This window comes from Schistocerca cancellata, chromosome 2 (assembly GCF_023864275.1).
Source record: "Schistocerca cancellata isolate TAMUIC-IGC-003103 chromosome 2, iqSchCanc2.1, whole genome shotgun sequence".
NCBI lineage: Eukaryota > Metazoa > Arthropoda > Insecta > Orthoptera > Acrididae > Schistocerca > Schistocerca cancellata.
The window spans coordinates 209,300,222-209,372,310 of NC_064627.1; positions in this window are offsets into that span (position 1 = coordinate 209,300,222).

Here is a 72,089-nt window from a genome sequence, read left to right on the forward strand (position 1 = left end):
TCGACAAGAGGTTTCTGAACTTACACCACTTATTACCCGCACCGCCCGTTTCTGAGCCAAAAATGTCCATTTAGAATAGGAAGAGTTAATAATCCAAAATATAATACCATACGACATAGGCGAATGAAAATAAGCAAAGTAGACTAATTTTCGGGTCGAACAATCACTCGCTTCAGATACCGCTCGAACAGTAAAAATGGCAGCATTAAGTCTCTGAACAAGATCCTGAAGGTGGGATTTCCATGACAGTTTACTATCTATCTGAAGACCTAGAAAGGCGAACTTTCCGTGTCACTAATTATATGCCTATTCTGTGAAATTAAAATGTCAAGTTTTGTTGATTTGTGTGTTAGAAAATGTAAAAACTGAGTCTTAATGTGATTTAGCGTTAGATTATTTTCTACAAGCCATGAACTTAGTTCATGAACTGCACCATTTGAAACTGGGCCAATGTTACACATAAATTCTTTTAGTACCAAGCTAGTGTCATCAGCAAACAGAAATATTTTACAGTTACCCATAATACCACAGGGCATATCATTTATATAAATAAGGAACAGGTGTGGCCCCAACACTGATCCCTGGGGCACCCCACACTTGACTGTACCCCACGCAGACCCCACATCATAGCCATTCTCAACATTGTCAATAATGACCTTTTGCTGTCTGTTGCTAATGTAAGAGGTGAACCAATTGTGAGCTACTCCCCGTATTCTGTAATGGTCCAATTTCTGGAGCAACATTTTGTGATCAACATAGTCAAACGCCTTAGTTAAATCTAAAAATATGCCTAGCGTTCGAAGCCTTTTGTTTAACCCATCCAGAGAGTTCTTAGTCTTTAGTGATTTAATTATTGATTCAATCTCCCCCTTGTCTATATCACAGAATAGTATTTCAGACATCAATCTCAGAAAGACATTTGCCAAGAAAGTTGTGCGATTCTCTGTAGAAACTAAATTTTTATTTAATTCACCATCGCCGGCCGGAGTGGCCGTGCGGTTCTAGGCGCTACAGTCTGGAACCGCGTGACCGCTACGGTCGCAGGTTCGAATCCTGCCTCGGGCATGGATGTGTGTGATGTCCTTAGGTTAGTTAGGTTTAAATAGTTCTAAGTTCTAGGGGACTGATGACCACAGCAGTTGAGTCCCATAGTGCTCAGAGCCATTTGCACCATTTGAATTCACCATCAATGCTCAGAAAATGATCGTTAAATACTGTACATATATCTGATTTATCAATAACAGAAATATTTTAATACGAACTGACTTTATATCGTCGACCTTGTGCTGCTGACCAGACACCTCCTTCACAACCGACCACATGATTTTAATTTTATCCTGTGAATTAGCTATTCTATTTGCGTATCACATACTCTTTAACTTCCTAATAACATTTTAAGCACGTTACAATACTGTTTGTAATGGGCTAATGTAACTTAATTGTGACTACTTCTAACATTTTGATATAATTCCCACTTCGTTCCACATGATATACTTACCTCCCTAGTTAGCCAGCCGGGCTGCCTATTACTGCTTGTACCCCGTTTAGAACGTTATAATGGAAAGCAACTCTCAAAGAGTATGAGAAATGTGTTAAGGAAAGCATTATATTTATCATCCAAACATTCTGCCACTCTTCTTCCTTGACAAGGTTTAAAACACTCTCTGTTGCTGTTGGATTAACTTTCCTACATACTTTGTAATTATATGCTACATTTGTTTGAGTACAAAAGCCTTTTAATGTTAAAATCTGTGCTCTGTGGTCTAAAAGACCATTCACCATTTTACTAACAGAATGCCCATCTAGTAATGAAGAATGAATAAAAATATTGCCTATGGCTATGCTATTGTTCCTCTGCTCCCTAGTTGGAAAAAACACAGTCGGCATCAGATCATATGAATTTAGGAGATCTACCAATATACTTTTTCTTGCACCATCATATAAAAAATTTATATTGAAATCTGGTACTTCCTACAAAGTGAATCAAGTACCCTCTCTAGTCTGAGCATAAATGCTCTGAAGTCAGAGTTAGGGGACCTATAAACAACAACAATTAGATTATATCTTCATACAATGGCTGTGTTTTTTTAAACTATGCTAGAAATTCTTTCTGACTTTAAATATCCGGTAAAGAAAAAGTCTCTCTTCTGAAATTGCGTTCCTCAGTCATGTTTTTATACGCTTCAGGCAAAAAAAGCTTTGTTCCACATATTCTGTAGTAGAAGAGAAGGACAGAATAAGGGAGAACCGTTTGTAAGTATCCGTAAAAACGTTCTTATCCCCATTAAGCATTTCTAATATCTTTCTGGTGGAGATCTTTTTGTACTTCTCATCTGCATACGAAACAGTGAGAGTTGGTTTCTTTAGCGTTGTGTTTGGAGGATACAGTCCCAAATAAATTTCGTAAGTTTTCAAGTGCGCTATAAAGAAAGTATATGTGGTATTTTTCAAATTTTGTGGTGTCGACAAGGAAAACAAACGGAATTTTTTCCACAATCCCGAAACCTCTTATCCATTTACATCAAAACGTGATCACTCGATACAAGAGGTAAGAAGGGTGTTTCTAATAAAATACATCATGTATCATAAGCGGGAATCATGTTTGAAACATACAACAATAAAAGAAGTATAGATGGAAGCGTGTTCCACGCACACAGCAGACACCTTTACAATTTGCCATGCGGAACTAGATGTAGAAGAAGTATGGATGTGGACGAAGGGGATTTTGGTAGAATAGATTTGTAAAGTAAGTTTATGGTAAAAGGAAAGTTAATTTAGGTATAAATAACAATAGTAAATAACTTAATGCATAAACAAAACTTCCGCATATTAGATAATTAAGTCGGTAATTTCAGTCTACTTCACCGCATTGCCCTCCACAGACAATCTGAAGCAGGTCATGTCACGGCTGCTATAGCATCCAACAGCTATGCTTGCCCTGTGGTTCCACCCATGAGGTTGAGCTGCAAGAAAGGAGAAGGATGTTTCACGTCATCTGATCAGAACTGCGCGCTAACTGCTACAATCAAGTCCGCGCAGTACAAAACACGGAAACACTTTTGGAGTAAAAACCAGTACACGTGGTAAGAGAAATAAACTTTGTTGTAGTGTGGCCACATAAACCCATTGGTGAAGTACCACTTCAAGTATTAGCCCAGCATAGCCTGCCCTGCAAGGATCAGTACGAATTTGAGAAAGTCCACTTGTATGAAACATTGTCCGCTTTATTCATACACATCTTGCAAAAATTAAATGCAGGTGAATAGCTGTATTAGTTCTTCCCAGGCATCCAATCTGTCGGCTGTTAACGAAGATACGATCACGTGGAATATTTGACTGAGCGAACCCGGTATTGTATAACGGACGGCGAACGTCCTCCAGCAACGAAAGTAACACTTGGTGTGCCCCAAGGGACCGTAACAGGACCTTTTAATTTCTCTCGTGTGTCAAACTCTTCATCTCGTAGTAGAATGTGCAACCTAAGTCCACAATTACCAGTTAGATCTATTCCAATCTCTGCCTTCCTCTACAGTTTTTGCCCTCTACAGCTCCCACTAGTACCATGAAAGTTAGTCACTAATTGCTTAACAGATGCCCTATCATCCTGTCCCTTCTCCTTGTCCTTTCCTCTCTGATTCTGCGCAGAAACTCCTCATTCCTTTTCTTATCAGTCCAACTAATTTTCAAAATTCTTCTGTACCACCCCAACTCAAATGCTTCAGTTCTCTTGTTTTGCGGTTTTCCCACAGTCCATACAATGCTGTGCTCCAGACATATATTCTCAGAAATTTCTTCCTCAAATCAAGGCCTATGTTTGATACTAGTAGATTTCTCTTGGCGGGGAACTTCTTTTTGCCAGTGCTAGTATGCTTTTGACGTCCTCCTTGCTCCGTCCGTCATTGGTTTTTTTGCCGCCTAGGTAGCCGAATTTCTTAACTTCATCTGCTTCGTGACCATCAGTCCTAATATTAGGCTTCTGGCTGTTCTCATTTCTGCTACTCCTCATTACTTTCGTCTTTCTTCGATTTACTCTCAATCCATATCCATATTCTGTTCTTATTACACAGTAAACAGTAACGAAATCCTAAACTCAGATTGGAATGTATACCGCAGAGACAGGCTGAACAGTGAAGGGGGAGGCGTGTTTATAGCGGTAAGAAGTGCAATAGTGTCGAAGGAAATTGACGGAGATCCGAAATGTGAAATGATTTGGGTGAAGGTCGCGGTTAAAGCAGGCTCAGACATGGTAATTGGATGTCTCTATAGGCCCCCTGGCTCAGCAGCTGTTGTGGCTGAGCACCTGAAGGATAATTTGGAAAATATTTCGAGTAGATTTCCCCACCATGTTATAGTTCTGGGTGGAGATTTTAATTTGCCGGATATAGACTGGGAGACTCAGACGTTCATAACGGGTGGCAGGGACAAAGAATCCAGTGAAATTTTTTTAAGTGCTTTATCTGAAAACTACCTTGAGCAGTTAAACAGAGAACCGACTCGTGGCGATAACATATTAGACCTTCTGGTGACAAACAGACCCGAACTATTTGAAAAAGTTAACGGGAATCAGTGATCATAAAGCGGTTACGGCATCGATGATTTCAGCCGTAAATAGGAATATTAAAAAGGGTAGGAAGATTTTTCTGTTTAGAAAAAGTGACAAAAAGCAGATTTCAGAGTACCTGTTGGCTCAACACAAAAGTTTTGTCTCAAGTACTGATAGTGTTGAGGATCAGTGGACAAAGTTCAAAACCATCGTACAATATGCGTTAGATGAGTATGTGCCAAGCAAGATCGTAAGAGATGGAAAAGAGCCACCGTGGTTCAACAACCGAGTTAGAAAACTGCTGCGGAAGCAAAGGGAACTTCACAGCAAACATAAACATAGCCAAAGCCTTGCAGACAAACAAAAATTACGCGAAGCGAAATGTAGTGTGAAGAGAGCTATGCGAGAGGCGTTCAATGAATTCGAAAGTAAAGTTCTATGTACTGACTTGGCAGAAAATCCTAAGAAATTTTGGTCTTATGTCAAAGCGGTAGGTGGATCAAAACAAAATGTCCAGACACTCTGTGACCAAAATGGTACTGAAACAGAGGATGACAGACTAAAGGCCGAGATACTAAATGTCTTTTTCCAAAGTTGTTTCACAGAGGAAGATTGCACTGTAGTTCCTTCTCTAGATTGTCGCACAGATGACAAAATGGTAGATATCGAAATAGACGACAGAGGGATAGAGAAACAATTAAAATCGCTCAAAAGAGGAAAGGCCTCTGGACCTGATGGGATACCAGTTCAATTTTACACAGAGTACGCGAAGGAACTTGCCCCCCTTCTTGCAGCGGTATACCGTAGGTCTCTAGAAGAGCGTAGCGTTCCAAAGGATTGGAAAAGGGCACAGGTCATCCCCGTTTTCAAGAAGGGACGTCGAACAGATGTGCAGAACTATAGACCTATATCTCTAACGTCGATCAGTTGTAGAATTTTGGAACACGTATTGTGTTCGAGTGTAATGACTTTTCTGGAGACTAGAAATCTCCTCTGTAGGAATCAGCATGGGTTTCGAAAAAGACGGTCATGTGAAACCCAGCTCGCGCTATTCGTCCACGAGACTCAGAGGGCCATAGACACGGGTTCACAGGTAGATGCCGTGTTTCTTGACTTCCGCAAGGCGTTCGATACAGTTCCCCACAGTCGTTTATTGAACAAAGTAAGAGCATATGGACTATCAGACCAATTGTGTGATTGGATTGAGGAGTTCCTAGATAACAGGACGCAGCATGTTATTCTCAATGGAGAGAAGTCTTCCGAAGTAAGAGTAATTTCAGGTGTGGGCCAGGGGAGTGTCATAGGACCGTTGCTGTTCACAATATACATAAATGACCTGGTGGATGACATCGGAAGTTCACTGAGGCTTTTTGCAGATGATGCTGTGGTGTATCGAGAGGTTGTAACAATGGAAAATTGTACTGAAATGCAGGAGGATCTGCAGCGAATTGACGCATGGTGCAGGGAATGGCAACTGAATCTCAATGTAGACAAGTGTAATGTGCTACGGATACACAGAAAGATAGATCCTTTATCATTTAGCTACAAAATAGCAGGTCAGCAACTGGAAGCAGTTAATACCATAAATTATCTGGGAGTACGCATTAGGAGTGATTTAAAATGAAATGATCATATAATGTTGATCGTCGGTAAAGCAGATGCCAGACTGAGATTCATTGGAAGAATCCTAAGGAAATGCAATCCGAAAACAAAGGAAGTAGGTTACAGTACGCTTGTTCGCCCACTGCTTGAATACTGCTCAGCAGTGTGGGATCCGTACCAGATAGGGTTGATACAAGACATAGAGAAGATCCAACGGAGAGCAGCGCGCTTCGTTACAGGATCATTTAGTAATCGCGAAAGCGTTACGGAGATGATAGATAAACTCCAGTGGAAGACTCTGCAGGAGAGACGCTCAATAGCTCGGTACGGGCTTTTGTCAAAGTTTCGAGAACATACCTTCACCGAAGAGTCAAGCAGTATATTGCTCCCTCCTACGTATATCTCGCGAAGAGACCATGAGGATAAAATCAGAGAGATTAGAGCCCACACAGAGGCATACCGACAATCCTTCTTTCCACGAACAATACGAGACTGGAATAGAAGGGAGAACCGATAGAGGTACTGAAGGTACCCTCCGCCACACACCGTCAGGTGGCTTGCGGAGTATGGATGTAGATGTAGATGTATATCAGTCTTAATATACATAGAAGTACAGGGTGTCCGAAAAGTCTTTCCCTGATTAAGGGCTAGAAGTAAGATACAAATATGAAACTTATGTCGAATTGTTTACAACTATCAAAGTTTTTGTTCTGTTTTGGGTTCGCAGTACGTAAGTAGTGGATGAGGTGCAGTGCCCAAGAAGCCATGTTAACCAAGCAGGAGAAGGCACAGTGTGTCCTGTGGTACCGTGAGACACGATCACCAACCACAGTGCAGAGACACTTACAGGCAACATTTGGAAGGAATCCACCTGATGTCAAGAGCTTTAAAGCCTGGTATGAGAAGTTCAAGAACACAGGATCGGTTGCTGACCTTCCGAGGTCTGGTGGACCAAGAACCTCAGCAGACAGGGTGGAAGCTGTAAGGCAGTCTTTTCTGCGAAGTCCGAAGAAATCAGTGCGCAGGGCCTCACGTGAATTACAGATGCCAAAAAGCTCTCTCCATGACATTTTACACAAACGTTTATTGTTTCGTGCATACAAAGTGCAAATCGTTCAGGCCTTGTTGCCCAATGATCGTACACGTCGATATGACTTTGTGGTCGAAATGCTATCACGTATTGAGGACGATGATGGTTATCTCAGACGAATTGCCTTTTCCGGCGAAGCGACCTTTTTTGTCAGTGGATTAGTGAATCACCATAATGGGCGCTTTTGTGGTTCACAACCCCATGGCGAGGACATGGATTGCAGCAGAGGCAGTCCAAAGGAGAATGTTTGGTGCGCGCTATTGCACGGTCGAATTATCGGGCCATTCTTCTTCGCTGAGGCTACCATCACATCTGCAATGTATCTGGACATGTTGCAGCTGTATGCTGTTCCTCAGCTGCTTCAGTATGACCCCGATGTCTTGTTTCAGCAAGGCGGTGCACCACCTCATTGGGGTTTGTACGTGCGTGCCTATCTCGATATGACCTTTCCTGGGCGATGGATTGGTCGTGATGGGCCAACGGTTTGGCTTCCATGCTCTCCTGACATAACTCCATTAGACTCCTTTTTATGGGGTTATGTCAAAGACGAGGTCTACCGAACACGTGTACCAGATCTTGAAACCCTGCGACAACGGATAACCACAGTCGTTGAATCGATCCCTCCAGTGATGTTGGCTGATGTGAGGACGGAAACTGAATATCGCCTAGATGTGCTACGTGCTACCAAGGGTGCTCATGCGGAAGTTTACTGATGTGTGAAAAAAACTTTGATATTTTGTAAACAATTAGACACCAGTTTCATATTTGTATCTTACTTCTAGCCTGAGTCATCAATTTATGTAATCAGGAAAAGACTTTTCGGACACCCTGTATATCATAGCATCAGCAGCTGAGTATGAGTGACTCCTAACAATGCTGCTGTCGGCAGGAAAATATCGTCGTTGGACGATTGTAAGAAAACATAACATGAAGAAAAATTTTCATTTCGTTTAACGAATGCAAACGGTTTGTAAATGTGGACAGATGTAAGATAGTGCTTATAACAAACAGATGGAACCCAACAAAAAAATGGCTCTGAGCACTATGGGACTTAACATCTGAGGTCATCAGTCCCCTAGTACTTAGAACAACTTAAACCTAACTAACCTAAGTACATCACACACATCTATGCCCGAGGCAGGATTCGAACCTGCGACCGTAGCGGTCGCGCGGTTCCAGACTGAAGCGCCTAGAACCTCTCAGCCGCACTGGCCGGCGGAACCCAACAAAATATCATTACAAGATCAGTGGTAAATATCTTGAACACGTAATACCACGTAAGGATTTAGTTGTATTTCTAAGAAGCGACACGAAAAGGAACGGTCACGTAAGGATGACGACTGGAAACCTTGGATTGGCATTAAACGCTCTAGGAATGTTCGGTGCAGTTTGTAACGACACACTTATCTCAAGACCGTAACGTACACTTAAAGTCACCCACTTTCGAAACATAGAGGCACAGGGTAATTCTTATTTGTAAGGTTATTAATTTCAGTCCATAATAGAATCTAGAATATTTCAAAGCATGCACCATTGATTTCTAATTGTAACCATTGATGCCCTCTATTAGTAGCTATTCTGTCTCTCCTTTTGTTTGATTTTAATTTTGTGTATTATGTTACGTTGCGGCTTACGGGGGTAAATAATAAGAATTTCAGATGAATCTCATTGATAGAATTTGCGGCGGCACGGTTCTTTCTATCTCTTTACGACGAACCTGCACCTACCTGTGAGCATTGTCTCAGCATATCATCAGTAGGGAAGCAGAGCGAAACCTACTGTACTTCGACATGAACCAGGCTGCAATTAAAGTCACTAATCTACGTTTCGGGAGAAAGTTTTCACACGAAATGTAAGGTTGGAAATTTTGTCCTCAATTAAAATCTTCTGAAACTTAGGTGAACAAGTATCACTGCCAAGCCCGTGCTAGTCTTAACAGTCACTCACAATCCCTTTCACTCATGTTAGCAAGTTTATGGTGTTGCATTTCCCGAAAACGTAATAGCTACTAAAATACTGATTGTTTTTGATTGATAGTGCTCACCAAATATTAAGTCTGTCGGTACAAAATGCAGTCACAGTTTTTAGCCACCGACCTGCTCCATACGCCACGCTGAATATATGTCTTTTCTCGTCACAAAATTCACTTAAAAATTCCGAAATTTCTACACGCCCATCGGAATAATTATGCCGTCACTTTTCCACACTTTTGATGTATGAAACACTGCTAGATCGGGCAACTTAGAGTTTCCGTGGGAACTACTACTACACACGTCCGAACTGTTTCATGGCTACGCTCCCACCCTTCTCTAGAATACTCTGTCTTCTCTCCCAGCAGAGAAAGGCGCGCGAAGAATATTGCTTCACCATTGGTCAGTTTACTCAACAGCCAATAGCAAAACAACATTCTCCCGCGTCAATCCGCGCTTTTCATCAATAACCAATCGCGAAATAGTAAACCTAACGATTGCACTTTTTACCGACGTAATTATCTAATATGCGGAATTTTTGTGTTGTGGATTCGCAAGAGAGCCAACCCGCTATGAGAGGAAGCCGAAAAGCACGCGTTTTAGCTCACGCAGGCTCGCGTGAGGTCTGGAACAGGTCAAGAAAATGAGACTAGCAAAAAAAGGACGTAGCTGTGGAATACTTAACTTTAATCCATAAATGGTGAACATCGGTCTTGACGGTACATGTTTTACAGCATCCATAGTAACTGGTAATGGCGCCTTGCTAGCAAATGACGTAGCTGGAGGCTATGCTATCGTCTCGGCAAATGAGAGCGTATTTTGTCAGTGAAATCGCTAGCAAAGTCGGCTGTACAACTGGGGCGAGTGTTAGAAAGTCTCTCTAGACCTGCCGTGTGGCGGCGCTCGGTCTGCAATCACTGATAGTGGCGACACGCGGGTCCGACGTATACTAACGGACAGCGGCCGATTTAAAGGCTACCACCTAGCAAGTGTGGTGTCTGGCGGTGACACCACATTCCTCCCCCGCAAATCGGCGGACGGTTGTGGCATAAGGCTTCCGCCCGCCGTGGAGAGGAACCCATGTTGACGTATGCGACGAGGTGGGGAGCCTAACAACAGGCGAGACTGTGCCACCCGCACCCTGCCATTCGGACCGAGGGGAACTATGAAACGCCTGAAAACCTGCTCCAGGGTGCACGCCAACATGCGGTGTATGCGTCCATAGAGAGACATTAGGGGCCGAAGGGTCGACCTCCATCGGGCCAGGGCACCCGACGGGCGAAGACGACATATGGTCCGGAGCGGGCAAGAGTTCCATGCCGGAGAACAAATGGTCACGGGAAGCGATCGGCGGTTGCAGCGACGCGTCTACTGCGGGCGTCGCCGGCGGGAGAACAGGCGGCGGCGGCGGCGGCGGCGCGTCACCATGGGGCAAAATGGAAGGTAGCGTCGGTAACACCTGGGGCTGGGGCGAGCCAGTAGATGGGTCCCCAGGGCGCTGACCGGACGGCACCGTCGCTGAAAGCAGACGGGGAGCGGCAGATCCCGTGCGACGACAGAGGCGCAGCTGATTGAGAGGCCGACGCACCTCACCAGAGGCCCCCAAAATCAGATACATCGCGCCGCCGAGGCAGCGAAGAATGCGCCCTTCGAGCCAACGCCGTGAACCTCGATATTTGCGGTAGTAGACAACGTCGCCTGGGGCAAAAGCAGGTGTCTGCCGCTGCACAGGAACCTGATGCGGCGGATGTAGCAAAGACATCAAGGTGCGATGAGGGCGACCGTGGAGCAACTCAGCCGGCGAGCGACCATCTCGAGACTGAGAGCGATACGAGGACAAAAAGAGCAATAACGCGTCCTCCCGAGATTGCGACTCTTTCAGCTTCAACATCTGTGACTTTCAAGTCCAGACCAATCGTTCAGCGGCATCGTTTGACTGTGGCGAACGGCGCGCACGTCAGATGTTGAATACCATTGGCCTTGCAGAATGACTGAAATTCTGCGGACATGAATTGTGGGCCAGTGTCGGAAACAATTGTCTGTGGAAGACCTTCAATGCAAAAGATAGCTGATAACGCTTGGATGGTGGCAGATGACGTCGTGGAAGACATCCGGACAACAAAAGGAAAATTACTGAATGAATGTACCACAACCAACCATCGAGCATTCCTGAATGGACCAGCAAAATCGATGTGTAAGCGTTGTGAAGGGGAAGTGGCTTTTGGCCATGCAAAGAACTTGCGCGGTGGTACTGATTGTTGTTCGGCACACACCATGCAAGAAGAGCACATATTCGTAATCGCGGCATCGATTCCGAACCAAGTACAGTGCTGACGAGCAAGTTGTTTCGTTCTCACTATACCCCAATGTCCTTGATGGAGAAGCCGTAAGACAGAGGACTGTAACGAACGTGGGACCACGACCCTGGACTGATCATTATCAGAACGCAACAGCAAAACACCACATCATACAAAAAGTCTCTCCTTGTGAGCAAAAAATCGGCGAACCAACGGATCCCCGATCCGTGACTTTGACAAGGGCCATTGCGTAGCAACAAAACGCAGAGCGGTAGCAAGGACAGGGTCGGCAGCTGTGGCTGTAGCTACACGACGAAAATCAATCGGAAACGATTCGACCACGTCATCGGTTTCCGAATCAATGAACATGCAAGCAAGTTCGGAAGAATCGAATGCTCTATCCTCAGCAACAGGCAAACGGGACAACGCATCGGCGTTTCCGTGCTTAGCAGTGGACCGATACAAGATATCGTAGCGGTACTGAGAGAGGAAAATAGACCAGCGAATGAATTTCTGTGCTGTACGTGGAGGTACAGGCTTGGTGGGATGAAAAAGCGATGTCAAAGGATTTTGGTCTGTGATGATGGTAAAGTGACGACCATACAAGAAATCATGAAACTTTGTAACACCAAATACGAGAGCCAATGCTTCTTTCTCGATCTGTGAATAATTTCTTTGCGCAGACGAGAGCAATTTGGACGCAAAGGCAATAGGGCGATCGTGCGAACCATCTTTGTGTGCAAGCACAACACCGATCCCGAAATCCGATGCATCCACCATCAACAAAAGGGGCTTCCGGAGATCGAATGGCGTAAGTAAAGTATTGGAAAGCAACGCCGATTTCAACTGGCGAAAGGCGCGTTCGCATTCCGTCGTCCACACGAACGGAACACCCTTACGGCGTAAGCGATGAAGCGGAGCTGAAATAGAAGAGGCCTGTGGAACATATTTGTTACAGTAATTTATTTTTCCCAGCACACTCTGTAGCTGCTTCAAATTCTGCGGCGAAGGCAAGTCTTGTATGGCACGGAGGTGCTCTGGAATGGGATGTAAGCCTTGGGCATTGAGTACATGTCCCAGGCAGGGTAAGTCACGAGCAAAAAACACACATTTGTCCTTCCGCAAGCGAAGACCATTTTGTCGCAAGACCTGAAATAATGTTCTGAAATTGGCTAAATGTTCTTCTTCCGTCTTTCCGGAGATCACAATATCGTCCAGATAGTTTGCTGCAGTAGGGACCGACGCACAAACAGTTTGTAGATATTGCTGAAACAATGCAGGGGCGGATGCACACCCGAATGGCAGTCGTTTGAATCGATACAAACCAAGATGCGTGTTAACCACCAAAACGTGCTGGGATTCTTCATCCACCGGTATTTGCAAGTACGCCTCTGCTAGGTCCAACTTCGAAAAATATTTACCTGGGCACAGTTTGTCAAAAAGATCTTCCGGGCTGGGTAAAGGAAAAGTTGTAGTCACTAGTTGTGGATTCACTGTTGCCTTGAAGTCCACGCAAAGTCTCAATTTTCCGGAAGGTTTTTGCAAAATTACTAAGGGTGATGCCCAGAGAGAAGCCTGCACACGTTCAATTACACCTAGTGATTCCAAATCGTATAATGGTTTTTGTGACCTCATCACGCAAGGTGTGGGGAACATTGCGCGCTCTGAAAAATTTCGGTTGCGCGTTTACTTTTAGTTCCAAATGTGCTTTATAGTTCTTAGCGCAACCAAGGCCCGGTGCAAAATGTCTGCAAATTCTTCACATAGACGAGAAACACTGTCCGAAGGCACAGTCTGGTTCACTGATAGGACCTGATTTACTATAGACAATTTAAACAACTGAAATAAATCGAAACCAAACAAGTTCACTGCAGCAGAAGAACGAAGGACGTAAAATGACACAAGTTTCGTTTGTCCTTTGTATGTTGCAAGAAGGCTGCACTGTCCTAACACAGGGATCGCTTGACCTGAATAACTACTTAACTTCACATTTGCGGCACGCAATGGAGGTGTGCCCAGCTGTTTGTACGTGTCGTGATGGATCAGTGAAACTGCAGCTCCGGTATCGAGCTGGAACGGTATCACTTTGCCGGTAATGTCCAAGTCCACAAAAAGTTTATTGTCCTGTTGACGACAAGAGCGACTGTCTCGTGCATCGTGAAGTGAGACTGGTACAAAATCACTTGCGACTTGACTAGAGGTCCGGCGATGTCGACGCACACTATTTGTGGGACAAACACAGTCACTGTTAGAGATCGTGGCACTGGGCGGAGTGGAATGAACTACATGAATTTCCATAGGCGAAGTTTCACGAGTCTGAGTATCCTTGGTTCGATTTTGGCGTGAACCAAAGGGCCTTGAATGGTTGTGAGTGTCGGATCTGAGCTTTTTCTGGCAAACACTCTGAACATGGCCGTTTTTATTACAGAAAAAGCAAATAGCCTGGCGTGACGGGCAATTCTCACGCGAATGTCTAGTAGCACACCGCGGGAATGATTTTAGCACTGCATTTGCATGCCGGCGCGGGACACGTGGCCGAGAGCCAGGCGGCTGTGGTGCGGCCAGGCGCGAGGTCTGTTTACTGTTCCGTGCAGCTCGCCCGATGGGCTGGTTAACCTGATACACGGGTGGCGAAGTTTCAAATGATTCCTGAGCAATGTCAAGCGTGTCCTGCCGATCCAATATATCCATCACTTGTTTAAGGGAGGGATTGGCTAGTTTCAAAATCTGTTCCCTTATACGAACATCAGAAACGTTCTGTGCAATTGCATCACGTACCATAGTATCTGAATAAGGGAGTCCACATTGCACATTGACACTCAAAAGCACAATCCCTAGTAAGGCCTTGCAACATTGCAACCCACTCCCTATTAGTCTGACCTGTCATACGTTTTGTACGAAAGAACATATACCGTTTGGCAACTACATTGACTGATTCTTTGAAATATGCGTCTAATGCAGACAAAATTTCGTCGTAGGACAGAGTTGCTACCTCGCGTCGGGGAAATAATTTGACTATCACACGGTAGGTGTGCACACCGACGGACGGCAAAAGAAAAGGCTGCCGCTCGTTACCTTGAATTCTGTAGGCGGTAAGATGGAATCCAAATTGGCGTGACCACTCTGTCCAGCTTTCCAGTGCCGCATCAAAAGGACGAAAAGGTGGTGCAACTGCTTTTTGTGGCTGCGTGAGCGCTGGAGCGGCGGCTGCCGCATCGTTTTGCATTGCACGTTGACCCTGGACGAGCTGTCCAAGGGCATCCAGTAAGGCCTGCGTTTGCTGTTTCTGTAAGCGATAAAATTCGGACAGTACATCTGGAGATTGTGGCGAAGCCATTACACAAGTAAATCAGGGCAGTATAGTTACGAACGCGATTGGGCCTCGTCGCCAAATGTTGTGGATTGGCAAGAGAGCCAACCCACTATGAGAGGAAGCCGAAAGGCACGCGTTTTAGCTCACGCAGGCTGGCGTGAGGTCTGGAACAGGTCAAGAAAATGAGACTAGCAAAAAAAAAGACGTAGCTGTGGAATACTTAACTTTAATCCATAAATGGTGAACATCGCTCTTGACGGTACATGTTTTACAGCATCCATAGTAACTGGTAATGGCGCCTTGCTAGATAGTAGCAAATGACGTAGCTGAAGGCTATGCTAACTATCGTCTCGGCAAATGAGAGCGTAATTTGTCAGTGAACCATCGCTAGCAAAGTTGGCTGTACAACTGGCGCGAGTGCTAGGAAGTCTCTCTAGACCTGCTGTGTGGCGGCGCTCGGTCTGCAATCACTGATAGTGGCGACACGCGGGTCCGACGTATACTAACGGACCGCGGCCGATTTAAAGGCTACCACCTAGCAAGTGTGGTGTCTGGCGGTGACACCACATTTTGTTTATGTATTAAGTTATTTACTATTGTTATTTATACCTAAATTAACTTTCCTTTTACCATAAACTTACTTTACAAATCTATTCTACCAAAATCCCCTTTGTCCACATCCATACTTCTTCGAAATCTTGCCACACTAAATCCCACTACATAACTCGCTAAACAATTATCTTCATATTAGCCTTAAACCACACTCACACATCATTCATACTGCCAAAACACATTTATAACATTTTACATACATAAAAAGACATAATAACACTTTATGAAACTACTATAACAGTTTATGAAAAACATTCTATTACTGTAGTGCACTCTAGTGGGCACAATGGAAACTATCCAATATTGTCCTCTATCGGCTGATACATAACCTACGTGCGCGTCCAGTCTCGCGTCACCATCTGTCACTATTCAGCTCTGAGACACATCTCCCACTTAACCGCCGCCAAGGCAGGATCGTTATACGGCGCTACGCCTCAAATTTCTAACAACGTAACAATACAATTTTGATTTTAAATCATACTCTGTAAAATTGCCTACGGAGAGATGAATAATAGCATGAAGCTAATCCTGTGGTGCGATTTTCTGTCAGTGCGAATTATACAGAATTTATTATTCTCTGGTCTGAATAAGTAAAGAAATAGTAAATTAATTTGTAACTGTCCACTACTCTTTGCTATTTCATATCACTTGATTTTGGTTATTAAAACGTTTGCTAACAGTTACAAACACGTTATATGTTATGTCGCTACACTTGAAAAATATGCAGTGGGTATCTTTGGCACGATAAAATATTTTTGCCGAGCTGCTCTTAGAACATGAGACACAAAAGGTAAGTGTTTAAATTTTTTATAGTCAGATCAGACCTAACACACCAGGAATCTTACCAAAATTGATTATTTGCTTCGAAATTTTACGTAAAATTCAGAGCTCAGTCTTAGCTCGTCTTTGGGAACGTCTAGCTAAAAATTCACAATGAAATAAAATATTCTCCTCCGCTTCCGCTTTGCTAATTTTACTGAAAGAGCAATGGATAAATGTTATTTCCTTTATTACTTTTCTTCCTCCCGCACTATAGGCGGGCTGCTGAAATATTTAATTTCTATGAAGCGAAATTTGCTGAAAAAGTAGGTATTATGGCTGGGAAAGCTATCCACAGATTTAATAGCACATTTTGTCATAAATTATTGTATTCTAAACTTACGGCACACACATTTTTACAGAATCTTGCCCCTAATGGCGGCTAAAAGTTTCAGCAGACAAAACACTACTCCTATAGGTAAAGATACAGCGCTACGTGAGTCTGCACTCGCCGGCAAGACAAGAACAGAGAGATTATTACCCTTAATTCGTTTATATGTATAAAACACAATGAAATTTTATCATTTTAGCTCCAGCGACCAATTAATTGCCTGTGGCAGTCTCTTTCTCTACAGGCTGCTGCCATCACTTATACATCCATGCCTTCATGTTTCACAAAGAAATAAAAAATGTAGATGACCATAAGTACAATTTATCATGATTTCATGTGTTGTTTATCCAGGAGACGTTATGTAGCGTAAGCAACTGTTTTCCTAAATTCTGTCATTTCTGCATGAGCGTTTTTAGAATTTGCGAATAACGTTACTTATGTAAACAATTATTTCGAAAGTTAAACTATACTGAAAAGTAGGATGTGCGTTACCAAGAAACAAAATGTGTTAACCATTCCCAGGGTTTTATAGATTGGTTACACGAAAGTAACATTTAATCGTGAGAAAGGTAAATAACTTGCACAAATGTTTGATACAAGTTTTAAATACAAATGTTCAATGTGGCTACCTTTTGTAACACGACAATTATTATGAAATAAGTCTTGATATATGGTGACAACTGTTGGTGTTATACATTGTCGCAGCTCATCGACGTTTGCCGGAAACTGAGGAATAAACACTCGGTCCACAGGCGCAGAAGCCCTTTGGGATTAAATGAGGTGATCGCAGTGGTCGGTGTGGTGTCACCGCCAGACACCACACTTGCTAGGTGGTAGCCTTTAAATCGGCCGCGGTCCGCTAGTATACGTCGGACCCGCGTGTCGCCACTGTCAGTAATTGCAGACCGAGCACCGCCACACGGCAGGTCTAGTGAGACGTCCTAGCACTCGTCCCAGTTGTACAGACGACTTTGCTAGCGATGCTACACTGAGAAATACGCTCTCATTTGCCGAGACGATAGCTATCATAGCCTTCAGCTACGTCATTTGCTACGAACTAGCAAGGCGCCATTTATCCTTTGCTATGTATCTAATGAAGCATGAACCATCAGACCGATGTACACCAATTATGGATTAAAGTTAAGTATTACATCAACTCCGTACTTTATTTATTAGACTCAACTCCTTTAATCTGTTCCAGACCTCACGCCAGTCTGCGTGAGCTTAAACGCGTGCTATTCGGCTACAAGTCATAGTGGATTGGCTGTCGGGTCAGTCCACTACAGTCGGGATGTTGTTCCACCACCTCCAATACACGTCCACACATTCCTACGGCGATACGCGACAACTTCTCGGTGATAACGTGGTGGCGCGCCATCTTGTTGGAAAATTCTGTTCCCATATCCTGTTGTAATTGAGGCATTGGATGATGTTCAAACATGTCCAAATACGATATGCCAGTTACAGATGACGCGTCAAAAAAGAAAGAATCGTAAACCCTGTTAGAGATTACGGCCCAAAAAACATTTACCTTACTTGAGTCCCGTGCACGTTTGATTACGTGTCATGGTATCTGCTCACCCCATATCCTAATGTTATGTTCGAGCGAGGTGGCGCAGTGGTTAGACACTGGACTCGCATTCGGGAGGACGATGGTTCAATCCCGCGTCCGGACATCCTGATTTAGGTTTTCCTTGATTTCCCTAAATCGCTCCAGGCAAATGCCGGGATGGTTCCTTTCAAAGGGCACGGCCGACTTCCTTCCCCGTCCTTCCCTAATCCGATGAGACCGATGACCTCGCTGTCTGGTCTCCTTCCCCAAAACAACCAACCAACCAACCTTATGATATCCTGATTCACTTACCGCAAGTATCGAAGGTGGCTTAGTCACTGAACACATCATGAAAAAAAAACATCTTCAGTTTGTATTTTGTTAAAAATATTTACACACCAACTTAGCCCATTTTTCTTTGTTGTCTTCTCTTAAAGCTTGCAACAGTTCAAATAGGCGTTTCCATAATACCTTCCAAACTGTACCATTATGCTTATTCAGCTCAAAGCTGGAGCGTCTCGTTTATTTACCCGGACTACTAATGTGACACTGCCAAACTTGTTAAGTTGCTGCGTCAGGACTGCCGGCCGTCCCTGACCAACACCGACTCAAAGGAAGGCCTCGGCGCTTGCTCGTGACGTCACGTCAGCTAGGCACGGCGACCGCCAGGTCTGTTGAGGCATACTCATAATGGTGGTGTCTCCCTCCCTGACACAGGAAAATGTGAAACTATTGGCGGTAGTTGACCAACACACATTGTTCTGACAGATTTCTGCAATCAATTAATTGTGCAATTCATTACACTTCTTAACAAATAGTGTACTTCTGAACTTTTTTCCACCTGTTTTAAGGATTGACATACAAAAACAACTTCATGTTCCAGCAGCAACAGAATTCCTGCTTCTTTACCTTATTTGTAAATCTGAGGAAGTTACGTTTGTACTGGGTTGCTTTTACAAGAAACTGTGAACATATTGCTGCTCTTCTTTAGGTATTTTGGTTGAATTAGGGTGAGGAGCACTGAATGTTAATGAAATATCTTGCGATTGTACACGTTTGGGGAGGGGGTGGGGGACAGAAGAAGAGAAAAAAGAGAGATCCTTGTTTTATCAAATAAATTTTTTTTATCTTATAAAGTTTCTCCTTTCAATTGCAAGAGGGGAATATTTATCTTTTCTAATGTGCATGTTTAAAAAAGTTTAAGCTCAGCAGTATTTTCGATGTATGAAGCTATTTTGTTTCCGGTTTAGAATTCCTTTCGTTGAAAACGACTGTAATCTAATGATTGGCAACAGTTGGACATTTACACACGTAAATTAGTTCACATTCCCAGTGACGATGTCAAACGAAAATAAATAAATAAATCAAAGAAACGATTTCATTGTAAGGGGGTTGGGGTAAGTTTCGATAACAAAATGGATCAAGTAAATATAGTTACCTGAATGTAAAATTTCCGAAGCTTGCAATGGGGCAAAGCGTCCTCTCATATTGATCTACGTTTCTTTCGACAGGATTCAGTAATACAGAGATATGATCTTCATTTGTAGCTTTACGATAGTAAGAAAATCTTTCATCTAAATAAAACTGAAGAATCCAAAACAATACCAAACATTTTGTCCAAAAATAAGAGATTTATAGTGACAAGCACGCCCAGGCGTTTCTGCCTGCAACAGACCTGGCGTTCGCCGTGCCTAGCTGACGTGACGTCACCAACAAGCGCCGAGGCCTTCCTTTGAGTCGGTGTTGCCCTGACCCGGCGTCCTGTGAGATACACAGCCAGTTTCGGTGAAACGATTGTACAAATTAATGGTAGTTTGTCTTTGAGGCGGTGGCTTGCGATATTTGTCCAGAATTGTCTCTGGACTATAGTAGAATATTTGATTCATGAAACCATAAACAACAATGCGCACGCCCTGCACCGTTAAAATCTCCATGATGAATGTTGGAAAAAGTCATTGGCGCATGTCACCTAGCGGGAACTTCGGAAACTAAAAGTGTGAGGCGGGAGCGAAGCTTTGAGATATACTGCATTCAGTGCAGTATTTAGTATTTCTGTAAATTATTTACTCTTTTCGCAATTAATTAATAACTAATTTACGAACTTCCTGTACTGTACAAGAGCTGCACTATTTAGGCAGGGTCTTTCTTTATTGTTACTACTTTGAGAATAGTAGTATGCGGAGCTGGTTCGTTGTGGTGATGGCGCGTAATTTGTGTGTAGCTGTGAGCGTCTTGAGATGACCGAAGATATAAAATGGAGTAATATATATAACGTGACTATATATGGAGATATTACAAGAAGAGATGTGCTATTATGCAACACTTAAAGTAACATGGCTGTAAAAAGAACAAGGAAGGATACGGAAATTATTTTATCTGCCTCTAAACAACGACGTCACAGCAACAATCCAGCTAAGTGGTATTTACAAATGAAATGCAGTTTATCACTAACGTTTTGCGTCCTCATTGTGAACATAAAGAATGAAACAAAATGTACATAATTTCTTTATTAACTGTTTTCATAATCCTTCAGTTCAAGTTATTATGGCTCTTAAGTATAAGGCTTTATAAAGAGCGTGCTGTTGCAGCCATTGAACTAAACTATTTGGTTTAGTATCTACACCGCCGCGCGGTATTAGCCGAGCGGTCTGAAGCGTTGCAGTCATGGACTGTGCGGCTCGTCCCGGCGGAGGTTCGAGTCCTCCCTCGGGCATGGGTGTATGTGTTTGTCGTTAGGCTAATTTAGGTTAAGTAGTGTGTAAGCTTAGGGACTGATGACCTTAGCAGTTAAGTCCCACAAGATTTCACGCACATTTGAACATTTTGAACTTAAACCTAACTAACCTAAGGACATCACACACATCCATGCCCGAGGCAGGATTCGAATCTGCGACCATAGTGGTGCGCTGTTCCAGACTGTAGCGCCTAGAACCGCTCGGCCACCTCGGCCGTTGAATGCAGACACTGACAACACATTTTCCTGAATGTTAAAGCTAAAAAAGTCAAAACAGTCAAGTCCAATTATGTTCTCACACTCGTGGGATTGTAGCACTGTAAAAGTCACTGATCGTGTATGCGAGCGATACATAGCAGGCAAAGTACATGTTCTGAGAACGGAAATGTCTTGTCCATTATAAGTCGTCAGTTGCGTGCTAGTTTTAAACAGGCCTGGGGAGTCTAATAGTTCATACGTGCGACGATTTAGCAATGAGTTAGAGGCACCCATGTTCAACTGAAATTTCACATTTCCCCACAAATAAGTAAATGAACAAGAAATTTGTTTGACCGACGTACCACTGCAGAAACTACACACTTGCTAGTTGCAGGCTTGGAATATACTGCATTAATGACATGGGCCGCCGGCCGGTGTGGCCGAGCGGTTGTAGGCGCTACAGTCCGGAACTGCGTGGCCACTACGGTCGCAGGTTCGACTCCTGCCTCGGGCATGGATGTGTCTGATGTCCTTAGGTTAGTTAGGTTTAGGTAGTTCTAAGTTCTAGAGAACTGATGACCTCAGAAGTTAAGTCCCATACTGCTCAGAGCCATTTTTGACACGGGCCTTTTGACGAGTGTTTTGTGAGTGGGCTGAATGCTGATGTTTCTTCCGTTGCAAACATACGGATTGCACATTTCCGTTTCTATCACAAGCGTAACACTGAGCTTGTCCGGAGGGGCAGTCTTGACGTTGGTGACGTGTGTGTCAGCGAGGGTAAGACTTAATTCTGTTCGCCTGTGTAGCCGCCTGTTTAGCGAACTGATTTCGCGGCGTGGACAGGTGCTGTTTATCCGGCTTGGCTAGCGCACGCCGCCGGTGCGGATTACGACGGAGGTACTCAACCTGATAAACAACTGTCTGCTCAAATGTATTAGCAGACATGGCACCAGAATCGTACTGTTCTAGTATTTGCACTACCTGCAGAAATAATGGATCAGACTGTTTTGAAATCTGTTCTCTGATTTTGAAATCAGGCACATTGTACACTATCGCATCACATCTGAATATAAAGAACAGCAAGTACATTTAAATTAGCATTTTCTTGTCAGACCCTGCACATCTGTTATCCACTCGCGATATGTTTGTTCTGACCGTTTTTTGCAATTTCTGAATTGATACCTAGCTGCTACAACATTCACTTGTTGGTTATAATAGTCAGTTAGCAAAGAGATAACCGTTTCATAAGACAGTTAGACAGTTCACTCAGAGTGACGTTAGGAAAAGGTTTTTGAATGTGGTGGAAAACTGCACTTCCTGCCGTTGATAATACATAGGGAAGTTTCACAGTACCTGGTACGTTGTGGGCCTCAACGTGCGCCTCAAACTGTGAGAGCCATTCCTCGCCCTGTTCACAAAATTTGCGAAAACGTGGTATAGCAGCTGTAGTAAGCGGTGTCGGCTCCGTCGGGCGCGCAGCGTTGGCGAGTAGCTGCTGCACCGTGTTGAGAAGTGTAGAAACCTGGGTAGTCTGAAAGTGAAACGTCTGCATTAGCTGTGTGGCATCTAACGCTTGCGGCTGCGGCGCCTGAGCAAGGGGCGGGACAGATGGGGTGGCCATATTGGTAGACACAAATGCAAAAAATATACAAGGCAAAAATTATAACAAAATCAAAGAAATGTTCTGCAACGCCCACCTGGAAACACTGATTGGCAAAAACGACAAGGAACAGGTAAAGCAAAGCGAGCGTCCAAGCAAAGGAAAGACAAGAAAGAAAGGGAGAATCAAGGCGCCTGCAAAAATATAGCCGTGGCCGTCGGCACGTAGCTCGGGTGCAGACTCGTCGCCAGTTGGGGGGTCTTGCTCACTCGTCGCTAATAGGTTGCCTACGGGATGCAGCGTTCTCGGAATGCTATACAACCATTTCAAACAGATAACATTAGTAGTTTTATTTCTAGAAAAGCAAAATGACAATACTTAACTTTACTATTGCAAATGTCGCTAGCAAGAGGCGACATGAAAACAGTACAGTTTTTGCTATGCACAGAGTCCAAAGAAACACTTCCGCGCGGGGTAGCCGCGCGGTCTTGGGCGTCTTGTCACGGTCTGCGCGGCTCCCCCCGTCGGAGTTTTGAGTCCTCCCTCGGGCATGGGTGCGTGTGTTGTCTACAGCTTAAGTTAGTCTAAATTAGATTAAGTAGTGTGTATGCTTAGGGACCGATGACCTAAGAAGTTTGGCCCCCTAAGATCTTACCACAAATTTTTTTACAAGCAAACACTTGATACAGACAGCATAGCACTGATCACGTTGCAGACTCGGGCCGATCATGTGCGGCCGAGGCTATTTTTTTTTCTTTATTGTATTTCAATTCCCCATCGGAGCGGGCTGGCAGCAGCATATAGGCGCTGCTCTTCAGCCTACAGACATTAAACATACGATAGAAGACATTTAAAAATAACATAAAGGAGAAAGCATGGTGTGCATATGTAAAAAAGGGGGCGGGGGACATTATGGAAGACAATAGACTAAAAGGGGCGACTGTTAAATGGAGATAAATACCGTAAAAATGTAGCGCACACAAAAAAGAGGGCTGGGGAGGGAAGGATATGGGAGGGAAAGAGGCGAGGATTGGGTGCAGGGACTCAGGGTGGGGGGGGGGGGGGGAGGAGGAATATCCACTCTGGAAGAAGTAGGGGAGAGGAAAAGGGGGCCCTGAGGAGGGGGGGAACAAGGCCAGAATGCAGTTGGAAGGAAGGATATATGTCACGGCAAAGTTCAACATCCGGGAGGGGGAGGTACTGGAAAATGCTCTGATGAAGGAGATGGTGGGTGTGGCGGTGGAGCAACGGGCGGGGGTCAGAGAGGGCGGGGGGGATAAAGCCTGCAGACAGCGTAAAGGATGCGGAGATGTTGGAGGAAAAGGAGGAGGTGGGGGAAGGGGATGAGGTCATACAGGAGCCGTGTGGGGGAAAGAAGGCGGATACGGAAGGCAAGGCAGAGCGATGGCGTTCAAGGATTTGGAGGGCCTTGTAAAAACGGGTGGTTGCGGAGCCCCAGGCAATGCTGGCATAACACAGGAAGGGATGGATGAGGGATTTGTAGGTGTGGAGGATGGTGGAAGGATGCAATCCCCATGCCCAGCCAGACAGGAGTTTCAGGAGGCGGAGATGGGAATGGGCTTTCTGCTGGATGGTCAGGTGAGAGGTCCAGGTGAGGTACAGTCGAGGGTGAGGCCAAGGTATTTCAGGGTGTGGGTAAGCTGGATGGGACGTCCATATAGGGAGAGGCAGAAATCGTGTTGACGGAAGAAGCGGGTGGTGTGGCTTATGATGATGGCCTGGGTTTTGGAGACCGAGGCCAGCATGAGCTGCGTTTATATGCAGCTGTTGCAGGGGGCGTGCCTGGCGCGGCGCGGTCCGATTCTGCGCACCATTGGCCGCCGATTCCTCACGGCCTTCTTTGCTCTTGCGTTCCGCCTCTCGTTCCGGCGTTTGTGGTTACGCAAGAACAGAGAAGGGGTAAAAACTGTCAAGTCTTACCAAGGTCTGAGTGCTGTAAACAGGTACAAGCGGATGTAGGTTCCAGTAGTTAAGCAGAGATGGGAAGACCTGTCCGAAAAGACTAGAGCGCGAGCTGCGTCAAACCAGTCTTCGAACTGAAGAGCATAGCAATAGAGCAGCTATACATTTAGCAGGTGTGAATAAACCTAGGAATGTATTAACAGCTAACATATCACAAATTAAATACTGTATGCTGTTATTCTTGTTTTTGGATGTGAATGTTTAACATAACAGATTGATCGTCTCAAAAACCACGTGTACACCGCCTTAATGTAGAAACAGTAGCAACTGTAGAATCCATACTTACTATGAAAATGTCTTTTTTGTGTGTGTTGGCGTTCCGCATCTCCTGTTGAACCACTGGACCGATTACAACCAAACTTGGCACACGTATGACGTACTGTCTGCAGAGTATGTCTGTGGGGCAAAAGAACCACGTGCCTATCAAAGGTGCGCAGGGGGGGGGGGGGGGGTGAAAAAGTAGTGCAGCTCACTCCGCGCGAATTTAGACCTTAGTCATCCAGCATTTGAGAGTGGCAGCTCTTAGCATCTGACAGATAATTGCCAACTGTTACGTATCTTTTTCTCGCCGACAATTGCCACAAAATGATGAAAGGGAACTTCACTGGCATTGCATTAAAACTACCGCATCAGGGATGGCGTTTTAATGCATTACCTCTTTACTACTTGTTGTGTTCATGAGACATTTTGCAGGCAGTTTCCAAATGAACCACTGAATATGCCTGCAAAATTGGATCGTTGTGTGAAAGCTAGTTCAGGAGATATGACTTCATAAACAATGGAATGCGTGAAAAACTGTCGTTTCATGCATGACGTTTAAATTTATGAATTCTCTGCTACTTATTCTATTTGAAACAAATTTCTCAGAAACTCTCTACATATTACGGTGAATATATCAACAAAATTATGTATTACTGTACGACACATAGTTCACGAGATGTGACGTCATAAACACTGAGATGCGTGAAAAACGGTGGCATCACGCATTACCTATTAATTTATTACATTTTTATTGTCCACTCTATTCGCAAAACCTTTGCAGAAAGTATCCAAATCTACTACTGAATATACTTGACAATTTATGTCACTGTCAGCAAATTTTTCAGTAGATATGGCGGCACAGAGATTGAGCTGTGTGAAAACGAAACTGCAGGACGAAATTCAATACAAACTCAGGTGAAATATGTGCGTAAATTTGTGTGAAAAATGCCGCAGGTGGAAAGGTCCCCTTACAACTGTAGACCGATTTCAACAAAAATTGGCACACATATTGCTGTCTGTGAACAGATACTATGGGAGTAGAACCAGCGATCTTGTATTGGGGTGAGGGTGATAACTGGAGAGAGAAGGAGAGATTGAGACGGAGAGGGGAAAGGAGGGAAGAGATGGCGACTGTCGTAGCGCCTCTAGTTACACACACGCTCCGTTACGCCCCGCCCCACTTACAGACCTCACTTCCTTGTTGACTTTCCACGGTCTCCCATCTAACAAGAGTCCTAGCTCCCTAGCTGCCCCCGCCGTCCTCCAGGCGATAAACGACACATAGTCCATCTACCGCCACGAACCTATCGATAGGCGAAGTCGTGCCAATCGGTACGACAGTAATTTTAGATTTAATAGCGTACGGAAGAGGCTTCACTGCTCCGTATGTTTTTAATATAATATTTCACATTTTAAATGAACACCCGCAACTATATCGCTTTATTCGCAGATTTTTCTAAACAGGGGGACTCTCTTGGCTGCTCTGTAGTTCTCCCTGATCGTGTCCACAAGACGTATCACCTTAAGATTTCACTGTGTTCAATGCAATATTATACGCGATCTTCAGGGCACTAGAAATGGGGTTCCTCCTCTGTTCCGGCTCCGTGAATGCCCTTCACTCTCAACACATGTACTCAGCAGATAAAGTGGTCCAGTATATCTGTAATTACAAAGCCTGGGGAAGGTGGTAACAGGGTACCTGGTTTTTAACACAAGCGGAATAGCAGATGCAACGACCAAGAAGGCGTCATTAGATAGTTCGGCGTGCCGTCCAACACCATGCTATCACCTCGCTGAGTATACGGGAAGAAGAGTGGCTGTCGGTGATGTAAAATAACAATGGAATGAACACCCTTAGCTGCTTACAGGCGTTGACATACGTCAACGAGACAGATGAAAATGTGTGCCCCGACCGGGACTCGAACCCGGGATCTCCTGCTTACATGGCAGACGCTCCATGCATCTGAGCCACCGGGGAGACAGAGGATAGTGCGACTGCAGGGATTTATCTCTGACACGCCTCCCGCGAAACCCACATTCTCAACGTATTGTCCCGCACTACATTCGTAGTGCCCCTCGCCCATTATACTCGTACTCATTACTCGCGGCGCGTTGCCGATTCCCGTAAGAGTTCGGGCACTGTTTCTGCATTCACACAGAAGAAGAAGATGGTCAAGTGGCTGGTGAGCCTTAACCCTTTCAGGGACAAAACAAAAAAAAATTTAATTTTTCCTTGTTTTTATTGTATTAATTTTCATACAGTGAGACAGAAAAAATTAAATGAAATATACATAAATTGAACACATACAGGGTGGTTTCAAATGGAGCCACTGCCCGCTAAATGTCATCACTTTTGATGATACAGTAAGAAGCAATTCCTTTCTGCAGATAAGCATAAGGCTACCTGGCAGTGACTTCATGTCCATCTGCTTCTGTGGGGTTATTTCTTTGTGCTGCAGTGCACACAGTGCCTTGAGGTTCCATGTTTTGGCAGATGTTTTGCTTCCGATATACGTTTCTCATGGGGAACAATACTTTTGAATTTTTTTGCAGATGGTTCTGACGGTGTACTGGGATGGCCAGGACTATCTTTGAAGACATTACTGCCCACCAGGCCTGTGGCAACACGTCTTCGAATATCCTTTAGCACTTGCTTCGCTGTTGGATTACGTAATCGAAACAGAATAAATGCATTTCCAATAGAAATATCGACAATATACCAAAATAATCTTAGCCACCACCTTCGTGATTTCCTGTCTATTGCATAAAAACTGTTCATCATATCTGCCTTATCGACACATCTCATATTTGCATTATATGATTTCACTATTTTTGGGCAAGGTACCTTTGTGATTTTTCCATCCTGTTCCTTACGCCTGACTTCTTCAACACATACAGGCGAATCAATTGTAGACAGCAACATGACTACACGTTTGTCAGTCCATTTGATACAGGCAATGCCATCATAACGAATAGACCAGTCAAACTCTCATCTTTGCAACTCTTTGTTTTTAGCGTAGGAAGTCCTTTTCTGTGTGATCTAATTGTTCCACAGGCAAAAAGTCCGTCATCTTTTAGCTTCTGTAAAAGTGAGACACTGGTAAAAAAATTGTCAAAATATATGTGTTATCCCTTTCCTTCCAAGCCTTTACACACATCTCTCACAATTCTCTCTCCTAAGGATTTTTCCACTATGCCTTAACTCTTCCAGTATATATATCTGAAAATCACAAATATATCCAAGCTTATCAGCTCTGACCCAAATTTTGTATCTCCTCTTGATTGGCTTTTGGGGCATATATTGTTTGAATCCGATTCGTCCTTTGAACTTCACCATGCATTCATCTATAGCTTGCTCCTTAGTAGGTTCATAGAATTCTTTGAAGTTTGTCAGTATCTGACTGATTAGTGGACGGATTTTATATAATTTGTCATAATTTCTGCTCTCCCTTGAAGGCATAACAGTGTTATCATTGATGTGAATATGTGTCAAAATCCAGCTGAACCTTTTTACCGACATTGGTGAGGAAATGTACTCTTCTCGAAGTTCCTTATGGGATGACCAGCAATCACGATAATAACAAGGTTTCTTGATTCCCATTAGAATGTCTATAGCCAAAAGTACTTTTAGTTCTGCTGTAGAAAGAGGCCTGAAATTGCCACCTTTCTGTGTTGCGTACAGGTTAGACTGGAAAACTATGTGTTCTAATATAGTGTCACAAAACAGACACAAAAAAATCTACTGGTTGCATACCTTCACTGTCATTTTTAAGTTTTCCTCATACACCAGCTTCCTCTGAAAAATTGGCGGCAAAGTTCATTGCACTGACGTCCTTTCTCCATGAAAAATTCGCAATGGAAGACAGAGGCAAATCGTCATTAGTGCTGAAACTATCATCACTGTCATTGTCAAAATGGTCCTCATTCTTTCCGAAATAATTTGAGATAAAACAGATGTTTTCATTCGCAAATCCAGATCACTGTCTTCAGCTAGCACATTACTTTCACTGTCACTGCTAGTGTCAATCTACGAGTCGAGATCTGAAGGAATATCTGCGATAAGGCACTCCAGAATTTTCTCGTCCTTTAGTCTGTCAGAATAAATCACGTGAAATTGGAACAAAAAATTCATCACACCTACTAATGCTGTCGTTACAGGAGCAGTGGTTTCAAATGAAACCACCACAACATTCACGGAAATAAATGCATTATTTTGGTTATTATTGCAGTACATATAGTATTAATGTAACAGAACAGTATTCTGCATTTAATACATACTTAAAAGTTACCTAATACAGAAGAATACAGTCACAATTTGAGAACAAAGACGTTCGCGCACATCGTACAAAAATGGCTATCCAACTCGCCTCACTACTTGCTAATATTTACAGATTTTGAAGCGGTTCTAGTGTCAGCCGCTAGGGGGCAGTACCAACTAGGCAGCTGAATGGTGTTCCCAATTATAGCCACTGCCCTTTTGCCACAAAATGAGAAAATTTTAGGTGGTTTCAAACGGAACCACTTCCCCTGAAAGGGTTAATTATATACACTCCTGGAAATTGAAATAAGAACACCGTGAATTCATTGTCCCAGGAAGGGGAAACTTTATTGACACATTCCTGGGGTCAGATACATCACATGATCACACTCACAGAACCACAGGCACATAGACACAGGCAACAGAGCATGCACAATGTCGGCACTAGTACAGTGTATATCCACCTTTCGCAGCAATGCAGGCTGCTATTCTCCCATAGAGACGATCGTAGAGATGCTGGATGTAGTCCTGTGAAACGGCTTGCCATGCCATTTCCACCTGGCGCCTCAGTTGGACCAGCGTTCGTGCTGGACGTGCAGACCACGTGAGACGACGCTTCATCCAGCCCCAAACATGCTCAATGGGGGACAGATCCGGAGATCTTGCTGGCCAGGGTAGTTGACTTACACCTTCCAGAGCACGTTGGGTGGCACGGGATACATGCGGACGTGCATTGTCCTGTTGGAACAGCAAGTTCCCTTGCCGGTCTAGGAATGGTAGAACGATGGGTTCGATGACGGTTTGGATGTACCGTGCACTATTCAGTGTCCCCTCGACGATCACCAGTGGTGAACGGCCAGTGTAGGAGATCGCTCCCCACACCATGATGCCGGGTGTTGGCCCTGTGTGCCTCGGTCGTATGCAGTCCTGATTGTGGCGCTCACCTGCACGGCGCCAAACACGCATACGACCATCATTGGCACCAAGGCAGAAGCGACTCTCATCGCTGAAGACGACACGTCTCCATTCGTCTCTCCATTCACGCCTGTCGCGACACCACTGGAGGCGGGCTGCACGATGTTGGGGCGTGAGCGGAAGACGGCCTAACGGTGTGCGGGACCGTAGCCCAGCTTCATGTAGACGGTTGCGAATGGTCCTCGCCGATACCCCAGGAGCAACAGTGTCCCTAATTTGCTGGGAAGTGGCGGTGTGGTCCCCTACGGCACTGCGTAGAATCCTACGGTCTTGGCGTGCATCCGTGCGTCGCTGCGGTCCGGTCCCAGGTCGACGGGCACGTGCACCTTCCGCCGATCACTGGCGACAACATCGATGTACTGTGGAGACCTCACGCCCCACGTGTTGAGCAATTCGGCGGTACGTCCACCCGGCCTCCCGCATGCCCACTATACGCCCTCGCTCAAAGTCCGTCAACTGCACATACGGTTCACGTCCACGCTGTCGCGGCATGCTACCAGTGTTAAAGACTGCGATGGAGTTCCGTATGCCACGGCAAACTGGCTGACACTGACGGCGGCGGTGCACAAATGCTGCGCAGCTAGCGCCATTCGACGGCCAACACCGCGGTTCCTGGTGTGTCCGCTGTGCCGTGCGTGTGATCATTGCTTGTACAGCCCTCTCGCAGTGTCCGGAGCAAGTATGGTGGGTCTGACACACCGGTGTCAATGTGTTCTTTTTTCCATTTCCAGGAGTGTATATACTAAGATGGTATTTGTTCTTTCGGACATGCATCTCGTTAGAATGAAATTACAATGGAATGAACACCCTTAGCTGCTTACAGGCGTTGACATACGTCAACGAGACAGATGAAAATGTGTGCCCCGACCGGGAATCGAACCCGGGATATCCTGCTTACATGGCACACTTTCCATGCATCTGAGCCACCGAGGACACAGAGGATAGTGCAACCGCAGGGATTTATCTCTGACACGCCTCCCGCGAAACCCACATTCTCAACGTATTGTCCCGCACTACATTCGTAGTGCCCCTCGCCCATTATATTCATTACTCGCGGCGCGTTGCCGATTGACGTAAGAGTTCGGGCACTGTTTCTGCATTCGCACAGAAGAAGAAGATGGTCAAGTGGCTGGTGAGCCTTAACTGTATATATACTAAGATGGTATCTGTTCTTTCGGACATGTCCGAAAGAACAGATACCATCATAGTATATAGATGTAAAATAAGAAGCGTATGGCGAGGTCAACATCTCGGTCAAAGCGTACCTCCTTGCAGCAATACAAATTCTTCTTAGTCGCCTACGCACAGAACACATCTGTAGGATTCTTGGCTTCTTCTTCAACCAAGAGGAACTCCCTTGTGGCGTACAGATCACGATGCGCCACATTTTAGTTGATTGTTTCATGGTCATACGAGAGGGCAGCAGTTAATTTACCTACAGGTTTGCCCTCCATTTTTCACTGACTATGAGACGAATGTGGTATATGGCTTTTAAAATACTGTGAAATGTTGGCCTTGTTTCCTAAAATTTTAGGAAGTAATTTTTTATGTATTATCTAGGTGGTTTATTTTGTAAGATTACCTCATTTGATCAAAGTCATCGTATCTTAAAGGATGAGAGGTGATGTGTTCGGAGATTGAAAGAGTGGTTGCAATTTTATGTAATAATGAGATTTATATGTTTCATAATGTAGATGTTCTAACCATAATAGTTTCTACTAATTTTAGTATATGGTATATGACTTGTCTCCGAAAATTTTAGGAAGTAAATTTAAATATATTTTTTGTCGCCTACGCATTGGACACATCTGTGGGACACCTGGCTTCTTCCTTAACCACATTCGTACAAGTGGGTAGACTTTTCCTTGCATTTCAGCTGAGACTGAACAGATAATAATCATAATGGCGTGTGACGAGGGCCTCCCGTCCGGTAGACCGCTCGCCTGGTGCAAGTCTTTCGATTTGACGCCACTTCGGCGACTTACGCGTCGATGGGGATGAAATGATGATGATGAGGACAACACAACACGCAGCTCCTGGGCGGAGAAAATCTCCGACCCAGCCGGGAATCGAACCCGGGCCCTTAGGATTGACAGTCTGTTGCGCTGACCACTCAGCTACCGGGAGCCATCAACAGGACCATTCCCATGTATATGAAACGCTTCTCTTTCTTTCTGTATTAGTATCGACATTAGCATATGATCGCATAGAAATTGACACGCAGCCGGGAATCGAACCCGGGCCCTTAGAATTGACAGTCTGTTGCGCTAACCACTCAGCTACCGGGGGGCATCAACAGGACCATTCCCATGTATCTCAAACGCTTCTCTTTCTTTCTGTATTAGTATCGACATTAGCATATAATCGCATAGAAATTGACACGCTTTATATACACAATCCTTCGTAAATGCCAATGTGTTAATAGTAATCTTACTCCAACATATGATGACGTAACGGTAGCTTTTCGATAAATAATACGGATTAGTAATACATGACTGCGAGTTTCACTGACAGTCCTTTGCTACAAAAAGATTTACAGCTCTCAAGATGTAGCAACAATTACCTCAGCACACTGTAATATAAGCTACATGCGTAAGTGTCCGCAAGAGGGAGCGAGGAGGAGGGGGGAGACTTGTTATTCATTACATAAAACTCTCGAATTTTTAACAATCATTGTTTAACACTCTAAACAGCAGATTTGCATTGCTAACCGCGACGAGAAAACCTACAGCCTGAGCAATCATTGAATTCATTGTCCAGTTAGATTCAATATGACCGAGACGTTCGGGAAGAGAGTCAGTGAGGCTCTGGAAGCTACAGACAGGGACGTGGAGCCGTGCAGCGGCCAGCTGCGCTAGGTTGAGGATCCACAGCGCGAACTGCCCGATGCAGGTGGCCGCACAGATTCCTTGATTGGATTTAAATCTAGGGAGTTTGGTGGCCATGAGAGAACGTTGAACTCAACTTGGTGCTCTTCGGACCCAGTGGCGGATCCAGGGGGGGGGGGAGGGGGAGAAATGGGGGCAATTGCCTCCCCCCCTCCCCTGGTGCGTGACGGTCTTTTTTTTTCGACTGCTTTAAGGGCTGATTATGTCGGCCTATCTAGTATGTTTTACTTGAAGTCGAAGACGTAAACAATGGCACGCGGTTTGATGTAACAATTGAAAAATAGAGCTTGAAGCCTCGTCCATTTAGCGAATGAACTACAGAAGAAACAACTATACTTACAAATAAAATGATAATATTCGCTGAGGCATGAGCGATCTGTGTCCCTGCAGTGCGTATGTAAGATTCTAGTGGCAATTTGCAAAGAGATGGTGTTGATCATTAAGCGATGAACACCGAAGGAATACTTGAAAATATTCTCATTAGTTGCAAATAGTGAGAACCTTACGACAGTCCCTTTTATTCTGCAATTGCACGCTTTCGATCTAGATGAACGCTTCTCCCCCATTTTGGCTTTCTTCTCACTTTTGATGCGGAATGTGAACAAACATTAATTAGCCAAATGTAATAATGCACACGAAAATAACGTCTGTGGATTCATTCACAATCCATTCTCTCATACAGTAAGAATATAAATGTTACGGTCAGCAGATTCAAACAGATACTGAAATCTAGAAAGCTCAGATTCACTTCTCTTTCTTCAAAGTGCAGAGGACAACTCTGCTAAAGACTGAGGAAGATGCGTTTCCCTCTTCAATATAATTTATTCTGAGGTACTAAGTGTATGCTTCTACCGCAATCTGAGAAAAGCATGAATTTCTTAACAGTGCTAGAACTTAGAGTTGTGGCTTTGCTCTAAACTGTTTGCTTATTTCGGAAGTCAAATCTTGAAGAAACAAACTGGTGTTTGCAAATACCCAAGGAAACTGTCGGAGCAGAAGGAAGAATCTGCTCTCGAGCTTACTAACCTCTCATAACTGTATTAAAGAAAAAAATGAGGTCCTGTTGCTAGTTCATGAATTTTTATTGTTTACGTCCCGTTTCTGAATCCTATAATGCCATCATTCCCCACCTGCTTTCCTCTCACATGATTTTATTGATAATATATATTTCGCCACCAGGTCATAAGTATTTCACAGGACTCTGAAAACCCAATGGTGCTCGGTCGCTGTAGCGGAACAGGTTCAGGCGTTGTCATGAGCCGCGCGTATGCGAAGACTGGGTTCGTGTCCCCCCTTGGGTATCGGTGTTAGTGATGTCTGCTACAATAAGATAGCACTAAGCTGTCTCAAATGACCACATTGCCAACAGGACGTAAAACAACAACGAAAAAAACGTAGGCTTCGCATTTTTTGCTTCTCAAATTCAATGAAACACGATAGTGATAATGTGTGTCACCACTGTAGTAGGCCTAGAAGCGTGCTTTGACAGAAAAAAAAATCATATATTAGAAACTACTGCGAACCGCTGAAGTCAAGAGGTTGTGTTGAGGTGCGGATTGACTGTTAAAAAACTGACAGCGTGCGAACGCTTTGGGTGGCCACCGGCCGGGGTCCTCAGTCTGATACGTGTCGTGTCGGCTTATGGCTGAGGCAGCTTACAGGACTGCCCGTTATGTTGCTACCTGCTAGTCTACGAACACGCAGCGTTCCGCGTGAATGCAGTAAGTAGTCTGGCCGCACTCCGCAGTTGGAAGACGTCTGCAGTTGCTAACCTTCGCCGTTTCTGTTATTTGTGGAAATCGTCGGAAATACCATGGTGAGTTTTCATAAACTTTATTAATTTTTTGTAATGAAGTTTGGAGAGCGAGCGAGTTATCCTATTTCAATAGATTGCTGTTTGTTTGTATTTGTGACCCAATTGATTTTAAGTGCAGTGCAAATTCGTTATCGTTACCCCTAGTTTTCAGTGGGGCATTATTTTTATAGAAACGTCTTGAAGGTGTGGGAGTACAGGCAAACACCCCCATACTTCTGGAAGTACAGGAATAGGAAGCTATCTAGTAGCTCTAAAAGACGTACAGTACGCTTTCTCGTCACTTGACCTCTCCTGTGCAAATGATTGTATCATTACTTTATTGCTTATATGAACTAGCATATTTTTTGCTGCTGGAAAGGATGTCGTACATAACTTATGGGTTTGATAGTGCTTTATAGATAAAGGTGACAACTATGACCTTTCAGCTCGGTCGTTTGTACTATTTGCCATACAGTAGCTGGCCTCAGGTACCGGGGTGATTGCTATGCAAAAACAATCGTTTTATTTATTTTATTTTTTCATCTCCAATTTAGTCTGGCTGTAAAAAACATCGAACTCGAACAAAAATTTAAAAAAATTAATAACCCTCTCCTTATTTTGAAAATTTACAATAGCAAAAATTCTGAACATTTTCCAGTTTCTAAAAGCCCTAAATGTGCTGAATATGGTCGTATCAAAAAGCATAATCCAAAGTTTAGGTAAAGTGCCCAGACGTCCCGTATTGAAATGGACAGTCCCGTTTTTCAACTTTTTGTCCCAACAGATTTTGTTGTTAAGAAGCATTCGTACTTTATTCTCTACTATATGATAGCCGCGACTTCGTTTGAGTAGCAGATCATAATGTAAACAAATGCTATATTCACAGAAAATGATTACTTCTGTGTGACATTTTTAGCACTGCAGATAACGATCACTTAAAATATGTAACAATGTTTCACTAAAGCGCATTGTAGACCTTCACTCAATAATGATATGGCCCCTATGTGTGAGCTTGCTAAACTTTCTGGCATTGTTCTTCAGGTTTCTAACTGTATGAACTAAGGCGTTTCGTACTCCTGGATCTGACTGATTTGCGAATAGTATGCTGGTTTCAAATGGTGCTAAAGGACTGTGGTATGGTGTGTTTGTACATCTGCGTCTGATTCAGTGATAGCAAACCACGAATAATTAGTAATGGAGCACATTTTTTTTTCTAAGTTTCATCTCTTTTCTGTTTTTGAGAACATAATTTTATGTCGAAAATTTGTCAAGGATCCAGATGTTTGCATGTTATATTCAGTGTTGCCGCTTAATTGAAACAAAAGCTGTTTTTACCAGTTATCTCATAATGCAATCGAACGTTTAAAAATGATTTAAATCTTATTCACGTTTTCGTTTTGTCACTTGAGTCTGAAATAAGACCCTCACATAATTCAAATGTTTTATTCTCGACATATCAAAGCTTGGTGCAGATATAATTTTTAGCCAGCTATTTCATTTTCTATAGCAGGCTATTACAATATGATGAAACACGTAATTAAGCGTTTGCAGACCCGTGTTCCGTCCTCAGTCGGGCCATCAAGATTTGGATATCTGTGGCTTCGTTTACGGCACCAGGCAACTTTTAGTATGTTGCCTTGAAAAGTCCACGGCCAGTTCCTTCCTCTCCAATAATCTAAAACTTCAGATCGAAAGTTCTTTCTCCAGTAACCACAGCTTTTGACAAAACGTAGAACATCAAGCTTAACTTGGTTTGCTTTTCAGAGAACGTGTTCGGCTTTCTGCATATTGATAGCTCGATGTCAGCATGTCTGGTTCTAGTTTGAAAACTCCTGTTTCACTCAGCATTCACAAAACTTTTACCGTATGTAAGTTAGAAGTCAAAATCTGTACAACAAAGGGTGGGTGCCTCACGAGTCTTTCTTCAAACATTCAAGCCAAAAAAACATAGCAACACGGCCTGTAGCATGATAAGAACAGACAAAGAAACAAATAAACAAACGGTCTTAGAGTTCTCCCAGAATCATTATGTCTTCAGAAATGGCTTATCGGTCACATAAACGCAACAAGTTTTAAGAAAAGGCAATTCTGCTACAAGCATCATCAACAGACTTTTGATTTCAATACAAACACAACAAATTTTAAGTAAAAGCAAATAAACTTCACGCCTTACCTTTAACATATGCCACACATGTCATTGGTAACTTGTTGTGTTGAATTTACATTTTCAATTAGCTTAAATAAAAATGGATTTTATGTTACTGCTAGTGGTTTAATTCATTTATTATGGTCTAGGAAATTATCGTTACTGTAATAGCTTCAATGAGAAAAAAAGGGTAGCCTACATTTCCCCCTTACATCCCTGAAATCAGTTAGTAGCACATTGTACTAGAATTGGTAACTCATTGACTCAGATTTTTGTTTTATTTAATTGGTCATTACAAAATTAAAATTTAATGATATGAATTAAGAGATCGTCCACTTCTATTGCTGCGAGTTCCATTCTGCTTATGCCCCCCAAGTGTCTTTCCTTTCTTCTTTTTGAATATGGTGCTACTTACCCCTTTTAACACTACTTTCCTTCATCCCATAGGCGAATCAACGACCACCGTCGTCAGTGGAACGAACCCGAAGCATCGACTCATTTTTTTCAGCCTGTCCATAAGCGGGCAGACCTCGGCTTTATGTTGAGGAAAGTACTGAAGTTGTGACTCCTGTTGCTTCAGCTTCTTCCCAACCCGTAGAGTCTACTGCGTGTAACAGTTTTAGTAGTGTGCCGGGGTCGCTTAATTCTTCTGAGTCTAATTCGTATACTGGGTCTAGTGTCCCCTATGACATTGAAAATTTCTTAGATAAACATGTTGATGACTACACAAAATATCGAATCCTTGGCAACCTAAAGATGACTATGAGTTTCCATTTTCCTTACACATGATCAAAGGTAAAGAGGTGAAGCGATATTTTGGGAATAAATACCTCAGCAGATACCATTGGCTTGTCTTTTCATATGCAAGAAGAGATTGATTTTGTAAATACTGTCCGTTTTTTGCTACTGGATGCGTTGGCGGAGGTCAAAAAACTGTGCCTTTGCAAAAGCTTGTGACCAAACCGCTGACAAACTTCAAGGATATTGTAGGGCAGAATGGCGATTTGGAAGCACATGCCAGTCACATTTATCACAGAAGAGCCGTAGAACAGGGGAATGCATTCTTCAATACGTTCAATAAACCTCTCTTGGAGGTAATCAGTTGTGTACACAAACAGCGCAGCAAAGAGGTGGAACGAAACAGGGAACGACTTCGTCCTATAGTCGAAACGGTTATTTTCCTTGGGCGGCAAAATCTACCATTCCGTGGACACAGAGATGATGGACAGATATTTCATAAACAGGCAAATTCCGAGAGCTGCAACACCTGCAGTAAGCTTCGTCAAATGCTACATATATTAGTAAGATAACTCAAAATGCTCTCATTTCATGCCGTGGGAAAGAGATTTCAGAGTAAATCTTGAGTAGCGTACGCTCATCACAATATTATTCAATACTTTTTGACGAGACAGCAGATGCTTCTCACCCATCTCAGCTGAGCCTTACGTTACGATACGTACTTAACGGTAATATCCGTGAGGATTTCATTAGTTTCGTTGATGCGTTTGTAGAACTTGGTCATACGAATTTCGAAGATGACTATCAGTCTGATGAAGAAGACTGGAAAGAATCCAGAAAGCTAGTTAACACAGAAGAGAAAGTAGATGGACCTTCCACAGCTAAGGAGTTATCGTTAACTGGTAAGGCCATTGGTAAAATTGTCCTGTACCAGCTGAAGAATAGGCTCAAACTTCCATTGGAACGTTGTGTTGGCATTGGAACGGACGGATGTGCTGTTATGCTTTCCGAAGTTCGAGGTGCTGCCACTGAAGTACAGAAGGAGGCCAAGAACGCTGTTAAGACACCATGCTATAGCCACAGACTAAATAATTCTATATCCCGTAGGTCCAAGGTGCCTGCTGTTCGGGACGCTATATCAGCAATGAAAGAGGTCATTAATTTCTTCAAGACACACCCTAAAACAAAAATTGTCTTAATGAACACCTTGAGTTGTGCACTCACATCACTTTGTGAGACCCGGTGGGTAGAGAGGCATGACAGTGTACTTCAGTTTTCAGCCGATCTTGTAAAAATTGTGGAGACTCTCGGAAAGATTGGTGAGTTGCATGACCCGAGCACAGCCGGTAAGGCTGCTTCTCTGGTGTTAAATTTGTGCAGCTCACAATTTGTGTTGTAATTATTGTGTCTGAGCGATGTGCTATTTCTAACGCAGTCTCTAAGCAAACTGTTGCGGAAACCTATTGATCTCAATGAGAGTGCTACACACGTCAAGAACACTTTCGCTGTTCTTGTCAGTCGTCGAGAAAATTTTGTCACTAGCTTCAGTAACGTCTGGAAGCTTGCAGAGAAACTTGCGGATCAACAATATTCTTCGCATACCTCGCCACGGTCGACGCCAAGTTTATCGTGACAACCCTGAAACAAATTCGGCAGAAGAATATTACAGAGTAACAGTCTATGTTCCCCTACTGGACTTCATTATAACTGATTTACGAGAAAGATTCTCTGCTGAAACTTTGGATGTGTTCAACCTTTCTATTTTAAGTCCAGAAAGTATTGTGAAGATCTCGGCAGGTGAAACTGAAAAAATTGCCGAGTCACTCACCAACCGCTTCGATTCGTTGCTTGACGTGGACAAAGGCATTGCTTCTCTTATGTTATGGGATGAAATGTTGCTGTGGAGAGAGAAATGGAATCAAGAAAAGGAACGACAAAAACAGCTTCCAACCATTGCCCTTGACATATTGGCTAGATGTGATAAGGATGCATATCCTATAATACATAAGCTTTTATTGGTCCTGGCAACGCTTCCAGTGACAACTGCATATGCTGAAAGATCGTTTTCGTCGTTGCGGCGCCTGAAAACTTATTTAAGAACATCGATAAATGAAAACCGCCTCCTTGGTCTTGCACTAATGCATATTCATTACCAGATTCCTGTAGACATAGAAAAAGTAATTACAAGATTTTCAAAAAGTGGGTGTAGAAGGAGATTAGAATTTAATATTTAAGAGCAGTACTGTGAATATACATATTTAATATTAAATTTCATTTTATTTATACTTTTGCATTTTTATTTTATTTCTTATTGTTTTTTACAAGAAGAAAGAAAGAAATTTCTTGTTGTTAATATTTACATTCGTGAGGAAAAACAGCTTATTATGAGCATAAAATGACGTAATTAACAATATAATATGATTTCCTGAACACAGTCAAATACCATGTTATAACTTATCGCAGTCGTATCGTCATTGCTGCGTATTAACACATGCGCGAATTCGATGGCAACATTCTGTCAAATGAAAGCAATTGGTGAACTAATTTCGAAGCTTTAAGAATGGAAACAAATGAACATTAGCATTTTTATAGATTATTTTACATTAGCAGACAAACACAGAGTTTTTCAAGTGCACGTGTCGTATTTGAAGGATATTTTTTAGGTAATGCAGTAAGTTATTTCATTAAACACACTTAACACATAGCGATACACAATTAAATTGTGTGTGTGTGTGCGCGCGCGCGTATAGGGTATTAATGGTTTTATTTGGAATTAATTTTTTGGAAGGCAGGTACCAAAAAATTTGCCCCCCTCCCTCCCCCGCTGACCGAGATCCTGGATCCGCCCTTGTTCAGACCATTTACAAACCCTGCGAGCTGTATGAAACGGTATATTGTCCTGATGGCAGATGCCTTCCTGCCGAAGAAAAACAAAATATATAAAAGGTTCCCAAGTAGAGATGCTTACTTGTGTTGATTCACTGTGCGTTCCAAATGACGAAATCAGCCAGGGAATGCGCCAGACTACAACTCTCCGCCCTGGGTTCTTCCAACGACTGTCGCAGGGTGTTTTCCCACAGACGATTCACGCCATTGGAGAATAAACCGTGATTCATCTGGAAAGGCCATCTGCCACCATTCAGTGGTCGTCCAGTTGCGTTATTGGTGTGCCATTTCCAGCCTTCGTCGGTGACGAACAGCAGTCATCATGAGTGCATGGACCAGGCACCTGCTGCAAAGGTCCATACACAGGAACTGATCCGTCGTTGACTAACACTGTTGGCAGCCCCTTGGTTCAACAGGGTGATCGAGTGCTCAACAGTTGCACGTCTATTTCCCCATACACATCTTCAGAGCCGTCGTTCAACCAGTCATCTGTGGCCCATGGTGCACCACAGTTATCTACGGCCCACGGTGCATCACAGATGCCTAGGCGCCGATTTTGGATGGCGCCATTTTGCCATGCATGATGTGCTTTAACTATGGCGGCCTGCGAACAGTTCAAAAATCGCTTCGTTTCCGCATTACGACAACGATTGTACAGAATGAGATTTTCACTCTGCAGCGGAGTGTGCGCTGATATGAAACTTCCTGGCAGATTAAAACTGTGTGCCCGACCGAGACTCGAAATCGGGACCTTTGCCTTTCGCGGGCAAGTGCTCTACCAACTGAGCTTCTTTCAGGAGTGCTAGTCCTGCATGGTTCGCAGGAGAGCTTCTGTAAAGTTTGGAATGTAGGATACGAGGTACTGGCGGAAGTAAAGCTGTGAGGACGGGGCGGGAGTCGTGCTTGGGTAGCTCAGTTGGTAGAGCACTTGTCCGCGAAAGGCAAAGGTCCCGAGTTCGAGTCTCGGTCCGGCACACTTTTAATCTGCCAGGAAGTTTCATATCAGCGCACACTCCGCTGCAGAGTGAAAACTCATTCTGGAAACATCCCCTAGGCTGTGGCTAAGCCATGTCTCTGTAATATCGTTTCTTTCAGGAGTGCTAGTCCTGCATGGTTCGCAGGACAGCTTCTGTAAAGTTTGAAAGGTAGGAGACCAGGTACTGGCGGAAGTAAAGTTGTGAGGACGGGGAGTGAGTCGTGCATGGATAGCTCAGTTGGTAGAGCACTTGCCCCCGAAAGGCAAAGGTTCCGAGTTTGAGTCTCGGTGCGGCACACAGTTTTAATCTGCCAGGAAGTTTCAACGACTGTACAGTTCCCTCCCCTCTCCTTCCCCCCGACATGCTGTATGTACTCTCCATTTCTAGTGCTGACATCTGCCGTCTTGTGAGTGGTTATTGATCATTGACGTTGAACATAAGTAGTGGTCTCATTAGTGACTGGATCGTGTATTTTTTTTTCTCTTAATGATAATCTGTAATGGAAATACATGAACTGTGCAAGGGTAAGTTCTTACACAGTAACTGCAATCAGTCAAGTATAGTCCAAAACAGATACATAATCTGCAAATAAAGTGAATGCGATGTATTTTATATACATCTCTGTAGCTGGAGCAACTAATCCTTTTATACATTAAAACTGGAAAAGTTCAATTCCTTCGTTATTAATAATACTGATTAACATCTAATAGCTTCCCAACATGGGCTGCCTAACTGCAAATCACGAGTCTAAAAACGTTTAGAGATAGAACATCTGATTTTTTACTGTTTAATAATTCTGGAAACTTTTTGGACATGCTGTGACGTACTGCACATTTGTACAAATGAATAGATTGTGATGTGCTGCACATTCGTACAAATGCGTAGACTTTTCCTTGCATTTCAACTAAAACTGAACAGATGCATCAACAGGTTAGTCCACCTATCAAGAGGATAATGTCTCGTTCTTTTTTCTTTCAGGGCGACTGACATATACCGCTGGATAATGGGCTTGGAAGGGGGGGGGGGGAGGGGTGAAACCAGCAGTGGCTTTTAATATAAAAAGAAAGGTACAACTAGTGCTCAAACGTTATTCAAAATCAATAGTACTGTTCCGGAATCTGCATCAACATCTTCCAATACTGGACAAAAATTTTGTCTTATGTTCGTAGTTAAGTCTAATTAGTCTGCTAGTGGTAAGAATGTAGTTTACTAGGGTCATGCTGAAAGTAGTGAACAACAATTTTTAAATCTCTTAGTATTTGTTTTTTAGAGAAACCAAGTACATTGTCGTAATCTACAGCCTTTTCTCTCACTTTTAAACGTACTCCCCACTTCTTTGCACACATTTTTCCAAGCTGCATGAGGATACTGAATCCAAATAGTGCTATTTCATACTCTGACGTTTTGTTACAGGTTCCTAGTGAAGCAACCAGCTTACATCGCCTGCCACAATACCCGTCCAAAAATCATCACCTTCATTTCGATATTCCTGGAGAAAAGATTTTGGCTGATTGTCCTCTGAAGTTTCTAGCCTTCGGTAAGCAAAAGTGCAGCACAAGGGTACTACCTTTTCGATAACCTAAGCTATAAGTCATTTCTTCGACTGCACTGTGTCCTCCTACAAGCCTAGCAGCGGCTTCATTCGCTGTGACACTCCTGTCTCCCCTAACGAGCTCACCAACTCTAACCATGTTGCGTTCTGTGGAGGCAGTTTGTGGACGATTGCTACGAGGCCCATCTTTGAAGTGCTTCACCCATCTCCTAACACTGGTAGCACCTATGCACTGAAATCCGAGGTGATTTTCAGTAGCAGATTTCCCCTCTTTAACAAGGAAATCAATGGCACTGCAGGTACATGATGTGGCTGTTTGATTCCGCATGTCCTCTCAGGCGCTAGTCACGTGATGCCTCAACATCAGTGCACGGTGTGGAGAACGGTGCACGTGAAGCCAATGAGTCGATTTTCACTTGAATGTTTTGGGGTGTCGATCTATGAGACCAGCAATATCGCGCAACGATAAACGGTGGTTCGATAGACAGCGAAATCCGACCCTTAGTTGGTTATTTTTGCTCAAAACATTACATGCACAGCCAACTAACATTCACACATGACTTATGAATAAGAAACAAACTGTGTATTCTTTCTTTCCATACAAAAAATAGATGGCGTCACTCACTGAAATCCTAATAACTTGCATATTCGAAGATGCTAATTTGACATCCATTGCATTTCGCCTTCACAAAGTTCATATTGCACATACAAGTTAATGCAACATCAGCATGTGTCCGTTATATCTGCAGTTACCCAGTTTTGTTACGACATTCCCCGCTTTATTAAACATTCATCCCCCAACCCCTGTGGCTGAGCGTTCTGACGCTTCAGTGCGGTCGCAGGTTCGAATCCTGCCTCGGGCATGGATGTGTGTGATGTCCTTAGGTTAGTTAGGTTTAAGTAGTTCTTAGTCAAGTGGACTGGTGACTTTAGATGTTAAGTCCCATAGAGCTTAGAGCCATTTGAATTTGAAACATTCATCTTAAGTTGCCACTACTTCAAAAATAAAGTGGTGTACCTGTGGTTTTCGGGTCAATCTACCTGCACAGTCCATTCGCATTAATGTGATCATTGCCTAAGTTGAATGTCAATGCACAATAGCACCAACAATGGCAGGTGACACCACTAGCAGTGCAGGTATATTAGGAATGTCGATGGGGGGGGGGGGAGGAAGGGAGGGGGGATGCAGATAACCACTGTGGTGCATTATGTGCCGTATATAACAGGAGTTAGTGACGGCTGCAGAGATATGTATGGACGAATAGATGTGTATGTTTTGAGGAACTGACCGCAGAGATAAACCAGAATGAAGCAATGTCTCCTCAATGACCGTTCAGCAAATATTCCTGCATATGAGCATGTGCAGCAGGCACTGGATTCATGCATCCATGATAACTGCTGTTCACTGGCGACAAAGGTAGCAACTTGCACGATAATACCGTAACCGGATGACCACTGAGCGGCTACAGGTGACCTTTTCAAATAAATCACCTTTTGTGCTGAAATAGACATGGTCGTTATCGTGTACGGCCCTGCAACGATCGTTGTAAAGGTCCAAGCTGGAAGAACGAGCTTTATGGCCTGGGGAATGTTTTGGCGGCCTTCTTTGGATGATTTCGTCACTCTGCAGAGCACAGTAGATCCTTGGGGACCATGTCTATCCCTAAATGCATTTGGCTTTTTCCTTGGCACGATGGCACCTACCAACAGGACAATGAAACGTGTCACACAGCTATGGTCTGCCTGCGTGCTTCGAAGAGCATCAGCATGCGTCTACTGCACTCCCCTAACCACAAAACTCTGCAGATTTAAACACACGAGAGAAGCTGTGGGAACGGCTATATCAGGCTGTTCTTGCTATGTATCCTCAACTGAGAGACCTAGTCCAGCCGCCCATGGCACTGGAATTAGCATGGTCCCACATTCCTTTTGGTATCTTCCACAACATCACTGACTCTAAATTCAAATGGCTCCATGCACTATGGGATTTAACATCTAGAGTCATCAGTCCCATAGTCTTAGAACTACTTAAACCTAACTAAACCTAAGGACATTGCACACATCCATCCCGAGGCAGGATTCGAACCTGCGATCGTAGCAGCAGCGCGGTTCCGGACTGAAGCGCCCAAAACCGCTCGGCCACAGCGGCTCACAGACTCTCCTCCTACACTTCCGCGCTGCTAAAGTGGGTTACTCAGGCTTTTGACAGGTGATCACATTAATATGAGTGGACTGTGTATTATGTTAAAAATTGACAGAAGGAATAACAGCACGCGGGGTTTTATTTGTAATACGTTAGCTGTTAATACATTCACAGGTTGCAGATTCATTCAAACCTGCTAAATATGTAATAATTGTGTTATTGAGATCTTCAGTCCCTGAAGGCCGGCTTCATGCAGCTCTGTACAGTAGTATTTTCTGTAGAAGTCTACTCATCTATGCGTAACTATTGGAACATACATCCGCTTGAACCCGTTTACTATACTCAAACCTTGGTCAGCCTGTACTGTTTTTACCCACTGTCTTCCCTGCAATACCAAATTAACTATTCCTTCGGATGTATCTTATCAATTGAAGGCTTCTATTAGCTAAGTTGTGTTGTAACGCTCCTTTCTACCAAATTCGTATTAGCACTTTCTCATTAGACGCTAGATCTACCCATCCAATCAGCCGTCTCCAGTAACATCGCATTTCAAAAGCTTCTACGCTTCTCTTGTCTGCAGTGCCTATCGTTGACGTTTCACTTCAGTAAAGGGCTACGTGTGTTGTGTCGGCTACCGTGGGTGTCAGTACAGACACAATAAAAGGCAGAGATGATGGGATGGCCGGTGGCAGGAATCCAATATAACTGTTGTAAATTGTTGTAGCTGTGTTGGGAAAGTACCAGAGCTCCATGCGCTAATAGAAAGCACTGATGCTCAAATCATTGTAGGAACTAAAAGCTGGCCAAAGCCGGATATAAGTTCAGCCGAAATTTTGCGAAGAACCTGACGGTATTCCGAAAGGATAGGCTAAACACGGTTGGCGGTGGCGTGTTTGTTGCTGTAAGAAGTACTTTAACTTGTCGCAAAATTGAAGTAGATAGTTCCTGTGAGTTAGTATGGGCAGAGGTCATTGTTGGCAACCGGAATAAAATAATAATTGGATCCTTTTAGCCGTGCGGGATTAGCCGAGCGGTCTCTGGCGCTGCAGTCATGGACTGTGCTGCTGGTCCCGGCGGAGGTTAGAGTCCTCCCTCCGGCATGGGTGTGTGTGTTTGTCCTTAGGATAATTTAGGTTAAATAGTGTATAAGCTTAGGGACTGATGACCTTAGCAGTTAAGTCCCCTAAGATTTCACACACATTTGAACATTATGGATCCTTACTGACCTCCCAATTCAGATGATACATTTCCTGAAAGGTTCAAAGACAATTTGAGTTTCATTTTAAACACGTACCCTACTCATACGATAATACTTGGTGGTGACTTCAATTTACCCTCGATATGTTGGCGAAAATACATGTTTAATTCCAGAGGTACGCATAAAATATCATCCGAAATTGTGCTAAACCTTTTTCTGAAAATTATTTCGAGCAGTTAGTTCATGAGCCCACGCGAATAGTAAACGGTTGTGAAAACACGCTTGACCTCTTAGCAACAAATAATCCTGAGTTAATGGTTCAAATGGCTCTGAGCACTATGGGACTCAACTGCTGAGGTCATTAGTCCCCTAGAACTTAGAACTAGTTAAACCTAACTAACCTAAGGACATCACAAACATCCATGCCCGAGGCAGGATTCGAACTTGCGACCGTAGCGGTCTTGCGGTTCCAGACTGCAGCGCCTTTAACCGCACGGCCACTTCGGCCGGCCCTGAGTTAATAACGAGCATCAAAACCGATTCAGAGACTAGTGAACTCAGGGCTGTCGTAGCAAGATTGAATATTTTTATCCCCAAATCCCCGAAAAATAAGCGAAAATATATCTATTTAAGCAAGCAGATAAAAATTCACTTGACGCCTTCCTGAGAGACAATCTTCACTCATTCCAAATTAATAATATGTGTGTAGACCAGATGTGGCTTAAATTCAAAGGAATAGTATCAGCAGCAATTGAGAGATTTATACCAAATAAATTAACAAGCGACGGAGCTTATCCTCCTTGGTACACAAAACGGTTAGAACACTGTTTCAGAAACAACGAAACAAACATGCCAAGTTTAAACAGACGCAAAATCCCCAAGACTGGCTATCTTTTACAGAATCTCGAAATTTAGCGCGGACTTCAATGCGAAATGCCTATAACAGTTTCCACATCGAAACTTTGTCTCGAAACCTGGCAGAAAATCCAAAGATATTCTTGTCGTATATGAAGTATGTTAGCGGCAAGAAATAATCAATGCCTTCCCTGCGCGATAGCAATGCAGATATTATCGAAGACAGTGTTGCCAAAGCAGAGTTACTAAACACAACCTTCCTTCACAAAAGAAGACGAAGTAAATATTCCAGAATTCGAATCGAGAACAGCTGCCAACATGATTAACGTAGAAGTAAATATCCTAGGAGTAGTGAAGCAACTTAAATCACTTAATAAAAGCAAGTCTTCTGGTCCAGACTGTATACGAATTAGGTTCCTTTCAGAGTATGCTGATGCATTAGCTCCATACTTAAAAATCATCTAGAACCGTTTGCTCGACGAAAGATCCGTACGCAAAGACTGGAAAGTTGCACAGGTCACACCAATATTCAAGAAAGGTAGTAGGAGTAATCTACTAAATCACAGGCCCATATCGTTAGCGACGATATGCAGCAGGATTTTAGAACATATATTGTGCTCGAACATAATGAATTACCTCGAAGGAAACGGTCTATTGAAACACAGTCAACATGGTTTTAGAAAACATCGTTCTTGTGAAACACAACTATTTCTTTATTCACATGAAGTGCTGAGTGCTATTGACAAGGGATTTCAGATCGATTCCGTATTTCTGGATTTCCGGAAGGCTTTTGACACTGTACCACACAAGCGGCTCCTAGTGAAATTGCGTGCTTATGGAATATCGTCTCAGTTATGTGACTGGATCTGTGATTTCCTGTCAGAGAGGTCACAGTTCGTAGTAATTGATGGAAAGTAATCGAGTAGAACAGAAGTGATTTCTGGCGTTCCCCAAGGTAGTGTTATAGGCCATTTGCTGTTCCTTATCTATATAAACGATTTAGGAGTCAATCTGATCAGCCGTCTTCGGTTGTTTGCACATGACGCTGTCGTTTATCGGCTAATAAAGTCATCAGAAGATCAAAACAAACTGCAAAACGATTTAGAAGAAATATTGGAATGGTGCGAAAAGTGGCAGTTGACCTTAAATAACGAAAAGTGTGAGGTCATCCACATGAGCGCTAAAAGGAACTCGTTAAACTTCGGTTACACGATAAATCAGTCTAATCTAAAAGCCTTAAATTCAACTAAATACCTAGGTATTACAGTTACGAATAACTTAAATTGAAAGGAACACATAGAAAATGTTGCGGGGAAGGCTAACCAAAGACTGCGTTTTATTGGAGGGACACTTAGAAAATGTAACAGACCTACTAAGGAGACTGCCTACACTACGCTTGTCCGTCCTCTTTTAGAATACTGCTGCGCGGTGTGGGATCCTTACCAGATAGGACTGACGGAGTACATCGAAAAAATTCAAAGAAAGGCAGCACGTTTTGTATTATCGCGAAATATGGGAGAGAGCGTCACAGAAATGATACAGGATTTGGGATGCACATCATTAAAAGAAAGGCGTTTTTCGTTGCGACGGAATCTTCTCACGAAATTCCAATCACAAACTTTGTCCTACGAATGCGAAAAAATTTGGTTGACACCGACTTACATAGGGCGGAACAATCACCAAGATAAAATAAGGGAAATCAGAGCTCGTACGGAAAGATATAGGTGTTCATTCTTTCCGCGCGCTATACGAGATTGGAATAATAGAGAATTGTGAAGGTGGTTAGATGAACCCTCTGCTAGGCACTTAAATGTGATTTGCAGAGTATCCACGTAGATGTAGATGTAGAATATGATTCATACATAACACTTTTAAATTAACAAAATTGTTTATTTATAAAAAAATAACTTATTGTTATGAAGTGGCTTCCTTTGCCACCTACAATCAACCGCGTTGATATATGATTACTACTCGCAGAAAGCGGGCTTGGTACTGGCTTCCTGTTAGTCAGTACTGAAGCTCTCGAAGACTGTGATGGAATGGGGCCGATCAGCATTGAGAGGGAGCGCTGAATTCTTACTCACTGTAAGTATGGGGGTGGGGGGGTGGGGGGGGTGGAGGTTGGCGCTGCTCGCTCTTTCCATTGGCTTGGGGGTCTGCGCCTTCTTGGTGCCGTTAGGCGGCGCTGCGCTGGTCGATGTGCAATCGATGCTTTAGGTCTGCACACTTTATAACAGTTAATAGAAGTCTTTGAAGAGAACTGAAAGAAAGAGATATCCGGTTAGGTGAATTTAGGGTAATATCAATTGACCAGAAAAAATTATAGTGGTAGTATAATTCGGTTTGAATAAATAGCGAAAAGAGTGAGTTGCTGTTAATAGTTCAGCGATAGAGTTATTCTCATCAGGTATAAACGCCGACAGCACAAACCGATTCGACACCGCCGAAAAAAGCGATGATGGTTCAAATGGCTCTGAGCACTATGCGACTTAACTTCTGAGGTCATCAGTCGCCTAGAACTTAGAACTAATTAAACCTAACTAACCTAAGGACATCACACACATCCATGCCCGAGGCAGGATTCGAACCTGCGACCGGAGCGGTCGCTCGGCTCCAGACTGTAGCGCCTGGAACCGCACGGCCACTCTGGCCGGCCAAAAGCGATGACCCAACTGTCGTAGGGGAAGCCGGTGCTAGCGAGGAGATCATGACAAGGGCCACAACCTGATTTCCCAAGGACTTTGCATGGTGAAGAAGGAACCAAAATAAGCGAACAAGTGTATCGCCGTATCTGCAGATACTTGGCTTTTCTAAGAAAACGACGTAGCAAACTGTCTACCGTCGCGGCATCTCTGTTTGGCACCCCGTGTACGAAACCCTGTTGTTGTTTTCATTTTATTTTATTTATTTATTGTTTATTTTCATTTATTGACCCATTTCCGTAGAATGTTATTCCACGAATTTTTCTTATGGATTTAGCGGATACAAATGCGTCATGTTAACAGTAAAATTATTACTAGATATCACGATAAGTGTCATACATTTGTTGTATAATAAATGTGCGTTTGGTATTCTCAGGGGTTACAGTCTTTTTAAATTCTCGTATTTCGATCTGCTATCAATTCTTACAGTAATGCTTGTTTTATTCCTATTTTTTTCTACAGGAAAATTTGGTGCATTCCTTTGAATGATACCGATTGGCCGACTGCGGAGGTCGATCGGTTCTAGGCGCTACAGTCTGGAACCGCGGGACCGCTACGGTCGCAGGTTCGAATCCTGCCTCGGGCATGGATGTGTGTGATGTCCTTAGCTTAGTTAGGTTTAAGTAGTTCTAAGTTCTAGGCGACTAGTGACCTCAGAAGTCCCATAGTGCTCAGAGCCATCTCAACCATTTGATACCGATTGTAGAAACATTCGAAACATAAAAAATTTGAACACAACGAGCATTGCGCCAATGCAGGTTTGCTACAGTGACATTTCTTCCTATGAATCTCATTCCGGAAAGAAAAATCGTTAACATTGCTGAAGATTTCATCTGTTGGCAATAATTTCGCAACAAACCACGCATAAACTATAACTCTAACGAAAACAGGACCTCTCAGCTGATTATGACCCAGTACGTTGTCCTCGATGGTGAGTGTTCATCTGAGGTGAGGGTATCATCTGGAGTGCCCCAGGGAAGTGTGGTAGGTCCGTTGTTGTTTTCTATCTACATAAATGATCTTTTGGATAGGGTGGATAGCAATGTGCGGCTGTTTGCTGTTGATGCTGTGGTGTACGGGAAGGTGTCGTCGTTGAGTGATTGTAGGAGGATACAAGATGACTTGGAGAGGATTTGTGATTGGTGTAAAGAATGGCAGCTAACCCTAAATATAGATAAATGCAAATTAATGCAGATGAATAGGAAAAAGAATCACGTAATGTTTGAAAACTCCATTAGTAGTGTAGCGCTTGACACAGTCAAGTCGATTAAATATTTGGGCGTAACATTGCAGAGCGATATGAAGTGGGACAAGCATGTAATGGCAGTTGTGGGGAAGGTGGATAATCGTCTTCGGTTCATTGGTAGAATTTTGGAAAGATGTGGTTCATCTGTAAAGGAGACCGTTTATAAAACACTAATACGACCTATTCTTGAGTACTGCTCGAGCGTTTGGGATCCCTATCAGGTCGGATTGAGGGAGGACATAGAATCAATTCAGAGGCTGGCTGCTAGATTTGTTACTGGTAGGTTTGATCATCACGCGAGTGTTACGGAAATGCTTCAGGAATTCGGGGCGGGAGTCTCTGGAGGAAAGGAGGCGTTCTTTTCGTGAATCGCTACTGAGGAAATTTAGAGAACCAGCATTTGAGGCTGACTGCAGTACAATTTTACTGCCGCCAACTTATATTTCGCCGGAAGACCACAAAGATAAGAGAGATTAGGGCTAGTACAGAGGTATATAGGCTGTCATTTTCCCCTCGTTCTGTTTGGGAGTGGAACAGGGAGAGAAGATGCTAGTTGTGGTACGTGGTACCCTCCGCCACGCACCGTATGGTGGATTGTGGTGTATATATATAGATGTAGTAGATGTAGATGTAGATGTGAATCAAGATACACTACACAAATTTCATCGAAAAAATTGCAAATAATTTTTCTCATTCATTTATCGATTTTTTAAAAGTCATTCACCAAATATACAGTGTCTCCATAAATATTTACCCTGGCTTCAAGATTAAATACTGTATTTATTATACTTGTGATGCTAATGATTGTTTCTTGCTGCAGGACTTCTAGGGAGCCCAGGAAGTTTCTGTACAGCTGTGTGTTATTCAACACTTTCACCACAGGGAGCGCTGTGTAGCCCTTATCTTAAAAATGGCTTCCTCCCAAGGAGAAAGCTGAAAGTGTTGTGAGACTAGCAGAAACCAAATCACCGATTAATTTGCAGCGGAAGTCTGTGTCAAATTATGGAATGAAAGCACCTGATGTCAAGTTAATCAGAATATGAATGGAAACTGTTTTAGTAGTGGGGTCGATTCCGGAGAAGACAAGAAGCGGCAGACAATATGTTCCGGAGGAGACTGTGCAGGCGCCTCAAATTGCATTCACATTGTCTCCACAGAAATCGATGAGACAAGTTTCGTGGGAGCTTCAATTGCCAAAGAGTACAGTGCATAAAGTGGTTCGTAGACGTCTTAAATTCTATGCGTGTTAGGTCCATACTGTCCAGGCACTACAATCAGATGACTAGCGCGAGAAATTTGCACTGGACATGCTGAACCGTTTGGATAGGGACAATGATTTCTTGAACATTTCAAGTTTGTGGATCAGTTAACCGTCATAATGTCTGGATCTGCAGATCAGAAACCCTCAAGTCGTAAGTGGACATATTCGGGACATTGCAAAGATTAATGTATGGTGTGGGTTAATGTGTGCTCGAGTGACTGGCCTATTTGTCTTCCTTGAAAGCAATGTAAGTGGATATGTTTACCCACACGTATTGGTGAGTTATGCCCTTCCACAGCTACGGAATATGCAGGACGCTCTCATCTGTCAGCAAGATGGCGCTACCCGCCATTGCGCTCTACAAGTCCGGGATTCTCTTAACGAAATCTTTCCCCTCAGGTGGACTGGCAGAGGCGGCCCATTTCCATGGCCCTCGAGATTACCTTACATTACACCCTTAGATTTCCTTCGTTGGGGGTATGTGAAAGACATTTTGAACAAAACAGAAGTTCCTGATATTGTGCACAGTCACTCAAGGCATGGTACAGATTGTGTGCCAAGAGATTGGACACCGGCTTGATAATTTGCGTTTTAGCAGCAGTGCATATGTTGAGGTGATTTAAATGTTGAAGCGTATTCCTGTATCAAATGCGTATGTAAGGCTCAACACTTAATGCTCAACTACTTACAAGCAGTCGTTCTTCCCACGCACAATTCGTGAATGGGACAGGGAAGGGGGGATCAGATAGTGGTACAATAAGTACCCTCCGCCACACACCGTAAGGTGGCTCGCGGAGTATAGATGTAGATGTAGCAAATACAGAGAACACTTAATCAGTAGAGGTATATGTGGTATAACGCCTGTTTCATTCACTGTACACAGTGAGTACTTACATTGCTTTGGGTAAAGTTTTTTGGATACCCTGTACACGCAGTAGACGAATAACGGCAAAGTAATTTCATTATACAATGGAAAACATTCGTGCAGTAATTATGTACGCATATGAATAAATAAATGAAAAACAGAAATAATAATAGAGTTTCAAACACTCGGCACAGAAGTGAGAAACCGCGACGCTACCAACTGTACCACTGTTTCGGCTGAACTCTTTACTCGCTAAAGGACACATATAGCGTCTCGAAAACTTCGACCGCCTTTTTCTCAGACACGATCGAGTGTGTACGGATAAGCCGAGATATGTGTTCGCTTATTTTGACCACTCATAGATCGTGCGAATTTTCTGGGAAATCATGCTACCTCAGTTACTGTGTTCTCCTCGCGAGTGATTTTTGGCAATGCCAATGTGTGGTGTTGGCAGATAATGCTCGTAATGAGAAAACCGTCACAGGACTGTATTACCGAAATTTCGCTACTAGGCTACGTGACGCTGTCAAGACGAAGCGTAACGTGGCACTGTACAAGAGGCTGTTTTTGCTCCATGACGAGGACCCCACTCACTCCGCACGGGATACAGTCACACATACTGCTCCTCTGGGTATCAATTTTCCCCTCTCCTTCCCCTCCCCTACTCTCGTGACATGGCACGCAGTATCTTCTTGGTTGAACAAAACCATTTCATTAAGACAAGATGATTTTATAGATGGAACTCATCCTGAACAGACTTGGGAAACCAAAGTCTCACCCGAGTCATACATCTTTGGGAAAACTTTGATGGGTGAATATAGAGAGGCCACTGACACCACCCCCACCAAACATCACTTTTAGTAGCTATACTTAAAACTTTCTGAACGAGCCTCGTGTATCCCTCTGTACGCTCCCTAATCGCACATAACTTGTTATTATGATCCTTATGCTATAAACAGTGAGGTTCAGCTGCGCCTACTGATGCCGTTTTACATAACCCGCAATGTTATATTTGTTAGTCAAAAACCACGCGCAAGATTTTCATATTTTCTCGCCCGCTACGTGCCAGCTATTAGTCCTACAGCAAGAACGAACACGACATTTTACTGGGATAGGTTTTCACTGGAGTCCAATATTTTCCTGTTATTCAAAACAAAAATACACTACTGGCCATTAAAATTGCTACATCACGAACATGACGTGCTATAGAGGCGAAATTTAACCGACAGGAAGAAGATGCTGTGATATGAAAATGATTAGCTTTTCAGAGCATTCACACAAGGTTGGCACCGGTGGCGACACCTACAACGTGGTGACATGAGGAAAGTGTCCAAACGATTTCTCATACACAAACAGCTGTTGATCGGCGTTGACTGGTGAAACGTTGTTGTGATGCCTCGTGTAAGGAGAAGAAATGCGTACCATCACGTTTCCGACTCTGATAAAGGTCGGATGACAGCCTGTCGCGATTGCGGTTTATCGTATCATGACATTGCTGCTCGCGTTGGTCGAGATCCAATGACTATTAGCAGAATATGGAATTGGTGGGTTCCGTGCTGGATCCCAACGGCCTCTTATCACAAGCAGTCGTGATGACAGGCATATTATCCGCATGGCTGTAACGGATCGTGCAGCCATGTCTCGATCGCTGAGTCAACAGATGGGGACGTTTGCAAGACAACAACCATCTGCATGAACAGTTCGACGACGTTTGCAGCTGCATGGACTATCAGCTCGGACACCATGACTGCGGTTACCCTTGACGCTGCGTCACAGACAGGAGCGTCATGATGGTCGCTTGTGTGTTTGGCGACATCGCGGTGAACGTACATTGGAAGCGTGTATTCGTCATCGCCATACTGGCGTATCACCAGGCGTGGTGGTACGGGGTGCCACTGGTTACACGTCTCGGTCACCTCTTCTTCGCATTGACGGCACGCTGAACAGTGGACATTACATTTCAGATGTGTTACGACCCGTGCCTCTATCCTTCCTTCATTCGATCCCTGCGAAACCCTACATTTCAGCAGGATAATGTAGCACCGCATGTTGCAGGTCCTGTATTGGCCTTTCTGGATACAGAAAATGTTCGACTGCTGCACTGGCGAGCACTTTCTCCAGATCTCTCGCCAGCTGAAAATGTCTGGTCAATGGTGGCCGAGCAACTGGCTCGTCACAATACGCCAGTCACTACACTTGATGAACTGTGGTATCGTGTTGAAGCTGCATGGGCAGCTGTACCCGTACACGTCATCCAAACTCTGTTTGACTCAATGCCCAGGAGTATCAAATGGTTCAAATGGCTCTGAGCACTATGGGACTTAACATCTGAGGTTATCAGTCCCTTAGAACTTAGAACTACTTAACCTTAACTTACTTGACATCACACACATCCATGCCCGAGGCAGGATTCGAACCTGCGACCGTAGTAGTCGCGCGGATCCAGACTGAAGCGCGTAGAGGCCGGCCGCGGTGGTCTCGCGGTTCTAGGCGCGCAGTCCGGAACCGTGCGTTTGCTACGGTCATAGGTTCGAATCCTGCCTCGGGCATGGATGTGTGTGATGTCCTTAGGTTAGTTAGGTTTAAGTAGTTCTAAGTTCTAGGGGACTGATGACCACAGCTGTTAAGTCCCATAGTGCTCAGAGCCATTTGAACCATTTTTTTGAAGCGCCTAGAACCGTTCGGCCTCAGCGGCCGGTCCAGTCGTAGCAAGGCCGTTATTGCGGCCAGAGGTGGTTGTCCTGGGTACTAATTTCTCAGGATCTATGCACCCAAACTGCGTGAAAATGTAATCACATCTCAGTTCTAGTATAATATATTTGTCCAATGAATACCCGTTTATCATCTGCATTTCTTCTTGTTGTAGCAATTTTAATGGCCAGTAGTGTATTATAACTTTTGAACACTATTAAGGTAAATACGTTGTTTATTCTTTATCAAAATCTTTCATTTGCTAACTATGCCTATCAGTAGTTAGAATCTTTTATTCAGCTGGCAGTATTGGCGCTCGCTGTATTGTAGTAGTTTGAGTAACGATGATTTTTGTGAGGTAGGTGATTCATGAATGGTATTGCTTATTGTTAGTCAGGGCCATTCTTTTGTAGGGATTATTGAAAGTCAGATTGCGTTGAGCTAAAAAAAAGTATTGTGTGTCAGTTTACTGTTGATCAGAATAAGTAAAGAGATAAATGTCTGAGTACGTTCAGTTTTGCTCAGCTGTTTGAAAATCAAATAACGTAAGAGGTTTACCAGCACTGTCAATCTTAATTTTTCTAAGGGGATGTTTGATATGGCTACTCTTAGTCGAGGATACCTCACTGGAATCTTCTGATTTCTTTCTTTTAGTTTGTGTAATTAGTGTAGCTGTTGTTTATCGCTAGCGCGTAATTGTAGAGAGAATCTTCTTTGTAGTTTTAGAATTTCATTGTTGTACAGTAAAACAGTTGTTGAATGCATGTAGATTTGCACCAGACATTTAGCAGCTGTACTTGCAATTAATTAGATATTATTTTCAGTGATGTTTTAATGCGTTTTCTTATTTTACTCTTCAAATTGTGCTTTTCTGTGTTATCGTGTAAAATATTGTGACAATTATGGCGTGTGAAAAACGTAATACTAAGCTCCAAAATAAACTGAGAAAGGACAGTGAAGACGAGAGTAGTGTGTTAGCGCCACCGTGTAATGAATTAATTAATGTTCAACTTAGTAATTTGGTGACTGTGCATAGGGAAATGAACCAGACGGCAAATAATGGTGTAGACAGTGAAACACTTAGTGAACAGGGAAGCATTGTCGATCGATCGGTCTACAACAGCTCGTCTCAGGATTCAGAAATAACAGGACAAAATTTTGCAAATACTGTAGATTCAGGTTTTAGCGTCCTCACCTTTTTCCGAATTAAGTCAATACACATCTTCTGCTTTTCAAAACGCGAATGTTGCCCGTGCTAATGCACTGCCGAAAAGCATAGAGGAACAGAGATATTAAATGCTCTGAGTAACCAGAAGTCACGTGCTGGGATTTTTTGTGATCTATCAAAGACTTTTGACTGTGTAAATCATTGAATAGCTAGATAAGCTCAAGTACTGTGGTATGAATGGGACAGTACTCAAATGATTTAAATCATACCCAACTGGAAGAGTGCAGAAAATTAAAATAAACAGTTCACATAATATGCCAAAAACCGGTGATTTCTCAAACTGGGGAACAATCAAGAATGGGGTGCCACAAGGTTCAGGCTTTGGTCCGCTGCTGTTCTTAATATATATTAATGACTTGCCATTCTATATTTACCAAGATGCAAAGCTGGTACTTTTTGCCGATGATACAGGTATAGCTATCACATCCAAAAGACAAGAATTAACTGGTGAAATTGTAACCGATGTTTTTCAGAAAATCATTAAGTGGTTTTCTGCAAATGGGCTCTCATTAAACTTTGACAAAACACAGCATACACAGTTCCACACAGTTAACTGAATGACACCATTAATAAATATAGACTTCGATCAGAAATCGGTAGCTAAGGTAGAATATTCAAAATTTCTAGGTGTATGCATTGATGAGGGGCTGAACTGGAAAAAACACACTGAGGATCTGCTGAAACGTTTGAGTTCAGCTACTTATGCTATTAGGGTCATTGCAAATTTTGGCGATATACATCTGAGTAAATTAGCTTACCACGCCTATTTTCATTCTCTGCTTTCGTATAGCATCATATTCTGGGGTAACTCATCATTGAGTAAAAGAGTACTCATTGCACAAAAGCGTGTAATCAGAATAATTGCTGGAGCTCATCCAAGATTATCCTGCAGACACTTATTTAAAGAGCTAGAGATCTTCACTGTAGTCTCACAATATATATATTCACTTATGAAATTTGTTATTAACAATCCGAACGAATTCAAAAGTAATAGCAGTGTACATGGCTACAACACTAGGAGAAAGGATGAACTTCACTACTCAAGGTTAAATCTAACTTTGGCTCAGAAGGGGGTAAATTATGTTGCCACAAAAGTCTTTGGTCATGTACCTAATAGCATAAAAAGTCTGTCAGATAGCCATATAGCATTTAGAAGAAAATTAAAAGAATTTCTTGAAGGAAACTCCTTCGACCCATTAGATGAATTTTTGGATATAGTAAGTGGGTAATTTCCCCAACCCCCACCAGAAAAAAATTAAAAATATTGAGTGTCATGTAATATTTTGTGTAATGTAATATCTTGTATAGACACATTTTATCAGCTTGACACTTTCCACATCATTACGAAGTGTCGCATTCATGATCTATGGAACAAGTACTAATCCAATCTAAAGATTCCAGACACTAATACATTATTATTGCAATTAATGCAACAAATAAAAAAAATCAGAGACAAACACAGCAACAGCTTCAAAAGTTATACACAATGGAACAAAATCAGAGACAAACACAGCAACAGCTTCAAAAGTTAGACGCAATGGAACAAAATCAAAAACAGTCACAGCAACAAATGGAACAAAATCGGAAACAAATTAAAGAAACACTTCAACAAACACGTGAATATTTAACTACTGAGTTACATAACATCGAATCGAAATTTCAAAAAGTCTGTAATGACGTAAAAACACAAATTTGTCAGCATTTTCGACCTATTTCTTCGTGGCATGAAAAAGCATTACAGAATCACGAAAAAGGCCTTAAAGAACTGCAAACTACTGTTCATGAAAACCACGAGACCTTGCGGGCTAAAATTGACTCAGTTACTTCTACCGATTCGGTTACACAACTTGCAAAAACTCAGGAAAAATTAAAGGACAGTAGATAGTCTGAAAATTGGTTCAGAAAGACACATGGAGGAAATTTGTTCATTATCAGAGAAAGTAGTCGAGCTTTCGCATCAGCTAAATAATTTATCTACGAAGGTAGATGATAATCTGAATGACACAAGACCGGTAGTCTTTAATGACACTGAAGAGTACGAACAAGTTAGGAAATTCAAACAAATCAGAATCATATTAATACGCAACACAAAAGGGAAATCCGGGAACTACAAGATCAGTTGGCACAAGTAATACAAGAATTACATATTTCAGAGGAGACTCGCGCTCCTACACGGGAAGAGGGACTTAGAAATACGGAAAAGCCACAAAACAATAACACAGGGCATTACGAAAATTATGAAAGAAATTGGCAAGGTGCACCGAATTTTGAGATGGAACCGCCGTCACGACGTAACAATGACCGATATGCGACTCGCCGACACGATGACTTTGACTATAAGCTGTTCATTACTACACGTAAATTCAAAACATTTAAGAATTCTGGCAACGACATTCATCCACAAGCATGGCTTCATAAATTCTCTCATTGTTTTCCTCCCACATGGTCATTAGAGCACAGATTAGAATTTATGTGTGGATATTTAGAGAATGAGCCAGCTGTAAGAATGCAATCGGTCATTCACGATTGTCACAGTGAAGGAGAATTTTATCATGCCTTCCTCTCAGCATATTGGTCTCAAGATACTCAAGACCGAGTAAAACAGAGCATCATAATGATGAAACACTTTGAAAAATCTGAATTTTCCTGCCTTGTCAGATGTTTTGAACACATGTTGCACAAGAATCAGTACCTGTGAAACTGATACAACCTCTCAGAACTCACTTCACTTTAGTAGTACGCTTTGTCACACTTAGAAACTGTTAACATGCAACAATGTTTTAAAGTTAACTATCCAGTCAAGAACCTAAGGAACATATTTAGACAGTAATTAAGAATGCATTGTTATAGTGAACAGACGACACAGTGTTATTGTGTGTGTACATTCTTGCTTGTTAGTTGCACGATTACATAACGACTATAAGGCCTACATACTTAGAACATATACCGGTACTGCTAATGAGATTTTGATGCAACATTTTGGTTTACTTGAAAATACATTCTGGATTTAAAGTACTTTCTGAGAGATTACAGATGACTAAATATTTGGTTTGTTTGACAGCTACACAATTACATCACCATGATGAGTGACAGAATTTATATTATTGCTTTTGCGCTTGATCCGTTTTATATCTACACAGTTTTTCCGAATTCTTCTGGAAAGTAAAACATGTTTTAGTAGTAACTTTTATGATATAGTTACAATGAGACAGCCTTTTCTGTAGCACAAAAATACATTACAGTATAGTACTTTCTTGATCACAGTAATGTACGTAATAACTGCAATATCTATACGCATAGCATTTCACTTTCGTTTATCACGAGGTAAATACATTGACTTCTACAGAACTTTGCTTAAGGACGACGATAAATACGACACTTGGCATATTTTTACCGTTAAGTAGTGACACAGATTATCTTACAACAAGATGCACAGTTTAGTGCTACAGTACACATATTTGAGTGATTAATTTTGTACTTAAAACATTTATTTTTAAAGAGTTTTGAACTACAAAGGTACAAAGGTTTTCTGTGATACATTTCATTTCATTGCTGTAATCTGTAATACCTGAGGGTATAACTACATTAATCCTCAGGGGGTACACACCTACTTTTCGTACTAAGCATGTGGCATGCACTAGGAGCCCTAGCTAATATGGTATTTGCTTATACAACTTTACACATCGGTACCATATTTCTCTAACACAAAATTACACAGCTATCTGATCATTTAACTGAGAAAGACAAACTTTTTTTACTACATCAGTGACACATGTTTACGAAATTACACAGTTGGATAACTTCACACTTATGAGATCGTATTTTGACTGTACTTTGTCAACTGTTCATATTTTTTTGGAACCATTGTGATACTATGAGAGCTTGGAATGATGTCTTTGGTATGGGACCATGATTTATGAAGTACGTTTGAGGTAGATGATTTTACTGAAACGAGGAGAGAGCACTTTTTTTAAAGGTTGTGAGATTATTGAAGAAAGTTACGACGTATTTGAGATTTGAATGAGGTGTTATGATGTTATTATTGCCTCAATGATGTGTATTATACTGTTGAGATATGTTTATGATCAATAAGATGATGCTATATGAGGAATGTGATGAGGTGTTTATATGTATATGAATGATGAGTAGTGGTTAGGGACGCTGATTTGTGAAAAAGATGTTGGAAACCAAGAATCATAATGTCAGACATGCATGAATGTGAGTATCACAACACTGCTATTCAAGAGATTTCGTTTCTACACATTTGTAACGTAAATTCTCAACCTGTGAATATATATATATATATATTTCGGTAAGGAAGGTAAGTGACCTTGACATAATGCGCTGTAGGCGCCCAGCTGCGCAACAGTCACCCGGGAAAAAAAGCCAATAGGTGGAGAAAAAAGAGGTCATTAACCTCGATATTGACATTCCTTTGTAGAAAGCATTGCAAATACGACACGCTCATAGTTGAAAACATATGATTACACTTTGGAGCTCCTAATTGCTGATATTTACTGAAATTCCATACAGCTAGTGAATGCTGTTTTGTTTTATGCTTTGGTTTATATATATATATATATATATATATATATATATATATATATATATATATTTGCTCATTTTGCTTAATACCTAGTTTCTAGTTGCACTGCAGCACTGGTTAAATTAAACTTTAATAGATGTACTAATATAAACGTTTTCTGTCTACAGACGCAGTAAATAATAATTTTATGATCTACCTCTAAAGAAAGGAAGCACAAATAGACGTTTCCCTTCACAGGAATTGCATACATAATTTTTTTCGGTGACTGGGTAACTTGTTTCATAGAGTAAATTATTGTGATGCATCAGTCTAGGGTTAAGATCTGACATAGGTATTAGACATTTCCTATCTTTACTGTAATATGCTTTCTGCTTGAGCTTTATCATATTTAGGTATAAGTTATGGCATTTGATGCTGCTGTTTGTCAGGCATAGTTCTACTGAATTTTACGTTGTATTAAGACAGTTTTGCAACTGATTTATCTTTCTTGTTGTTGCATGGCTCATATTAGTTGTAATGTTGCATTTGCTTTGCTAATTTAGATATACTGCTGCTTGCTTTGCCAATTTGCATTTTTTTCTCATTGCTGTTTGTGTTAATTTGTTATTTGCTGCTGCATTGGCTCGTCCCATAGTGCTAGTGTATGCATCTGAAATCAGTAGATTTAAGTTAGCTTAAGAGGGGGTAGGCTATATAAGAGAATGAGTTGCGATGAATTGGAAGAAATGCACTGAGAAGTTATATAAAAAAAAGGGTTTGGCAGAAAAAAATAGTGCACAATGAAGAATAGTTATTTTGAAAGGGGATATGAGTAGAATACAGAAAGCAGGTATAGACAGGACTTTTTGGGAATAATAATGAACTGAGGGAGATCTCCAAGAAGTAAAGAAAGTTTCGTTTGCAAATCATATACGATAAATACTGCAGTACCAAATGCCATAAGCGCAGATGACTCCTGTATATAAGAAGGGTAAAAGAACGGACCCGCAAAATTACAGATCAATATCCTTAACATCGCTTTGCTGCAGAATTGTAGAACGTGTTCTGAGTTCTAAAATAATTCAAGGGTCTTTTCAAAAGTTCTCCACAATTTGAGACAGAACCGAAGAAAATTATTTGTTCTACAAAATAGCTATAGAGGCCTACAGTATAAACTCCATTCTTGCGTACAGATTCCCGATGTTTTGGCAACTTCCATTTTCAAGACAGGGCACCTTCACTGTTGAGCTCTCTGATTACTCGGATCAGCTCACTGGATGCTTCATCAGTTGCACTAAAACGTAATAACGTTTCCCCTTCAGTTTGGGAAACAAATGAAAGTCTGATGGACTCATATGAGGACTGTTTGGTAGGGCAGTACGCACTCTTGCATTATCGGGAAAACTGAGGATGCCAGCAACAAGCATGTCAGACCTTCTTTGACGCATTTTCGGGCACAAAACATTTTGCAGAAACAGCTTGCAGTACGCACCTGTTATAGCCGTCCTCTGCGGGACTCTATATGTAGCTATGACTCCATTCATATCATCCACAAAGTTCATCATTCGTTTGGTCTTTGATTGTTGGCGGCAGAAATTTTTCCAGTGTGACGACGGAAACTTCAGTTCTGGCTCAAAATCATGTATCTAGATATCATCAAGTGCAACAATCCTTTTCAGCAGCTGTTGTCCCTCTGTTCGATAACTTCGAAGCAGTTTTTTGCGATTATTTTCGGAATTGCTTTCTATTCTTCACTCAGATCATGTGGAACCCATTTGGCAGCAAGGTTTCTCATCATTACCTTTTCACTTACTATTCTGTACAATAAAGTGACAGACTTTCTGGTCTCATATGCAATTCCCTCACATGTTTTTCGTCAGTCCTCTCCGATAATGTCGCTAACAATAACATGAGGGTGTATTCCGTTGCAGTTGATGGCGTTCCACTTCTTCGGAGTCCTCAGTGCTTATCCGACCTTAATCGAAACGAGCAATCCACCGCCGTGACACTGTTCAAGTGTTCAAAGTGTGTGAATTCCTAAGGGACCAAACTGCTGAGGTCATCGGTCCCTGGTCTTACACACTACTTAAAGTAACTTATGCTAAGAACAACATACACACCCATGCCCGAGGGAGGACTTGAACCTCTGGCGGGAGTGGCCGCGCAGTCCGTGACATGACGCCTCAAACCTAGCGGCTACTACACGCGGCACGTAACACTGTGCTACGATCTACTACATTATTCACACAACTCTCTCAAAGTGTTGTAAATTTTTATTCGTTTCTTCCAAAGTAGGGATTCGTTTTTGATGTAGAAACGCCACTCTCTAGGTATAAGCCGACCTTACTCGATTTCAACTTCCATTTGAAAACTGAATTACTCACGAAACAGCCATGCGAACCAGCAAACACATATAAGACCTTCGCGCCTTAAGTCTCGCTCACAACTGACACGAATTTCAATTTGGTCATGCCACAGTAAGGGTCGCACATGTGGCATTTGGAGGTATTCTCAACTGACCCTTTGAATTTTTTAGATATCAAAAACATTATCTCCACCAATCAGCACGGTTTGAGGAATCTTCGCCTTTTCTCGCGTGATATACCCCGAACCATGCACGAAGGGCAACCAGCACTTTCTATATTTCCTAAAACCATTTGACACGGTGCCCCACTGAAAGCTGGTAACGATGGTACAAGCGTATACAACAGGTTTCCAGATATGTCAGTGGCTCGAAGACTTCGTAGGTAATAGTACCCAGTAGGCTGCCCTCGATGACGAATATTCATCAGAGACAAGGGTATCGTCAGATGAGCCCCTGGGAAGTGCGATAGCAGAGCTATGTACGTAAATGGCACGGCGGGCAGCAGTCTGCTGATGTTGTGGTGTACAGGAAGGTAGCGAAGTTGAGTGATTGTAGGAAGGTACAAGACGACTTAGACAAAATGTACAGTTGTTGTTAGAGAATTTTGTTAATTTTTATGGTATTATATGTGAAATGCGCGTGAACTGTGCACTACACAACTATGTTTCTGGCTACAACAATCGAAATAAAGTAGGTTATTTTTCGTTGTTGGAAGGTCTCTCTAAAGTGGGAATTTTAAATGTGATGACAGCTACTAACGTTTACGTTCATATTACTTCATTCTCAAAGTTGTGATAGAGCTTCCTTACCTTCGCAATTATCTTTTGACAATACTACGATTTGTATGACTTATTTCACAAAAGTATTCACGGGATTTTCGTAATTTTCGTTACTTGGGTTTTGTTTGTTACTTACAAACGTGACAGTTTCAGTAACTATGGTACTGAAAAAAGTTTTTCAGATATGAACTGATTAAATCTTTTTTCATTGTGGTTTTGAGTTAAAAGTGTAAGTAGTTTAATCTGCTCAGAGTTAATTTAGTTACAGATCCAGGTAACAAACATTCGATTTTTTTTAATTACATTCAGCCTCAGTTATCACATGAAACGAAAATGGATCTTTGGTACTGCAACCCAAGGCAAACAACGGCCACAAGAAAAGTTTGTCCGAAGGAGAGGTTATTTTAGCATTCTACATCATTTGTAGGGGCTCTTATTAAAGGAATCAAGAATAAACGTTGGTAGAACTCAAGACGACCCCTGCGTGTTCTTAACACAGCCATAAGATATCGACAGTTACAAATGCAGTGGGCATAGAATCACTGTGACTGGACCACGGATCAAAGGAAACGGATTTCATATGCAGATGAATCACGGTTCTTCTTACACTAGATCGATGGTCGCCTCCGGGAACACCATCATCCACCTTGAAACATGCACTGCACCGCATTCATGGACCAGTGGGGTCAGTGTTATGCTATGGGAGACAATAACATGGACATGTGGTAGTAACAGAAGGCACCATCACGGCTGTGGTCTACGTCAACAGTCTTGGGGACCACCTGCATATCTTCATGCTAGACATCTTCTCTAGTGGCGTGTCATCTTCCAGTAAAATGCGTGTCCGGCAAACAAGGGCTGAATCCTGTTGCAATGGTTTGAAGCCACGGTAGTGAATTCACAGTGATATCATTGCCACCACATTCACCTGATATGACACCTCTAAGAGACCTACCGAGTACTTTTTGAATCGCTGCTGTTTTGCATTCTAAAGAATAACCATCACCCTATTAGGCGGGTCGTTGTAATGCTTCATTTGATCTTTCCTGGGGTTACTAGACGACAGTCTTCTAAAAAGAGGAGATCTCTAGATTCACAGAAAAATGTTCACATTTGTTAGAGTTTGCTCGACATATGACTCAGTACCATGAAGATAAATTATAGCTCTTACTACTACACTCTTATGTCGTACTATGTATAATATATTGCATTTTTTGCAACTGAAAGATAGATGAAAGGTAATAATTCATATAAATCATTTATTCATGCAACGTTACCACAATTTGTGGCAGTCACTAATATAATCTAAAAAAATCATCATTAGTAAATCAGTTATCTTCAGCTATATAATTATTCTGTGAAGATCTCAGATATTTATTTGATGACCCAATTTCTTAAAGTAGGAGTAGTTCCTTGTTTTGCAGTAAATAATCATTGAAATGTACACAAGAGAAATCCTTATATTTATATTGCACACTGACAATTCACTTAACAGATTCAACACTGAGACTATTTCTTTCTTTGGTCCAATGACTATGCACTAGAGAAATAATCCTTTCTACACTAACGTTGTAACTAGATTTAAAAATGAAAAACTCTGCAACTTCTAGTATCTCTGAGAAACAAGTAACATTCTTTGTCTCTTGGAAACATTTACACAAGATATCATTTAAAACAACAACTGATGACCTCCATTAATTAATATTAGCCTGTTTCATCAGAAACTTTCCCAAAAAGCAGAGCTGGCCAGAACACTTTATTTCATCTAAAATATTAACCTTATCATTTAGATACAGAACTGTTTGGTCCATATATTCCCAGTTTGGAATATTCTTCAAACCCACCCATGTAAATGGGAAAAATCTTTGGTACCAAAATAATCATTTCTTAGGATACTTAACTGCTGCACTATGCACATGTGCGATTTCTTCTTCTAGTATATCGCATTTAGAACGAAACCTTTATCCCTCTATTTCCCCAATATTTCATTTAGTTTCAAAGATCTGAAGGTTTGGAATCGTCTTTCTTCGAGAATATTCAAGACACTCTCAACAATATATAATATCATTTCTACAAGTGGATTTTTCTCTTTGCTATGGCTAAGATACAATGGTGAAACAGTGATGTAAGAGTGTGAACAAATCATAATCGTCATTCACAAAGCTCATCTTGCAAAATATTTTAATAAAAAATTAAAATTTTATCCTGAGAAATTAAATATGATTTTAGTACAGGATACATTTCAAGTAAACGTATAACACAAGAGAAAACAGACAGCCACCTAGTCTTAGAATGACTGAATTGTTGCCTGTGTAGTAAATCCACAAATTCACAAAAGTGAGTGTGTACTGTGTAAATAGAAAAATAATTAAACATTTTAATGATATGGAATCAACATCCAATGTGAATGCTGCATCACTACTGTATTGAATACAGTTATGTAAAACGTGAACAGGGCAGCAAACCCTTACCAATAATTTGAATTGATTTTCAAGTGTGTGGAAACGTTTTTTCCGACCTCTAACTACTTGTACTAATTCCACCAAAATTTGTGTGGTTAGAAAAGCAACATATTTACTATCAATCTCTCCACTTCTAACAGCATCGGATATGTGTGACGTCATCGTTTCGATATTTTACATGTGGAGTGCTTTTAAGAGCTAATGCGTTTTTTCGAGTTCTCCGAGATTTAAAATCGTAGTATTGAATTAGAATTAGAAATAGTTTCATAGAACCATGGTAAATGCAGCCTGTTGCAGTCACGAAAACACGAAACACTAGGTCGATACCCCTGTAAAATACTGAGTGTACACCATACTGTAAATTATTCAGTATAACAAATGGTTCATATGGCTCTAAGCACTATAGGACTTAACATCTGATGTCATCAGTCCCCTAGACTTAGAACTACTTAAACCTAACTAACCTAAGGACATAACACATCCATGCCCGAGGCATGATTCGAACCTGCGATGGTAGCAGCAGCGCTGTTCCAAACTGAAGTGCCTAGAACCGTTAGGCCACAGAGGCCGACTCAGCATAACACACTCTGAAGCATTATAGGCGACATTCTGATCCGGAGTGTAGTCTTTCCTACGTCGAGGTGATGAAATCGTTTTTGTTAATCGTCACTAAAGAACATTTGCTTTTTGGCAAGATTTCGACTAAACACTGCTTCACTTCACAGAAAGCAAAAAGGAACTGAGAGTAGAGCAAATGAAAGTAATCGTTCTAATCTGGAATTATTAGAAGCCGAAGTATTTTGCACTGTTGCATATACACACAACAAAAAAAGTTTTGCATCACCCAAATTCCCAGAACTCTTGAAGATAGACGTTGACTGTGGATATTGCATCACAGACATGGTCTCTTTGACTGTTCAGAGATGTCACTAATCCGCCCAAAGATGTAAACAACCATGTACGAGCAACGCCTATTAAACAGGGGGGTCCGACAGCCGATCAGTTCCATTCATTCCCCCAGGAAGGAGATACACGGCTCCTGTTGTCTGTAGTGCAACCATGCCTAGACGGTCAATTCCGCGGTTCGATCACGTCCGCATTGTTACTTTGTGCAAGGAACGGCTCTCAACATGGGAAGTGTCAAGGCGTCTCGGAGTGAACCAAAGCGATGTTGGTCGGACATGGAGGAGATACAGAGCTACTGCCTCATTCAGGCCGCTCAAGGGCTACTACTGCAGTGGATGACCGAATTATGGCTCGGAGAAACCTTGACAGCAACGCCACCAAGTTCAGTAATGGTTTTAGTGCAACCACAGGACGTCGTGTTATGACTCAAACTGTGCGCAGTAGGCTGCATGATGCGCAACTTCACTCCCGACATCCATGGCGAGGTCCATCTTTGCAACCATGACACTATGCAGCGCGGTACAGATGGGCCCAACAACGTGCCGAATGGACCGCTCAGGACTGACATCACTTTCTCCTTATCGCATATGCCTTCAACCAGGCAATCGTCGGAGACGTGTTTGGAGGCAACTTGGTCAGACTGAATGCCTTAGACACACTGTCCAGCGAGTGCAGCAAGGTGGAGGTTCCCTGTTCTTTTGGGGTGGCATTATGTGGGGCCAACGTACGCCGGTCATTGAAGGCTGTACGATACGTAAATGCCGTCCTCCGAGCGATAGTACAACCATATTGGCAGTGTATTGTTGAGGAATTCGTCTTTATGGATGACAATTCGCACCCCCATTGTGCACATCTTGTGAATGACTTCCTTCAGGGTAACGACATCGTTTGACTACAGTGGCCAGCATGGTCTCCAGACATGACCCCTATCGAACATGCCTGGGATAGACTGAAAAGGGATGTTTATGGACGACGTGACCCACTAATCACTCTGATGGATCTACGCCGAATCGGCGTTGAGGAGGAGTGGGACAATCTGGGCTAACAGTACCTTAATGAACTTGTGGATAGTATGCCACGACGAATACATGCATGCATCAATGCAAGAGGACGTGCTGCTAGGTATTACAGGTAGCGTTTGGACCACCATCTTTGAAGGTCTCGCTGTATGGTGGTACAACACGCAATGCGTGCGTGGTTTTCATGAGCAATAAAAAGGGCGGAAATGCTGTTTATTTTGATCTCTATTCCAATTTTCTGTACTGGTTCCGGAACTCTCGAAACCAAGGTGATGCAAAACGTTTTTTGGTGTTCATATAATACTTTTAATTGGCCACTGTGCAGCTCGTATTTCGCGATAACTACCTCGCCAGTCTAGAAAAAAATATTACATTGTTGGAAAAAAGGTTACATTCTGTACAGTTTGCAACTGTGGGAGTTGAGAAAATAGCATGTTTCAACTTTCAAGTTGAAGGAGTTGTATAACTCCAAAAAGAGGAGTTTGTCACATTTTCCTAAAAATGAATCTGGACCATTTCTAGGGTCCAAAACAGAGGCGTCTGGGTAAAAGAAAACATCTGGTAACGCTGTTCTCTCCAGGGAAGTAGATATCAATTTTCAGCATGGAAAACTCTAAAAAATTGTTCAGAGTTAATCTGTATACAGGACTTAGATTGTTCCTTCAGGTGAAATTGTAGGAGTCTCCCTCATATGTTTCTTTGCTGTACGTTGCACGGAGACAACAGGAAGTGGTAACACTTACTGAAAACGTGAAAGCAAGAAGACCTAAGTAGCTTATTGCTGTTGTAACGTTACCTGTCATTCATATTATTGTCATCAGCCTTTAGAATTTTGGTCTCGTAATTGAAAAGGTTCATTTCATATGCAAGAAGTAATCCTCTTTACAATAGATCGAAGTTTAAGATAAGGCCTGTAATAAATCGTACAAACTAATGCAGCAGAGTTATAAAACAATGCACCAACCGCCTCTGCTGTCAAATAAGAGATATTAGTCACAACAGAGTTGACTTGAAGGGAGCAAGACAAGCAGTTCCTTCTTAGTCAATATGGGGATGTGCTACGCAAGTGAGACTTTAAGTTTTCACATCATTTCTCCGGTGTTATACTCAACTTGGATCGTTACTGGATTGGCACCAATGGAAAGAGAAATAAGAGACGAAACCTGCTGGGCTAAAAAGCGGTGGTGCCAAGAGAGATTGTCTGTATTACGTTCGACCATATGGCTCTTAATTATTGCACTTTTGATAGCAATGCTGAGCTATATTCACGATAACTGGAACTTCCATGAACGGGATCTTGCATTGGTGGCTCATACTTTTCAGAAGTGGATGGGAAGAGCAAGTCTGTTGGTTACATACGGGATATGCGCCATAACTGGACTAAGACATCTCCGATCTTTCATCAGGGCTTTGACATTCGCAGACCACTATCTAAGTGAAAACGATGGACGATATTGGAAGAAAACGTTGGGGAATATTATCGTCGTAATCTACTGTGTAGTGACGAGCAGCATAAGTCTGTTAGCACAAAAACGGTATCGAGAAATTTATTCGAGGTTGATTCTCGTTGTCGTAGTTTTATTCAAGTCAATAGTTACGCTGCAGTTCGTCTTTCTCGTTCTGGAGCTACGAGAGAGGTTCCACAGTGTTAACGCCAGTCTACATAAGTTGCTGCCACCTCCCAGCACCCCCGAGCTTCGCGCAGTGTTTGGGGAGGGTTTGTGGGGCGTGTCACCAAGGGCTGCCCCTGGGAGGCTGCGCCAGCTGAGGGAGGCGTACGTGGTGCTGATCCACGCAGCAGAGACCCTGCAGCGGCACTTCGGACTTCCACTGGCCCTGAACATCGCCTGCTGCGTGGGTGGCGCCACGTTCTACGCCTACGGGATGTTCAGCCCCGCGGGAAAGCGGCTGTCGAGCTATCAGTGGACGGGCATGTCTGCGCTGTGGCTGGCCAACCACTCTTTCCGGCTGGTGGCGATGTCGCTGGCGTGCGCGGCGGCTGCGGACTCGGCAGCCGACACTGGGCCACTGCTGCTCAGGGCGTCCGCTGTCTGCGACTGGCGCGATCCAGAGATGGAAGCCTTCATGCAGCTCACCCTGAGAGGACCGCGACTTCGCTTCACCACCGGCGGACTGGTCGTTGTGGATAGGCGCCTGTTGGTGTCTGCACTGGCCGTGGTCGTCACCTACCTAGTTGTCCTGGGGCAGCAGTGAGGGGGGACCTTTAGTGGTGCAGTACAGAGCTGTGTCCGGAGTTGGATGCAGCATTGGGCTGCCATGAACTTGTATCAGTGGAGTGTTTTATGGCGTTGGCATTAAATTAATTTTGGCTGCAGTTCACACTACATAGTTAGTTTGGCTTTAGCACGTTGCAAAAACCAGCGAAAAGTAATTACATTGCGGTTATCAGCTATCTGTACATGGACATATTTCATAAAATTGATGTACATGTGATTCGTGTCCCACATATGGCTGATGTAATTTACTGCTGCCATCCTGACAACGTTTCCGCAGAAATTAACATATACGGCCAGTATTCCTCCGTCAACCAGTGACCAAATTCTCTCGTCTTCACCCAGCTATGCTTCTTTCTCTTTTCATTTCTCAATCAGCCGTCTCACTTTCTTTCCCCTGTATGTGTTAAGAGAGTTTTCCACAGTGCTCTTTTACTCCCTCTTCCACTCCTTCTCGCGTAGTTTAAATCCACCTTCCTGTAATTTGTCT